The sequence below is a fragment of the Lissotriton vulgaris genome, chromosome 7, assembly GCF_964263255.1.
Source record: "Lissotriton vulgaris chromosome 7, aLisVul1.2, whole genome shotgun sequence".
NCBI classification, from domain to species: Eukaryota; Metazoa; Chordata; class Amphibia; order Caudata; family Salamandridae; genus Lissotriton; species Lissotriton vulgaris.
Genome location: NC_141695.1, coordinates 327,547,895 through 327,619,983, shown reverse-complemented (window position 1 = coordinate 327,619,983; position 72,089 = coordinate 327,547,895). Strand labels below are relative to the sequence as shown.

The 72,089-nt window shown below is 47.1% G+C and overlaps 1 protein-coding gene across 1 annotated transcript; it reads left to right on the top strand.

Annotated features, from left to right (window-relative positions):
* Positions 1-22,992: 22,992 nt before the first annotated feature.
* LOC147701491 (dual specificity protein phosphatase 8-like) lies at positions 22,993-70,089 on the top strand. Its single transcript, XM_086930183.1, has 7 exons — positions 22,993-23,129; positions 45,003-45,216; positions 47,352-47,481; positions 58,412-58,578; positions 62,075-62,234; positions 63,294-63,417; positions 68,322-70,089. Exons 2-7 carry the CDS (start codon positions 45,004-45,006, stop codon positions 69,118-69,120), a joined length of 1,593 nt encoding a protein of 530 aa, XP_086786309.1. The 5' UTR covers positions 22,993-23,129; position 45,003; the 3' UTR covers positions 69,121-70,089.
* Positions 70,090-72,089: the final 2,000 nt, after the last annotated feature.

Here is a 72,089-nt window from a genome sequence, read left to right as displayed (position 1 = left end):
TTCCTACGACAAACTGAGGACCCGCAGACTTTCAGGAGTCTACTCAAGACCTGGCTCTTCGACCACTAGCAGCGGCGCCCCTCCCCCCAACGCCTTGAGACCCTCGCGGGTAAGTAGTGCGCTTTACAAATCCTCTGATTGACTGACTGGGAGTCATCAGAGGCTGGTATGGTATCCCATGCAGGGTGTGCCAGCTGCATATAGGACCGAGATCGGAGGTTCAGTTTTCCTTCCGCCTTGTGTATTGAGACAAAGGAGCTTTCATACCTAATTTTAGTCTGCCTACTGCTTGCATTTCTTAAATGTGATGTGGCCTTTGTGCTGACTTTGATGCCAGGCCTTAGATTTGGGGTGCACAAGTTGCGAAACACAGGCAGCAGTTGGCATGTATGAATGAGCCAAGGGCCCGATTGGCCTTGCCCTCCTTGTTCAGTCTCTCTCTTTCACTCTCTCTCTTTCTTTCTCTCTCTCTCTTTCTTTCTCTCTCTCTCTGTCCTTTGATGAGTGCCTGACACACCTTCTTATCTTGGATATTGTGTTGCAGGCTGTTACTCACAGAATGTCCAGGGATGCCCCGCCATGACTCTTCCAAATAGTTGTTTGGAGACAAATTTGATTGTGATATTTTGTTTGGACTTTCAATGGTGAATGAATGAATCAGATTTTCTGTACTCACATGTATGTTGATTTTTGTAAAGGTGCAACATCAGGCGAATGATTTTGTTCATGTTTTGTGACTTTGGTCCGGGGGAGTTGGGGGGTGCCCATGGTAGGGCCCGGTGGAGGAGGGGGTCTGGGGTGGTCGGGGGTGGTAGCTGTGGGTGTTGTGGCCCTCTTGGATGTCCGTGCTGCATGATTGTTGGTCAGTGGCATCTGTTGTTCTTCAGGTGCGGCTCTGGGCTGGCCTCCCTTTTTTGGTGCAGGTTGTAGTCCGACTTTGCACCAGGTCATAGCAGGTGTTAATTTCCTGCAGCTAACGTGCCTTATCGCCTGTTTTGTGATCTTTTCGCCGATCTGGCTGGTCATTGAGAATGTTGTGACGTAGTGTTGTTGTGGCTTTTTGCATGGGAACGCATTCTCTGCATCTCATTAGCGATTGTTGCTGGGGTCATCTGTGGCGATGTTTTTTGCGGCTGCTATCGCAGGTAAACTGGTGATAAGGGCTATTTGCACCAGCTTGTGAACGGGGAGATAATTGTATCGCGACTTTGGCTGCGATAAAGTGCTGATAACTCGGCGATAGTTCCTTGAGAATATGCCCCAGTGAGTATGTGGAACTGAAGGTCCTGTGACCTTTCTAACGCCCGCTCCCCTATTCCCTTGGTGGTTGAGACCTTATCTGGGCCTTATCTTTCTTTAAACACGTGACAGGGATGTACGGAGAATGTAACATGCAGAAATCTGTTAGTGTTTCTCAGGATTCATTTGACAACAAGAAGAAAACAGATTAGACACCTGGCGGTGCACCAATGAGAGTGCCTCTCTTGCTCGCAAGAACATAACCTGTCATGACACCCGTCTCTCCCAGTCTCCTAGTGTACCTTCCCCCTTTCTTCCACCTCCTCCATTAACCCTACCACCCACCCGCTTGATGCTTCTAATCCACCTAATGCCCCGACCTGCGACACGCCCACTCCTGCTGCATCCTCAACGCTGGACTCTCTATGCTCTTCCGCCGCTCGCTCTTCCCCTGACGATCTACCCACCCCCACCTTAATCAACTCCTCATTGGCACTCCCAACCCCCCTCATACCCCTTACTTTCCCCTCATACTAATAACAACATTTCCTCTACACCCCTATCTCCCTCTGAATTCCATCTCACCCCATCTGATGATGCTCTTCTCCCTCGCCCTCTACGCCTAGCATCCCCCCTTAGCCCCTCATTACTTTCCACATCCTCCCTTCTGATCCCTCCCTCCCACTCCTTCTCTCTTCCAACCCATAATATGCCTAAGACGCCACCCCCCACTATCCCCTCGTCCCTTTTCCAACCCTTCCTCCCAATTTGAACGCCCTCCCCAGTCTATCTCCTATGCACCCTCTCACCCCAACGACGATCCTCTCCCTGCTCATAATTCAGGTATCCTCCGCCCCCAGGCTACCCCCCCGTCCCCCTTCGATCTCTTATCCCTAGAACACTCTTACCCCTCTAACTTCATAAACACGATTGAACCACATCATTCCTCACTTCTTACACGAACACTCCTTAATGTTGAACGTCTCCTATCGTCCCTTGTCATTGAACTCACTTCCCTCAGTACTGATGTCTCACTCCTCACCAAAGCCCACTCCTTGATTCATGCCCACTCACCTATCTCTCCACATCACACTATCCCCTCCTCTACTCACTCCAATAACCCTCCCCTCAATTCTCCTTCTATCTTCCCACATGGCTGTGCTGCCAACACCCACACTCCTCCTGGTGATGCCACCAACATTCCCCATTCCCCAACCCCGCGAACGTCTTTACTCCATACGAACCCACTGAAATTACCAAAATCATTCCTCCTTGCTATGCCATCACGCCCCCCCTCCACAGCTCTACACCGGCACGACAGCCCTAGCAATTAACCCTCTCTCAAGTTCTCTCGTATCTCCTTCATCATCCTTTTCCTCCACTCCCCTTAACCATCTGTCCACTATCCCAGTTCTCATTGGTACAAGCAGACTCCCCCTACCTCCGGCGTCACCTAGACCCCCTCGACTACTCAGACCTGTCCCCCTCTGTCCCCCTACCCAACTGCCCAACCTCACCCCCCTCTCATGCATGCTAATCAACTGCCGATCCGCCTCCTGCCACGCGACTGAGATTGCGGAAACCATTCTCAATGAAAACATTGACCTAGCATTCCTGACTGAAACCTGGCTCAAACCTCACTCCACTCCTATCCTCGACCTGCTGATCCCCCCTGGGTATTCCATCATTAAGAAAGATAGAAGCGAGAAAATAGGAGGTGGCCTTGCACTAATCTTTAAATAAGGTCTTAATATCTCGACAGTCCATGCCCAAGACCCCTCCACATTTGAATACCTGTGCGCTGATATCAATATTCCTGGCAGCCCCCGTCGTCAGGCTTCACACTATCTACCACCCTCCTGGTAACAGTATCGCCTTTACTGAAGAGATGTCTGATCTTATTGCCCAAGCATCGCTTTCCCACTCAAAAAATCTCTTTCTTGGTGACTACAACATCCACTGGAATAATAATAACGACCTAGCGGTCTCCTTATTTAACGACATCATGGACATCACTGACCTGACTCAACTCTGCCAATCCACAACTCACGCCAAAGGTGCCACCCTTGATGCGATTCTGGCTAGCTAGGATCTGGCCTCCCTCCAAAATATCCTTCCTGTCGACTGGTCAGATCACCACCTCATCCTCTTCACCTTGAATTGCTACATTTCGTGCCCCACCCCCAACGGCAGCCTACCTCCGATACCTACTCGAAAACTTCACCTTATTCCGCCGGTCGAATTGGAATCCACTATTAAAACTTACTTACTCCTCCCCCCTCTCTCCCACAGCACTAATGATCTAACTGACCATTACAATAACTGTATTATTGATGCCCTCGACCAAATCGCCCCAATCAAATTCAAACAACAAAAAAACTTCCCGCCCAAATCCTGGTTCAATTCTGACCTCAATAGTGAGAGACAATCAGAACGGACCTGGAGGAACCATCCCTCCTCTAAAATCTGGCCCCTCCTTAGAAAAGCCAGAGCACACTACAAAAAACACATATTCAATGAAAAAGCCTCATATCTCCGCTCCCAACTAGACCAGGCCAGAAACCGCCCCAGAGAACTATTTAGCATTGTTAAAAAGCAAACGTCCTCCTGCCCCCCAAACTTCTATCCTCCATTGAACAATGTGAAGAAATCGCTAGCTTCTTTTCTAACAAAACCAACTCGATTGAACTCTCATTCACCACCACCCCTCTCCCACCACAGCCACCACCCACTCATCTCCCCCCCACAACATCCCTAACACTAGTTCATCCTCTCCCACCCCGCCTCAAGTTCTCTCCAAACTCCTCACCGTTCGCCCCAATATGTCTCCACTGTCACGTGCCACTATGCTAAAAACTATGCCTCATGGAGTGAATTCTCCCCTGTCTCAGAAACCGCTTTCACCAATATCATCACAAAACTCAAACCATCTTCTCACACCAAAGACCCTCTTTCTGCTCACCTGGTTCAAGAACTCAAACATGTCATTGCTCCGATGTGGACCAACATCATCAATTCCTCTCTTTCCTCGGGCTGTGTTCCTGCCTCCCTTCAACTAGGCCAAATCTCCCCCATCCTCAAAAACACCTCCGCTGACCCTAACGACTTGAACAACTTACGCCCCATCTCTAACCTTCCTTTCCTCTCAAAAGCACTGGAAAAATTTGTGCTATCGCAACTTGATAACCACATCGCCACATTCAATCTCCTTTACAGATTCCAGTCTGGTTTCAGACAAGGATGCAGTACCGAAACTACCATGCTCAGTATTACTGACGACATCCATCGCTCCTTAGACAAAGGTGAATCCTCTCTACTAATCCTCCTTGACCTCTCAGCCGCCTTCAACACTGTCCATCATCCCACCCTTTTTAACACCCTCGAAGCTCACTTCGGTCTCGGGGGCACTGTACTCAAATGGTTCTCTTCATTCCTTCAAGACAGATCCCAACAAATTAAGCTCATTCACTGCCTCTCCAAGCCCCAACCTGTCTCACTTGGTGTTCCGCAAGGCTCTATCCTCTCACCTACCTTATTTAACTTATTTATAGAACCTCTCACCCTCATCCTCAAACAAGCTAAACTATGCTATCACCTCTATGCTGACGACACCCAACTTTACTACAGGATTAAATCTCACAATGACATCCTCCACCTCAACGAGACCCTGATTAAAGTACAAACTTGGTTCCATCTTAATCACCTCAAACTGAACCCGAAAAAAACTAAAATCATCCTTTTCACTCCCAAAAATTACTCCCTCCCTATTAAACTTTAGATTAAGGATATAACAGCTCTCAACTGCTCCCTCTTCCCCTCGAATTCTGTCAAATCCTTAGGCATCAGCGTTTATTGTAACCTCAATCTCATCCCACACATAAAAATTGCTGCCAAGGGTGCCCTCTTCACCACCTCAGAAAGCTCAAACCTTTCATACCAGCAGACGACTTTAAAACCGTTGTCCAATTGCTTGTCCTTTCCCGTATTGACTATGGTAACGCCACATTCGCTGGCACCCCTAAAGTCTACCTAGCACCGATCAAATGTGTTCTCAACCTTGCCGCAAGACTTATCTCAGATTGTAAAAAATTCGACCACATATCTCCGGCCCTAAAAAACCTCAATTGTCTCCCAATAGAAAGTAGATCCACCTACAAGATTGCATGTATCACACACAAAGCACTTCACCAAAACACCCCCTCCTACCTTTCGGAGAAATTGCAAAAAGCTGGGTGCTCCAGGTCCCTGAGGAGCTCCAACTCCCTCGTCCTTATCCCTCCTAAACTCAAACATAAAAAATCCCAATCCCGTGCTTTTTCGGGGAACACCCCCATGATCTGGAATTCTCTCCCCAAAGATCTTCGATGCAACCCTTCGTACCCCCTCTTCAAAAAGAGATTCAAAATACTCCTTCTCAACAAATATTGGGGAACATAATTTCTCTTTATTCTGACACTCTTCGCTCCTGGCTCCCTGTTTCTCGCCTCCTCTCAACCCCTTCCCCACCTTCCATCCCTCACCCCCCCCTGTCTACACCCCTATCTCCCTCTGAATTTCTAAACTACCCCACCCCTATTGATCTCCATCCCCTCCACTCCCCCCCTCCCATTCTAATACCTTGTTTTATCTCACTCATATTGAAATGCACATTGTTTATTTTGTTGTAAATGTTTTCTAACTTGTAAATCGCTCTGATACCCTCGGGTCCAGTAGCGCTATATAAAATCTTGAAAATAAATAAAATAAATAAGAAACTTAAGTTGTCCTTGCACAGCATACCGCCTCAGCCTCAAATGTATACTCACACAGCTCTTCATGCTAAGCCCCACCCCTGCACTTCATCCTTCACAGACTCCCCTGCTTGCTGGGTGCCAGAGTACTGCTCCGCTCCAATGGCAAGCTCTTGGTTGGAGCATCCTCGAGTCCCGCTCTTCAATGGCTTAGTTCTTGATCCATGGACACAGGGGATGCAGCCGCTGACACACCCAGCACCAGAATGATGGAGAGGGTAGTGGCTCGTGGCCTGGCTTCCAAGGGGTAACAGGCCAGGCAAAGAGTTCTAAGTTGAGCTGGACTGTTGAATTCCCCTTAAAGGGGAACTTCATCTTCATAGTAAATATCTAGGATGGCAAGCAATGGGAAGGCCCACGCCTGGTAAGGTGGCGCTGCTACCTGCAAGGATGGCAGTCTATTCATCTCTATCAGGGGAAGTGCCAGATTATGAAAATAGATTAAAGTTCCTCAAAGGATATAGTCAACTTCTCCGGTGTCCACCTGTTCGAACTGGAATACTGAATGTTAACACTTCAATTAGGAACCCAGAGAAAAATGGGGAAAGGGATAAGGCACTTGTCCGGAAAATTGCCAACTGCAGCTGAAACTATCTCAGAAACACTGCTTGGCAATCTTGATAAAACACGAAAAGAAACAAACTATCAGACTCTATTAAACAAATTCACAGTCACCCAGTCCGCAACAAAACAATGGGGGATATTCTCAAGAGCGTGTGATATTTATCGCAAAATTAGCTTAACGCAACTTTGCACATCGCAGTCTCTCACGACAAAATAACACCTTGTTAACATTGTATTCCCACCCCGGCAGCACCATGCGATAGTATCACGATAACATGCCTAATGACCTCGTAAAAATCAAAGTGACGCCGAAAGAAATGCAATACAGCAACGCAAAAAAAGTTGCGATGCTCAAAATCGCGATACAAAAATCAGCGACAACCAGTGATAGGCCTGCAATTCCCACGCGTCATGGGGTAAAATGCACTATAGAAGGAATAAAAAAACACACCAAAACCAAATCAAACTGCGTAGTACCATGGATGCACCCAGACCAAGTGCAGAGGACAACCCGAACCTCACAAGCCCCACGGAGGACCAGCCAGGAACCCGGTTTCAGAGAAAGACAAGGAGAAGAGGAAGACAGGGTTCAGGCCGCAGGAAGACCGGATCATCATCACTGAGGTGATAGAACATTACCAACAACTGTTCGTCACCTCCACTGCGTCATTGGCAACACAAACGGAAATATGGCAATCCATCGTGAGGATATATGATGTTACAACGCATGTTATTACAACGCATGCTTTTACATCGCATTTTTTACAACGCAAATGCTATTACAACGCGATTTTTTACAACGCATACTACTACATCGTAAAATAATGTTATTAATGAAAAAGTTCTATTACAACCCATTCAATTACAACGCATACCATTACATCTTATTTTTTTTTTTTTGTAATCTAAAATCTGGCACGGGATGCAGGGAAATTAGGGGTTTTGGGTGGGTAAGTGTATTAAAAAACGGGGTAAAAAACTACCATAATATTAGGAAACTGAATTAATTATTTATTTAATTAATACCCGAGTATTAAAAATAATACTCTATAATATGGTATTCCATAACTACGTTGATGAATATATTTATTTAATTTTTTTGTATAATAAAATCTGGCACGGGATGCAGGGAAAATAGGGGTTTTGGGTGGGTAAGTGTATTAAAAAACGGGATAAAAAACTACCATAATATTTGGAAACCGAATTAATTATTTATTTAATTAATACTCGAGTATTAAAAATAATACTCTATAATATGGTATTCCATAACAACGTTGATGAATATATTTATTTAATTTTTTTGTTTAATAAAATCTGGCACGGGATGCAGGGAAAATAGGGGTTTTGGGTGGGTAAGTGTATTAAAAAACGGGGTAAAAAACTACCATAATATTAGGAAACCGAATTAATTATTTATTTAATTAATACCCGAGTATTAAAAATAATACTCTATAATATGGTATTCCATAACAACGTTGATGAATATATTTATTTAAATTTTTTGTATAATAAAATCTGGCACGGGATGCAGGGAAAATAGGGGTTTTGGGTGGGTAAGTGTTTTGAAAAACGGGATAAAAAACTGCCATAATATTACGAAACCGAATTAATTATTTATTTAAATAATACCCGAGTATTAAAAATAATACACTATAACATCGTAAACTATAATAACGTAGAAGAAAATATATAATAATTATTTATTTTAATAAAACCTGCAACGGCATGCAGGGTCAATTCGTCGAGTAATTTCCAAAAATACTCATTATAAATAAATGTAATACATTACATTAAAAAATAACATAGTAATACGATAACGATAGTAAGATGAATAAATAATCGATATTATCACTCAAAGAAAAATAATAAGTTTATCAACAAAGAAATGCCATTTTACACACAGTAAAAACAACTAATGTCCATCTACTATTTCCATGATCTCCAATGTCAACAAGACTTTCAAAATGGATGCCAAAACGGAACGAAACATTGAAAACTTAACTTTGAAATAAAATAATTTAAATTATACGTTACCACATTAAAAGACTTACAATAATTTTAGAAAGTAACCAATATAATTTAGAACAAAAACGATGATAATTAAGAAAAGTTATAAATAGATGTATCCCACCATTTTGAAAACAGTTGATTATCAACTAGCAGAGTAAGCAGACGTGAAAACCTGACCCTCTGACCTCTTTGAGAAAAACGCTACGAAAACGAACTAAAAAGCATTGTAATTTGATATAACAGTAAGTTCATTAAAGCGATTAGTCAAAATATTTAAGGTTAATATATTATCTACAATATTTCATCAAAAATGTTTTAAAATGAGATTACTGAATATAATAGTAACCATTAATAAAGTAAAACTTTAAATATAATGTGTGAGATAGAATCGTTTATATTAATAAAGTGAACGATAATATGAAGAAATAAATTGTTTAAAGTGAAATAATTTTTTTTAATTGTCGAAAATCTAAATATAATTTATATATCGATTTAAATAATTTTGTGAGGAAATAAACTAATTTATAAAGAGTTGATAAATAAACTCAACATGTGCAAAATTATTTGACATTTTTTTGGAAAATATTACATAATTAGAACAACAAAAAGAATCGTAAACTAATTATAAAAAATTAATACATATATTTCAAAGGTGTACTGAAATAACATCTCAAGCAGTACCAAATCGAAAACACAAAATCGTAATACCAGTATCCAAAGCGGATCAGAAAAAAAATATTAGACCTATAATTGCTAAAAACGTTGAATTTCCACTTTATATCTTTTTAGATACTCCTATTTTGCTCCTTAGCAGATTTATATTGAATAAAAACTACACATACTAAGGAACTTGGCACGGCGTAGATAAATATAACAAGCAAGGACTATCAGCAAGGTAAGTAGATCATAGTCTAAAAGTGCCAATACAAAATCATACAAAAATAATAGATACTAGTATAATATTTTTAGAAGTAAATTAATAATGCAACTCATATATATTTTATTCGTATCAAAAATATTAAATACTCTAAAGGAACAACTTAGTATTCATGTAAATGCATGTTCTGAAAAGTGCTAAATAGTGAAAATTAGAAATTACCAATTTAACTCCAGTAAAGTGCATCAGTAGAGAAAGTGCTGCATAGTGTAGAGGTACCAATAAGTATTCAAACTGCAGATAATGACATATTTTAATAAAGTGCACGAGAGTTAAAAGATGTGACATATTTCTAAACATGCTTAAACGTAAATGTTTTTCGTTAAATGTGCTTAAAAGCAAAAAATGAAACATTTTAACAACATTGAACACCTATTCCAATTGTTTTCTTTAGAGCCAAACAGAAAGCACTTCAACGTCCAGAGCGCCTAAAAGACAGCAAATTACCAAACTATTTTCCAAACTTTTTGAAAACAACCTTCTAAACACCAAGGTAATTTTTATAAATATACACATCTCATTTAAAGATTTCCTTAGATTTAAAAAGCACTATTAAAAGCATTATAAGTGGAGGATCATGCTAAAAAGTAACATTGAGTAAAATGATTTCATTTAAGTGCATGTTCAAAAAGTGTTGGATAGTGAAAAGTTAGCAATTACTAATCTAACTCCAGGAAAGTGCATGAGTAGATAAAGTGCTGGATAGTGTATAAGTTGCACTTACTATTCCAACTCCTGTGAAGTGCATGAGTAGGGAAAGTGCTGGATAGTGTGTAAGTATGACTTTCTATTCCCACTCCAGGTAAGTGCATATTCAGAGAAAGTGCTGGATAGTAAAAAGCTACCACTTACTATTCCAACTCCAGGAAAGTGCATGAGTAGGGAAAGTGCTGGATAGTGCATAAGTGTCACTTTCTATTCCCACTCCAGGTAAGTGCATACTCAGAGAAAGTGCTGGATAGTAAAAAGATATCACTTACTATTCCAACTCCAGGAAAGTGCATCTGTAGGAAAAGTGCTGGATAGTGCATAAGTGTCACTTTCTATTCCCTCTCCAAGTAAGTGCATACTCAGAGAAAGTGCTGGATAGTAAAAAGGTATCACTTACTATTCCAACTCCAGGAAAGTGCATGAGTAAGGAAAGTGCTAGATAGTGTAGAGGTACCAGTTAGTATTCAAACTGCAGATAATGACATATTCTAAGCAAGTGCAGGACATTTAAAAGATGTGACATATTTCTAAACATGCTTAAACGTAAATGTTTTTCGTTAAATGTGCTTAAAAGCAAAAAATGAAACATTTTAACAACATTGAACACCTATTCCAATTGTTTTCTTTAGAGCCAAACAGAAAGCACTTCAACGTCCAGAGCGCCTAAAAGACAGCAAATTACCAAACTATTTTCCAAACTTTTTGAAAACAACCTTCTAAACACCAAGGTAATTTTTATAAATATACACATCTCATTTAAAGATTTCCTTAGATTTAAAAAGCACTATTAAAAGCATTATAAGTGGAGGATCATGCCAAAAAGTAACATTGGGTAAAATTATTTCATTTAAGTGCATGTTCAAAAAGTGTTGGATAGTGAAAAGTTAGCAGTTACTAATCTAACTCCAGGAAAGTGCATGAGTAGAAAAAGTGCTGGATAGTGTATAAGTTGCACTTACTATTCCAACTCCTGTAAAGTGCATGAGTAGGGAAAGTGCTGGATAGTGTGTAAGTGTGACTTTCTATTCCCACTCCAGCTAAGTGCTTTTTCAGAGAAAGTGCTGGATAGTGTGTAAGTGCCACTTACTATTCTAACTCCAGGAAAGTGCATGAGTAGGGAAAGTGCTGGATAGTGTGTAAGTATGACTTTCTATTCCCACTCCAGGTAAGTGCATATTCAGAGAAAGTGCTGGATAGTAAAAAGCTACCACTTACTATTCCAACTCCAGGAAAGTGCATGAGTAGGGAAAGTGCTGGATAGTGCATAAGTGTCACTTTCTATTCCCACTCCAGGTAAGTGCATACTCAGAGAAAGTGCTGGATAGTAAAAAGATATCACTTACTATTCCAACTCCAGGAAAGTGCATGAGTAGGGAAAGTGCTGGATAGTGCATAAGTGTCACTTTCTATTTCCACTCCAAGTAAGTGCATATTCAGAGAAAGTGCTGGATAGTAAAAAGGTATCACTTACTATTCCAACTCCAGGAAAGTACATGAGTAAGGAAAGTGCTAGATAGTGTAGAGGTACCAGTTAGTATTCAAACTGCAGATAATGACATATTCTAAGCAAGTGCAGGACATTTAAAAGATGTGACATATTTCCAAACATGCTTAAACGTAAATGTTTTTCGTTAAATGTGCTTAAAAGCAAAAAATAAAACATTTTAACAACATTGAACACCTTTTCCAATTGTTTTCTTTAGAACCAAACAGAAAGCACTTCAACGTCCAGAGCCCCTAAAAGACAGCAAATTACCAAACTATTTTCCTAACTTTTTGAAAACAACCTTCAAAACACCAAGGTAATTTTTATAAATATACATTTCTCATTTAAAGATTTCCTTAGATTTAAAAAGCACTATTAAAAGCATTATAAGTGGAGGATCATGCCAAAAAGTAACATTGGGTAAAATTATTTCATTTAAGTGCATGTTCAAAAAGTGTTGGATAGTGAAAAGTTAGCAGTTACTAATCTAACTCCAGGAAAGTGCATGAGTAGATAAAGTGCTGGATAGTGTATAAGTTGCACTTACTATTCCAACTCCTGTAAAGTGCATGAGTAGGGAAAGTGCTGGATAGTGTGTAAGTGTGACTTTCTATTCCCACTCCAGCTAGGTGCTTTTTCAGAGAAAGTGGTGGATAGTGTGTAAGTGCCACTTACTATTCTAACTCCAGGAAAGTGCATGAGTAGGGAAAGTGCTGGATAGTGTGTAAGTATGACTTTCTATTCCCACTCCAGGTAAGTGCATATTCAGAGAAAGTGCTGGATAGTAAAAAGCTACCACTTACTATTCCAACTCCAGGAAAGTGCATGAGTAGGGAAAGTGCTGGATAGTGCATAAGTGTGACTTTCTATTCCCACTCCAGGTAAGTGCATACTCAGAGAAAGTGCTGGATAGTAAAAAGATATCACTTACTATTCCAACTCCAGGAAAGTGCATGAGTAGGGAAAGTGCTGGATAGTGCATAAGTGTCACTTTCTATTCCCACTCCAAATAAGTGCATACTCAGAGAAAGTGCTGGATAGTAAAAAGATATCACTTACTATTCCAACTCCAGGAAAGTGCATGAGAAGGGAAATTGCTGGATAGGGGACTTTAATATCAATGGCGCTGATGGTTTAGGGCTGGGCTCATATGGTAAATACCAAGGCAGGAAGAGGCTAGTATGCCAGGCCCTACAGAGTTTAGTAGCAAATAATGCTTTATCAGATGTCTGGGGGAAAAAGTAGGCAGAGATAAAGGGTTTTACATACTATTGCGCTCCACATCAAACCTGTGTAAGGTTGGAATACTTCTTCGTTTCAAGTACAGTCCTATCGGACTCAAGGATGGAAAGACTGCCGCGGATCCTCAGCGATCATAATCCCCTAGTGCTTACAATAGCTAAGTCAACAAATATTAGGCAGCAAAGAGTGTGGACTTTTGAAAGAGGGCTACTACAAGAAGATAAATATGTGGTTCACATGAAAAAATGGATTAGGGAATTTTTCGAGACCAATAGAGATAGCACTGCTATAGGGGTAGTCTGGGATGGTTTTAAGGCGGGGGTCCGGGGGGAGACGCTGAGCTTTAACTCCTTTAAGCGAAAACAGGAGCAGATACGGAATATAGAACTAGCGGGGGCAGTACTTAAGGCTGAGGAGAAATTGGAGGAGTGTGTTATGAATGGAATCCCTTCAGATACTGCTATGATAGAACTCCTGAAAGCTAAAGGGGATGCAGAGGGAGATATTGCCAGAAAAGCTACGAAAATATTTACAAACAAAAGAGAAAGATGTCATGAATTTAGTGAGACAGTAGGTAGAACTCTGGCTATACGGACAAGGCAACAAGAAGCGTCGGGCATTGTGAGAGAGATCAGGGATACTGCAGGCAGGATTCACACAGATTCAGAGGAAATAAGGGAGGTCTTTAGAACTTTCTATGAGACTCTGTATGAAGAACCAATAAGGGGAGATGCCCGGGGACTCAGGGATTACTTACAGGAGATTCCAGTAGTTAAGTTCACGGATGAAGAGGCAGAAGGAATGGAAGAGGTTATGCAGGGAAAAGAAATCAAAAATGCTATCTTGAATCTCCCCTCAGGGAAAGCAGCGGGCCCTGACCAAATCCCAATAGAGTTTTATAAGGTGTTTTGGGACATCTAGAAGGCGATATAGTTAGGACAATGCAACAGGCACAGATAGGCGAATCTATTCCTGGATCATGGGGGGGGTGCGGAAATTGTGATAATTTTGAAAAAAGGGAAGCCCTCGGAAGAACCCGGGTCATATAGGTCCATCACCCTAATGAATACGGATACTAAGGTATTTTCTAAAGTGCTAGCAACAAGATATGCTAGGATAATAGATAAAGTCGTGAGTAAGAACCAGCATGGCTTCATACCTAGAAGGGGCACTACCCATCACACATGTAAGGTGATAACTCTATTTGATGCTACAGCAGTCTCAGGGGACCCGATGGCGGTCATGTTGTTAGACGCGGAAAAAGCATTTGATCGGGTCTCCTGGGACTATCTATGGTATGTAATGGAAAGATCAGGTGTTAAAAAACGATTCGTTAAAGCAATCCAGGCACTATATGTAGATCCAATGGCCTCTGTTCGGGTAAATGCGGGGTCCACAGGACAATTTCGGATAAGGAGAGGTACAAGGCAGGGATGCCCCTGCTCCCCACTGCTATCGCCATGTATATGGACCCACTGATTCGTAGAATAGAAATGAGTGAACTAATAACGCCATTACCTACACGTATTGGCCAGTGTAAAATACTAGCATACGCCGACGACGTTGCAGTGATTACACCGAGCCCAACGGAGGCTATAGCCCAAGTTGAAATTGAGGCCCTGAGATTTGGGGAGTTTTCGGGCTATAAACTCAACACTGCTAAGACACAGATAATCATAAATTGTCATACTATATGTACAGATAGCCGAGTGATTCATGCAGCAACATACTTAGGGGTGACTATCTCGGCCGACCTAGACAGCTTAGTGGAAAAGAATATAACACCTCTAATAAATAAAGTACGATAGGACTTGGATAGATTAGATAATCTGCATCTATCTATTGTGGGACAGACGAATGTAGTAAAGATGTTGGTTTTACCTAAGTTCCTATATTTTTTAGAGCAATACCCCTATTATTTGAGGCCAAGCTGTTTAAGAATATTGAATATTTGATCAATAGATTTATTTGGGCAAAGGGGAAAACTAGGAGGGCACTCAGGTTTATGACACTTCCACAGGAGAGGGGTGGGTGGGCATTGCCAGATCTAAAACTATACTATTGGGCAGCAGTTTTGCAATATATGGTAGGCTTGGTGGGGGGGGGCAGAGTCTGAAGAATGGAATGAGCTTGGTTCATTGGCAATATATGGCCTGGTACTGGGGCCAGAAGCTGAGAACATATTTCTGAAATATACAGAGCCTAGCTATTTTAAAAGGACACGGTTCAAGACGATTATTGCGGCTCATACAGTTTGGAAAGCTTTCGCCAAAAGGTTTGGGCTGGGCAGGTATAATTTCTATACTAGATTGAAAGGAAATCCAAATTTGCCAGAGGAGGTATTCGCTCACCCTATATTTGTAGAATGGGGAAGGAAAGGAGTTAGAAGGGTAGGAGATATGTTAGGACAACAAGGGGTCTACCAGTTTTCTGAACTGCAGGCAAAATATGCTCTAGACAATAGACAATTTTACAAATATTTACAAAAAAGGAGTTTTTTGTATAATAAAAAGGGAGGATCATCAGGATTCAGCAAAAACCCAATTATGGAAGTGATTAAAGCAGGGGAGGACTGTACAATAAAGAGATTTTACGCTGAATTGATAATCTCAAAGGAGGATGACACTGAAAAATGGGCAAAAAAATTGAAAAACAGCTTGGATATTAGTGAGGAAAGTTTTCACACATCTTTAGAGAAGGGATATACATTGCTGTGTTCGGCGCCTCTCCAGGCACAACACTACAAAACTATATACCATCTTTATCATACACCTGCAAAGATAGCTCAGTGGGGAGGCACAACAGGAACTAGCTGTTTTAGGTGCGGAAGCTTAGATGCAGATCTGTTACACGTGTCCGCAGCATGCCCTCACCTGCAACTGCTCGAAAAAGGCATTGAGGGCTTTGTAAACAGAGTATTAGGAACTGATATTCTCCTAACCCCCTCGATAATTCTTTTGGGAGTGAAGGAGGATGAGGGGCAGCTGCAGGGGGGGGCGGGGGGGGGAATTCCTGTTTGTAGCTATGTCAGTTATGAGACTCTGCATCGCATCTGCATGGCTGGATCCCTTGCCACCTTCATTTCATCACTGGTTGGCCAAATTATTAACAATATATAACTTGGAGACTGAGATTTATGCAAGGAAGGGGAAAAAGGGAAGAAAGCTTGGTAAACAAATTTGGGATCCGATTGCTCGATGGAAAGAAGGGAGTATGGACTGAAATGGTAGAATCACGTATGCTTATTGTGTACTGGACCATATAAGATGTGTCTTGCTGTTTTGCTTTGCTGTTTTTCTTTTTAACCCCATTTTTGAGATCTAATCTTTCATTTTTCTGTCTGTTGGGTAATCATTATTATAATTGGTACGATATACTAAAGTGAAGAGACTGTATGTACTAGAAAGATTCGAAGTATGTTGATTGATTTACATTTTTTCATTGTATTGTGGCTGATCTGTTAACGGAGAAGAAAAAGTGAAACAAATACTATATTTAGTTTTGATGTAACATATTGCCGTGCCCTGTACGTAAAAGTGGGACATTTTTTTTTTCAATAAAAAGATTTTTTTTTAAAAGCAACACGAGGAAAGATAAAGACTTCTGACAGGGCTTACCTATTGATGTACGATTCAAACGGACCGGAGGCGGGAGACTGGTTACGACGTCTTACGAAGGATTGAGAAACGCCATATTTTGAAATAAAGGGCCTTTTAAATCCAAGCTGATTGGAACAGCCCGCCTAAGAGGTCACATGGTATTGAAGATAGTAAAATTAGTCAAGGGACTCGATTCTCAATATCCACGGAAAACAAAAAAACCCGCCAAAAAGGTCCGCCTAAAAGGTCACAAGGTGTTACAGATAAGGAAATAGTCAGAGGACTGATTTCTTGCTCTTGATAAAGATAGAAAAGGGACACTATATTTCGGATACCATGCTTTAGCATTTCCGAAAGAAAACGGACCAAACTGTCACAGAAATGGTCAAAAGGACTCATTGCTTATTCTTGACAAAAATGAAAGAGGGAACTTGATATTTCGGACGCCATATTTAAACGTTTCCGAAATAATACAGACCGAACTTTCAAAAGGATAAAAGGCTGAATATTTATCACACAAATTTAATTAAAATAATGCAAAGTGCAACATGGCAACAGTTATTTGGGAAAATGAAATCCAAAACGGTTTCATCTCTAATTCTAATGGTTCGCCATAAAGTAATATTCTATATTAAACACTCACTAGCTGTTTTCTCATTTTATGGCTCACCATTATGTTAAATAGATCACAGGATCAACATATGGCATTCTCCCATGAAATGTCACTGTTTAATCCACGCTTGAAAGTATCAAAGACAAAAATCCAGTAGACTGCTCGTTTTTTCCTAATTAAGTTGCCTCCTTTGGTTTCAGGTGTGTGTATTTTCTCCAAAATACGCCACTTAAATTCTTCTGGACTATGGTTTTGTTCTAGAAAATGTTTTACCATTGGAGCCAAAAAAAATGTGGTTCTTATGGCAGAACGATGTTCCGATAGTCTAACTTGACTACTCCTGGAGGTTTCTCCTATTTATCCAAGTAGGCATTGGCACTGAATAAAATAAATGACATTGGAAGTTTTGCAGTTCCAGTAGTAGTATGGCCGTTATGAGTGAACTGTTCTCCAGCAATGATGGTATTACAGGGTTTGCATGAGGAACAAGGCATAGTGCCTTTAATAGGCAGAGTGGTAACAATTGACCTCTGCACAAAATTCTGTAGATTATGTGTATTTTCAAACCGGGAATGTACAATGCAATCTTTGATATTTTTATTGCGGTTTGGCTAATTTCTGGTCATTTGTACAATTACTATTCAGTATCTGCCAATCGGAGGTGATGATCTGTTTTTCTTTCTCATTAAGAGTGGAATGTTTCGTAATACAGACTACTTGTTTATTGTTTTTGGTAGGCGTATCTCTTAAAAGGCAGTCTCGATCGTAATATCGTGCCCTCTTATAAGAGTTCCTCACCAACCGGTGAGGGTAGCCTCTTTCAATGAATTTCGATCGCATAACTGCTGCTTGTTTATCGAAGTCTCCAAGGCGAGTGCAATTGCGCCTGACGGTGCACGGACAGGTACAAGGACTGCTATAAAGGGAGGTGTGCCTACAGTGTAGACAGGCGGATGTGTGTACACTGGCGGGTGCAGTGCGATAGAAAGAGGGATGTGTGCACACTGCAATGATGGAATTATGTGTACAACAGGGTGATGCAAATTTCTTGTATTCTTAGATCCCTGTGCACGCTGCACGGATAGAGATGGTGCACGCTGCTGCAGACAGAGATGGTGCACGTTGCTGCCGATATGTATGGTGCACGCTGCTGCATACAGACATGGTGCACGCGAAAGATGGTGCACGTTGCTGCAGACCGAGATGGTACACGTTCTGCACGGGCAGAGATGGTGCACGATGCGTGGACATAAATGATGCAACCTGCTTGGACAGAGAGGGTGCACGCTGTTGCAGAGAAATTGTGCACACTAAAGATGGTGCACGTCTCACGGACAGAGGTGGTGCATGCTGTTGCAGAGAGATGGTCCACATTAAAGATGGTGCAGGTTTCATGGAAAGAGATCGTGCACGCTAAAGATGGTGCATATTGCTGCGGACAGAGATGGTGCACACTGTTACGGGAAACCGGTACACAATAAAGATTGTGCACGTTTCAATGACAGAGATGGTGCACGCTGTTACGGGGAACTGGTGCCCTTTTCCCTGACAGAGAGGATGCACGCTGTTGTATACAGAGTTGGTGCACGCTAAAGATAGTGCACACTGCGCAGTCAGATATGGGGCGAGCTGTTGCGGAGAGATGAAGCACATTAAAGATGGTGCACGCTGCATGGACAGAGATATGCACTCTGCTGTGTACAGAGTTGGTGCATGCTAAAGATGGTGCACATTGCTGCTCCAGAGATGGTGGGTGCACGCTGTTGCAGAGAGCTTGTGCACACTAAAGATGATGCACGCTGCACAGACAGAGATGGTGCACGATGCATGGACATAGAAGGTGCACGCTCCTGTATACAGAGCTGGTGCACGCTAAAGACGGTGCACATTGCTGCGGACAGAGATGGTGCACGCTAAAGATGGTTCAAATTGCTGCGGACAGAGATGGTGCACGCTAAAGATGGTGCACGTTGCTGCGCCAGAGATGGTGGGTGCACGCTGTTGCAGAGAGCCTGTGCACACTAAAGATTATGCCCGCTGCACTGACAAAGATGGTGCACGATGCACTGGCATAGATGGTGCACGCTGTTGCAGAGAGCCGGTGCACACTAAAGATGATGCCCGCTGCACTGACAAAGATGGTGCACGCTACTGTATACAGAGTTTGTGCGCGCTAAAGATGGTAAACGCTGCATGGACAGAGATATGCACTCTGCTGTGTACAGAGTTGGTGCACGCTAAAGATGGTGCACACTGCTGCGCCAGAGATGGTGCACGCTGTTGCAGAGTGGCGGTGCACACTAAAGATGATGCACGTTGCAGTGACATAGATGGTGCACGATGCACTGACATAGATGGTGCACGCTACTGTATACAGAGTTTGTGCGCGCTAAAGATGGTGCACGCTGCTGCGCCAGAGATGGTGGGTGCACGCTGTTGCAGAGAGCCGGTGCACACAAAAGATGATGCCCGCTGCACTGACAAAGATGGTGCACGCTACTGTATGCAGAGTTGGTGCACGCTAAAGATGGTGCACGCTGCTGCGCCAGAGATGGTGGGTGCACGCTGTTGCAGAGAGCCGGTGCACACAAAAGATGATGCCCGCTGCACTGACAAAGATGGTGCACGCTACTGTATACAGAGTTTGTGCGCGCTAAAGATGGTGCACGCTGCTGCGCCAGAGATGGTGGGTGCACGCTGTTGCAGAGAGCCGGTGCACACTAAAGATGATGCCCGCTGCACTGACAAAGATGGTGCACGCTACTGTATGCAGAGTTGGTGCACGCTAAAGATGGTAAACGCTGCATGGACAGAGATATGCACTCTGCTGTGTACAGAGTTGGTGCACGCTAAAGATGGTGCACATTGCTGCGCCAGAGATGTGCACGCTGTTGCAGAGTGGCGGTGCACACTAAAGATGATGCACGTTGCAGTGACATAGATGGTGCACGATGCACTGACATAGATGGTGCACGCTACTGTATGTAGAGTTGGTGCACGCTAAAGATAGTGCACACTGCGCAGTCAGATATGGGGCGAGCTGTTGCGGAGAGATGAAGCACATTAAAGATGGTGCACGCTGCATGGACAGAGATATGCACTCTGCTGTGTACAGAGTTGGTGTATGCTAAAGATGGTGCACATTGCTGCTCCAGAGATGGTGGGTGCACGCTGTTGCAGAGAGCTTGTGCACACTAAAGATGATGCACGCTGCACAGACAGAGATGGTGCACGATGCATGGACATAGAAGGTGCACGCTACTGTATACAGAGCTGGTGCACGCTAAAGACGGTGCACATTGCTGCGGACAGAGATGGTGCACGCTAAAGATGGTTCAAATTGCTGCGGACAGAGATGGTGCACGCTAAAGATGGTGCACGTTGCTGCGCCAGAGATGGTGGGTGCACGCTGTTGCAGAGAGCCTGTGCACACTAAAGATTATGCCCGCTGCACTGACAAAGATGGTGCACGATGCACTGGCATAGATGGTGCACGCTGTTGCAGAGAGCCGGTGCACACTAAAGATGATGCCCGCTGCACTGACAAAGATGGTGCACGCTACTGTATACAGAGTTTGTGCGCGCTAAAGATGGTAAACGCTGCATGGACAGAGATATGCACTCTGCTGTGTACAGAGTTGGTGCACGCTAAAGATGGTGCACACTGCTGCGCCAGAGATGGTGCACGCTGTTGCAGAGTGGCGGTGCACACTAAAGATGATGCACGTTGCAGTGACATAGATGGTGCACGATGCACTGACATAGATGGTGCACGCTACTGTATACAGAGTTTGTGCGCGCTAAAGATGGTGCACGCTGCTGCGCCAGAGATGGTGGGTGCACGCTGTTGCAGAGAGCCGGTGCACACAAAAGATGATGCCCGCTGCACTGACAAAGATGGTGCACGCTACTGTATGCAGAGTTGGTGCACGCTAAAGATGGTGCACGCTGCTGCGCCAGAGATGGTGGGTGCACGCTGTTGCAGAGAGCCGGTGCACACTAAAGATGATGCCCGCTGCACTGACAAAGATGGTGCACGCTACTGTATGCAGAGTTGGTGCACGCTAAAGATGGTGCACGCTGCTGCGCCAGAGATGGTGGGTGCACGCTGTTGCAGAGAGCCGGTGCACACAAAAGATGATGCCCGCTGCACTGACAAAGATGGTGCACGCTACTGTATACAGAGTTTGTGCGCGCTAAAGATGGTGCACGCTGCTGCGCCAGAGATGGTGGGTGCACGCTGTTGCAGAGAGCCGGTGCACACTAAAGATGATGCCCGCTGCACTGACAAAGATGGTGCACGCTACTGTATGCAGAGTTGGTGCACGCTAAAGATGGTAAACGCTGCATGGACAGAGATATGCACTCTGCTGTGTACAGAGTTGGTGCACGCTAAAGATGGTGCACATTGCTGCGCCAGAGATGTGCACGCTGTTGCAGAGTGGCGGTGCACACTAAAGATGATGCACGTTGCAGTGACATAGATGGTGCACGATGCACTGACATAGATGGTGCACGCTACTGTATGTAGAGTTGGTGCACGCTAAAGATGGTGCACACTGCTCCGCCAGAGATGGTGCACGCTGTTGCAGAGAGCCTGTGCACACTAAAGATGGTGCACGCTGCAGACAAAGATGCCGGCTGCGAGGTGCAGGAACACGGCCGGCCACTGGCGCTTGTGTATTTGCGAATATCTCTATTGCCCTCTCGTGGCTCCACCCGGCTGTCCCGGGTATTAATAGATGGAGCTGAGACCCGCAGACACGACAGAGGCCCAGATACGGATGCCCCCCCCCCCAACACCCCCCATACGGTTTATTGTCTTGTGTTCTTACTGTCGCTCCTGCCCCGGCCTCAAGGGGTTAACGCCGTATATCGATGCAGAATGCACCAAGAGATTGTATTAATCAGACTGAGAGGTGACATCACAGCCCTGCGAGGGGGTTCCTGATTGGACGGAGATGACATCAACCTGAGATATTTATACTGCTGCCCCCCCCCACCCCCTCCACCCCGGAGAGGCCCCTCCCCCTCTGCTCTCAACGCACATTACCTCATCCTCCAGCTGGCTCCAGTCCCCATCACAGCACAGAGCCCGTCACCTGGGTCTCCGCTGCCCGCCAGTGCCCGCCGAGCAGCACTGTGCTACCTGCTTCACTGTGCCACCTGCCGGACTTGCACCGGTGGCACCGCCTCGAGTCGCGACTGCGCCCACGGTGCCACCTGCTCGTGTTGTGACTGCGCCCACCTTGCAACCTTCTTGAGTCACAGCTGTGCAACCTGCTTGCAGTCTCGACGGTGCCCCCTGTGCCTTCTGCTTGTTTGACTATGCACACTGCGCCACCTGCTCGAATCGCGACTGTACCCACCACGCAACCTGCACGAGTTGTGACTGTGCCCGCCATGCAAACTGCTTGAGTCACAACTGTCCCACCCGCTGAAGTCTCGACTGTGCCCCTGTGCCATCTGCTTGATTGACGACTACGGCTACTCTGCCACCCGCACCCACTGTGTAACCTGCACGAATTGCAATTGCGCCCCCTTTGCCACCTGCTCAAGTCGTGACTGAAACTGTGATCACAGTGCACCTGTTTACTGTCATTGCTTTGCCATCGTGCCGCCTGCTTGAGTTACGACTTAAGTCGCGATCGTGCCCACACCACAGCTCGATTGGTTCTCAAGTGTGCCTTTCCTCGGGACCGTGCCCCTCGGAGGGCTGTGGCCGCCGTGCCATCTGCAGGACAGCGGTTGTTTTGTTTCCTGGAGCCCTGAAGTGTCTTGGCACCTTCAGGGCTGTGGCTTCTGCGTCACTGTGGCCGTGCCATCTGGAGGGCTTTTCTCACTGTGCCAACTAATAGACTGTGCCCACCCTGCCACCTTCTGGACTGTGCCTACGGTGCAGTAGTGTAGCCTGCGCGGTCTCGCACACCACGCCGAGGTAGGTAAAGGGGCGTGGGGGCCTATGTTCGTGTGGGGATGGGGGGGGGGGGGGGGGGTCTGTACAGCTGGCATGATCTGATGCGATGCTTCGGTGGCGCGCGCCCGCCCGGGCGCTCTTTCCAGCTGCGCCCGGCAGCTCTTTGGGCTTCTATTGTTAATAATAAATCTTGTCCGAGGCCGTTGTGCTGCTGATTTTGTGCTTCATGTTTTGCGTCTCCCCTTACATTTTGTGTAGATGTTGTCGTCTAATTCAATGTATTCAGGCCGGTTCTACCGATAGCAATATACCGGCGCTGCCTAAAGATGGAAAATCAAAACAGGTGTAAAGGGGCCTCCTAGTAAATGACGTCACAATGGGCTTTATCGCCAAACAAAGGGGCATTCCAGAACCCTTGTTGCTAGGGACTGCTGATGACGCAAGAATGGGTAAGAGGACATGCTGTTTTCTTTTTCACGGGATGGTCCCTTTAAAAATATTATTTCGGGACCTTCGTGCCGCAGGGGCAGGACGAGAGGCAGGTGCAAGAAGCGGAGCGGTGCCCTCTGGGCACACCTGCCCTAGGGAGCTGGTTACCAACTGTGCCATGGGTGTTACATTAATGCATTGTTTACAGTGTGCCAAGGGTATCAACAGAGCGCCTCTGCAATGTTCTGCTAAGGGTTGGCCTGGCCACGTGGGCCTCCGGGAACCCCTATCTTCCTGTGCCAAGGCGAAGCGGTGCCTTCGGGGGTGGGTGGGCACTGGGCTCTTCAGCCCACCACCCCCGAGGGAGCGGCACACACATTTAATATATGCACCTACGTGGTGATCTGTTGATAGGTGGTGATGCTTCCGGGTACTTGCCAGGCCTGAGGTGTGGCAGTATTTCAAGAGTTTCTCTTCAGACAATTGCCGGTCACCTCATATATTTCGAACATTACGCTGTAAAACGAAGAGGGCCAAGCATGCCTAGCCCAGGTGGGTGCACCATCCCCGCGGCATGCCTTCTCCTCTCCTCCTGCACTGGCAGCGCAAGCCTGGCATCTTGCACTGCAGCTCTCGCCGCACTGCGTACCTCATACCTGGCTTATTAACGCACTGTCCTTGCAATGCGCACCTCACACCTTTCTTCCCTACCTTGCACGTTTGATGAAAAGTCACTAAGATAACGGAATCTGCCCAGGCCCCGGAGGTAGAGCTACAAGCGGGGTGAGGCAGCCAGGCTCGCGCTGCGTGACGCGGTTTGCGCATGCGGCAAAACCGCTCAGGTGAAGCCCAGCACCGCACCGTGCAGGGCTCGCTCAGGCGGATGCACCACCCCCGTCCGAGGCCTGCTGCTCGGAATGAGGGATAACGGGCAGGAATGGATTCAACGCACAATAGGATTTCCCCTCGTCCCTCTCTGATAGGTATACCTGGAGGATGAACGTCTGCACGGAAAACCGGCAATTCATGGCCACCACGGAATCTGGTGCCCGGTCCCACCTGGAGTGGGTGGAAATGCATTTTAAAACCCATTGGGGCAGATTTACAAGCCCCTTGTGACATCTTTAAGACCCGCTGTGTCACTTCTATATTTACGACGTGACGCATCTAGGGAGATGTGTCATGTTGTAAACCCCTGCACTACATTATACCTGCGTGAGGTGTAAGGTATGCAGGGTGGGCGTTTCATCGCAAGGAAGCCTTGTAAAAGTGACGTAGGGAAATCCACAAGATTTCACGGAGTCACTTTTACGACGCCACTGCGTCAAAACATTGCACCCGCTTGAAACAGGTGTAAGGAGTGATGCAGCATGTTAGGAATAGGCAATCCTAACTATTGCTGCAGTTGTGTCGTGCTTGCGGCACGACTCCAGCAATGTGCTGCCCTTACGCCGACAAGATGAGTAACGCATGTGTCTATCCTTGCACCACGATGCGCTGCATTGTAAATGTGGCGCATCAATGGTGGCGCAAGGCTATTTTTCCGTCACGCCGAAAAACTGGTGCATTTCGGCTAATAAAGCAAAACGAAAGGGGATGATGGCCGGAGTGTTGAACATTGCAAGCTCTCGCCCCCAGTCAACTGATCTGGGTTTAAACCATCATCATTCTTTAGCTCACTCCGCCCCCCAAGTTCAGACATGGCCATATGCAAATCAGTCTGACCCTTTGTCTCATGGGAACAGTCCAGCCCAAAATGCCAAGACAAGTCTTCACTGGACCAGAAACAAGCATCCTGGGACCGGTTTCAGGCTAATCAGCCGTCATCAGCCAGTCTAGCTTGAATCCAGTTGCAAAGTGAGCAAGGGACCCACGCCTGGGCATACCCGGCCAACTTAGGGCAAACAAAGCAAAACCAAAGGGGATGATGGACATAATGTTGAACATTGCAAGCACTCACCCCCAGTCAACTGATCTGGGTTTAATTCATCATCATTCTTTAGCTCACACCGCCACCCCAGTTCAGACATGGCCATATGGAAATCAGTCTGACCCTGAGCCTCATGGGAACAGTCCAGCCCGAACTGCCAAGCCATGTCTTCCCTGGACCTGAAACAATCATCCTGGACTGTTCCCATGAGGCACAGGGTCAGACTGATTTGCATATGGCCATGTGGGTGAGTGCTTGCATTGTTCAACACTTCGACCATCATCCCCTTTGGTTTTTCTTTGTTCGCCCGAAGTTGGCAGTGTATGCCCAGACGTGGGTCCCTTGCTCACTTTGGCACCGGATTCAAGCTAGCCTGACTGATGACGGCTGATTAGCCAGAAACCGGTCCCAGGATGCTTGTCTCTAAAGTCTGCCACTCGGTGTTTGTACTTGCATGTCCTTGAGCACCCCCTGTGGCACCTCTGTCAGATACATTCACATCCCTTGGAACATCCATCCTTGGACACCCACTGACATCTTACAAATACATTACGTAGCAGTAATGTAGATTCATGTGTAACTAATCCAGGTGGTTCCAGCACTGTGAATGATGCCTTAATTTACTCAAGCATAGGTCACTCATGACTTGCTTCCTGAGTAAGAATCGCTGGATTGAGCCAAGAGGTTTAAGAATTGGTTCTGATTGGGAGCTCCTGAAATAAGGAAACACTTGAAGGCCTGATACAGAGCTCAGGAAGAGGACTCTCCTGTGACAGCATGTCAAATGTGGCACAACAAAAAATGGTAACTCTTGTAGATGTTACGCTACAAGAATTTGTGTAGCACCACATTCCCCATTACTTGTCCTCTAGGCGCTTAGTGCAGACATCTGCCTGCGGTTGGCCTTTATCCAGCTGAGGTTCTCTACTGATAGATGCACAACTGACAGGCACTTGTGCCACACGAGAAGCCACGCCTCCCTGACACTGCAGTCAGTTGCTGGATTCGGCAGGAGGTAACACATGCATGCGCCGTAATTGGTCACGTGACCTTCGTATTCCACCCCCATCCCATGAACAGATAGAAGCCGGGGGCTAGAAGCAGCTCTGCTGGAAGGTGGGAGCTGCAGGGACGGGTGCAGGCGCAACAGGAGGGCGTGCACATTACAAATCATTCTCAACCCCAACACTACCACCCTGCCACCGCATGTGGGGGGGGGGTCACACCTCACACAGCGAGGGTACAACTCACACCATCATCTGCACCACACGCCTGGCAGGGCATACATGTCTGGCTACCACAGGGCATTGGGATGGGTCCAGGAGACAGGAAAGATGTCTGCTTTTAGGGTTAGATGGATTGAATGCTTCTTAATCCATGCAGCCCTAAAAGCAGCCATACTGGATCTGGGCACAGAATCCAATTCACGACAGCATTTTTTGTCAATGACCTGATATGCGTATGCAAACCGTTTATCTAAGTCGATCTGGCAGAAATAGATCAATTTACTCTTGCCTATAGTTACTCCCCGGGTGCATAATATTATGCAGGAATAAATCTCATACATGGGGAATGGGGGGTGGGGAGGAGTGGATGCATCATGGAGTGGTTTGCCGTTTACTTTTGTAAGTGAACATCAACACCTTCGTTTATGAGACATGAGAAATGCATTTCCATAGATTAGTAGCTTTTCCCCGAGGGAAATAGGTGGGACCCAATTCTCCCTGCTTGTCCCTGTGATGAGGAACCAATACAGACTAATTTACACACAATATTGTTTTGTAAATTCCATCATCCACACCGGAAAATCTGGCTACTACCACTATAAAGGCGATGGGGACTTAGACAATGTCGTCCTGCAATGCTACGTCTCCAACTGCTAGAATCTGAACCTGTTTGCTATCATGTCCTTAATTTTCTAAAATGTGTTATGAAGCATAGGAAAAACCTGTAAAATTCATGCTGGATTTAGTCCCAGACGACGCAATGAAATAACTTGATTCTTTGTTTTAAACATATTCATTTGTCTTTGTCTGAATTTTATCCTGTAACATGATCTCTCTTTTAATATGAAATTGTATTATCAAATGTTGCTTTTATGGTTTTCCAATGTGTAAAGCCGAATAAAGAAATTATTATTATTACTCCCCGGGTGCGTAATATTATGCAGGAATAAATCTCATACATGGGGAATGGGGGGTGGGGAGGAGTGGATGCATCATGGTGTGGTTTGCCTTTTACTTTTGTAAGTGAACATCAACACCTTTGTTTACGAGACATGAGAAATGCATTTCCAATTTCTTTTACCCTTGAATGAACAAAGGGTTACAATAACAAGCAATGGAGTAAATCTCTTTCCATGATGGAAAGAGAAAGAATATCCCCAAAGTTCTTGGGGGGGTATGGAAATGGTTTCTTCTTGGGGAAATGCTTTCCCAGCAGAGAAAAAAAAAAGAAAAAATGTGCAATTGCACATCAGCGCCGTCTGTCCCTAATGAAGACATGTACCGGGCGCACAAATCTCGCTCTGACAATGGCACCTCAAAGAAAGCCACGTGACCTCCTAAGGAGCATGTCTGGAACCTGCAGCTGGTGATGTTTACTATCGGGAGTGGTACAAAGGGTTCTGTGGTCCCTGACGCAAGAAGGGCGATGGAGCCCCCATTCTCTTGATTTGTAGTAAAAATACAGTTAATAATTGGGGTGTAGCGGACCCCTCACGTCACCAGGCCCCATCGCCACTGTCCTGGCTTGAGCCTTTCAAAAAAATGGAGAAGTATGTTGAAGAAGGAGAGTAAATCTTCAAACGTTCTCAACCCTATCGAGTTATCCGAGGCCATTCCTAGCTACCTGTGCAGACCACGTACCTTTCTTTGCATTATGGGACTTGTGGTTTGTTTTCCTCGTTATAAAATCATGTCTGCAAGTCTCAGAATTCAAAGAAAGGTACTGGGCTGGAGCATCTAGTCACACATGGACCTGGGAAACTTGGCAACAATAGCTACTGTTACTGTTCCCCTCCGTCCAGAAGCACGTCATTGATTTGCGGCTGCAGATATATAAGGCTTCTAGGCACTGTGGCAGTCCCTGGATTATTAAAACATTGACAAGACTAGCCTCGAGAACGAATGGAGTTTAGCCAAACTTTGTGGAAAAAAGCATGATAAAAGTGTTCAATCATTTGGTCCAAATTGTTTGTAGTCCCATGCACGCCGTACAGTGACAATGCGCAAAAATCTCACAGTGCAACTGCATAATATACAGTGACTCGTGCAGTCACAGCGCCACCTTTCACTACTCCTATTCCCCTGTGCACCTTGTTCGCGTTCCCCTCTTGTCCTTCACACCCATCGCCGAACCATCTCTCGCCATCGCAGCATCACGGACTGAGAGCCCACTTCGGTCCTTCCGGAGAAGGTGTGGGCGCCGTGCACTGACACCACTGCCAGCCCCCCACCCCCACCCCATGCCGGCCGCGGCTGACTGCACCGCCCTGGTATCCGCAGCAGCTGGGCCGGGAGCGGCCGGATCCGGAGGAGGGGAAACCCCAGCACCTGCTGCCGTCCTTCCCGACCGGGGTCTCACCCCTACTGCATTCGGGGCCCCGCCCCCTGCGCCGTCTCCCCGTTTCACTGGGTCTGCTCCAATCTAGCCTCGCAGTGCCGTCCCCTCGGTCTGTGTATGTGGGTGCTGTCTCGCAAACACTGGCCGGCGGCAAGAGGTGGATGGACGGGCGCCGGCTCGACCCCACTCGCCCTCCATCTGGCCATAGCCTTTATTTAGCAGGTGCAGCGCCACGGCTGAAGTCACTCAGCGCTAGGCGCACACACACGAGGATGTTGACAGCACACAGTGCTAGGCGCTAACACGAGACGAGACTGAGATTACGCAGTGGCACGCATATTCAAGGCTGGCATCACCAGTGCTAGGCGCGCACATAAGAGGCTGGCATCACAAGTGCAAGGCGTGCACATACGACGCTGGCATCACAAGTGCTAGGCGCGCACATACGAGGCTGACATCACAAGTGCTAGGCGCGCACATACGAGGCTGGCATCACAAGTGCTAGACCCGCTTATACGACGCTGGCATCACAAGTGCTAGGCCCGCACATACGAGGCTGGCATCACAAGTGCTAGACCCGCTTATACGACGCTGGCATCACAAGTGCTAGGCGCGCACATACGAGGCTGGCATCACAAGTGCTAGACCCGCTTATACAACGCTGGCATCACAAGTGCTAGGCGCGCACATACGAGGCTGGCATCACAAGTGCTAGGCGCGCACATACAAGGCTCGCATCACAAGTGCTAGGCGCGCACATACGACGCTGGCATCACAAGTGCTAGGCGCGCACATACGACGCTGGCATCACAAGTGCTAGGCGCGCACATACCACGCTGGCATCACAAGTGCTAGGCGCGCACATAAGAGGCTGGCATCACAAGTGCTAGGCCCGCACATACGAGGCTGGCATCACAAGTGCTAGGCGCGCACATACGAGGCTGGCATCACAAGTGCTAGGCCCGCACATACGAGGCTGGCATCACAAGTGTTAGGCGCGCACATACGACGCTGGCATCACAAGTGCAAGGCGCGCACATACGAGGCTGGCATCACAAGTGCAAGGCGCGCACATACGAGGCTGGCATCACAAGTGCTAGGCGCGCACATACGACGCTGGCATCACAAGTGCAAGGCGCGCACATACGAGGCTGGCATCACAAGTGCAAGGCGAGCACATACGAGGCTTGCTGCAACACAAGTGCCTGGCCCGCACATACAAGGCTCGCATCACAAGTGCTAGGCGCGCACATACGAGGCTGGCATCACAAGTGCTAGGCGCGCATATACGACGCTGGCATCACAAGTGCTAGGCGCGCACATACGACGCTGGCATCACAAGTGCTAGGCGCGCACATACGAGGCTGGCATCACAAGTGCTAGACCCGCTTATACGACGCTGGCATCACAAGTGCTAGGCGTGCACATACAAGGCTCGCATCACAAGTGCTAGACCCGCTTATACGACGCTGGCATCACAAGTGCTAGGCGCGCACATACGAGGCTGGCATCACAAGTGCAAGGCGTGCACATACGACGCTGGCATCACAAGTGCTAGGCGCGCACACACGAGGCTAGCATCACAAGTGCTAGGCGCGCACATACCTCGCTGGCATCACAAGTGCTAGGCGCGCACATACGAGGCTGGCATCACAAGTGCTAGACCCGCACATACGAGGCTGACATCACAAGTGCTAGGCGCGCACATACGAGGCTGGCATCACAAGTGCTAGACCCGCTTATACGACGCTGGCATCACAAGTGCTAGGCGCGCACATACAAGGCTCGCATCACAAGTGCTAGGCGCGCACATACGACGCTGGCATCACCAGTGCTAGGCACGCACATAAGAGGCTGGCATCACAAGTGCAAGGCGTGCACATACGACGCTGGCATCACAAGTGCTAGGCGCACACACACGAGGCTAGCATCACAAGTGCTAGGCGCGCACATACCTCGCTGGCATCACAAGTGCAAGGCGAGCACATACGAGGCTGGCATCACAAGTGCTAGACCCGCTTATACGACGCTGGCATCACAAGTGTTAGGCGCGCACATACCACGCTGGCATCACAAGTGCTAGGCCCGCACATACGAGGCTGGCATCACAAGTGTTAGGCGCGCACATACGACGCTGGCATCACAAGTGCAAGGCGCGCACATACGAGGCTGGCATCACAAGTGCTAGGCGCGCACATACGACGCTGGCATCACAAGTGCAAGGCGCGCACATACGAGGCTCGCATCACAAGTGCAAGGCGAGCACATACGAGGCTTGCTGCAACACAAGTGCTAGGCCCGCACATACAAGGCTCGCATCACAAGTGCTAGGCGCGCACATACGACGCTGGCATCACAAGTGCTAGGCGCGCACATACGACGCTGGCATCACAAGTGCTAGGCGCGCACATATACGACGCTGGCATCACAAGTGCTAGGCCCGCACATACGACGCTGGCATCACAAGTGTTAGGCGCGCACATACGACGCTGGCATCACAAGTGCAAGGCGCGCACATACGAGGCTGGCAACACAAGTGCTAGGCCCGCACATACAAGGCTCGCATCACAAGTGCTAGGCGCGCACATACGACGCTGGCATCACAAGTGCTAGGCGCGCACATACGACGCTGGCATCACAAGTGCTAGGCGCGCACATACAAGGCTCGCATCACAAGTGCTAGGCGCGCACATACGACGCTGGCATCACAAGTGCTAGATGCGCACATATGACGCTGGCATCACAAGTGCTAGGCGCGCACATACAAGGCTCGCATCACAAGTGCTAGGCGCGCACATACGACGCTGGCATCACAAGTGCTAGGCGCGCACATACGACGCTGGCATCACAAGTGCTAGGCGCGCACATACGACGCTGGCATCACAAGTGCTAGGCGCGCACATACAAGGTTCGCATCACAAGTGCTAGGCGCGCACATACGACGCTGGCATCACAAGTGCTAGGTGCACACATACGACGCTGGCATCACAAGTGCTAGGCGCGCACATACAAGCTCGCATCACAAGTGCTAGGCGCGCACATACGACGCTGGCATCACAAGTGCTAGGCGCGCACATACGACGCTGGCATCACAAGTGCAAGGCGCGCACATACGAGGCTGGCATCACAAGTGCAAGGCGAGCACATACGAGGCTTGCTGCAACACAAGTGCTAGGCCCGCACATACAAGGCTCGCATCACAAGTGCTAGGCGCGCACATACGACGCTGGCATCACAAGTGCTAGGCGCGCACATACGACGCTGGCATCACAAGTGCTAGGCGCGCACATACGACGCTGGCATCACAAGTGCTAGGCGCGCACATAAGAGGCTAGCATCACAAGTGCTAGACCCGCTTATACGACGCTGGCATCACAAGTGCTAGGCGCGCACATACGAGGCTGACATCACAAGTGCTAGGCGCGCACATACGAGGCTGGCATCACAAGTGCTAGACCCGCTTATACGACGCTGGCATCACAAGTGCTAGGCCCGCACATACGAGGCTGACATCACAAGTGCTAGGCGCGCACATACGAGGCTGGCATCACAAGTGCTAGACCCGCTTATACGACGCTGGCATCACAAGTGCTAGGCGCGCACATACGAGGCTGGCATCACAAGTGCTAGGCGCGCACATACGAGGCTGGCATCACAAGTGCTAGGCGCGCACATACAAGGCTGGCATCACAAGTGCTAGGCGCGCACATACGACGCTGGTATCACAAGTGCTAGGCGCGCACATACGACGCTGGCATCACAAGTGCTAGGCGCGCACATACAAGGCTCGCATCACAAGTGCTAGGCGCGCACATACGACGCTGGCATCACAAGTGCTAGGCGCGCACATACGACGCTGGCATCACAAGTGCTAGGCGCGCACATACCACGCTGGCATCACAAGTGCTAGGCGCGCACATAAGAGGCTGGCATCACAAGTGCTAGACCCGCTTATACGACGCTGGCATCACAAGTGCTAGGCCCGCACATACGAGGCTGACATCACAAGTGCTAGGCGCGCACATACGAGGCTGGCATCACAAGTGCTAGGCCCGCACATACGAGGCTGGCATCACAAGTGTTAGGCGCGCACATACGACGCTGGCATCACAAGTGCAAGGCGCGCACATACGAGGCTGGCATCACAAGTGCAAGGCGCGCACATACGAGGCTTGCATCACAAGTGCTAGGCGCGCACATACGACGCTGGCATCACAAGTGCAAGGCGCGCACATACGAGGCTGGCATCACAAGTGCAAGGCGAGCACATACGAGGCTTGCTGCAACACAAGTGCTAGGCCCGCACATACGAGGCTCGCATCACAAGTGCTAGGCGCGCACATACGACGCTGGCATCACAAGTGCTAGGCGCGCACATACGACGCTGGCATCACAAGTGCTAGGCGCGCACATACGACGCTGGCATCACAAGTGCTAGGCGCGCACATAAGAGGCTAGCATCACAAGTGCTAGACCCGCTTATACGACGCTGGCATCACAAGTGCTAGGCCCGCACATACGAGGCTGACATCACAAGTGCTAGGCGCGCACATACGAGGCTGGCATCACAAGTGCTAGACCCGCTTATACGACGCTGGCATCACAAGTGCTAGGCGCGCACATACAAGGCTCGCATCACAAGTGCTAGGCGCGCACATACGACGCTGGCATCACAAGTGCTAGGCGCGCACATACGACGCTGGCATCACAAGTGCTAGGCGCACACATACAAGGCTCGCATCACAAGTGCTAGGCGCGCACATACGACGCTGGCATCACAAGTGCTAGGCGCGCACATACGACGCTGGCATCACAAGTGCTAGGCGCGCACATACCACGCTGGCATCACAAGTGCTAGGCGCGCACATAAGAGGCTGGCATCACAAGTGCTAGACCCGCTTATACGACGCTGGCATCACAAGTGCTAGGCCCGTACATACGAGGCTGACATCACAAGTGCTAGGCGCACACATACGAGGCTGGCATCACAAGTGCTAGACCCGCTTATACGACGCTGGCATCACAAGTGCTAGGCCCGCACATACGAGGCTGGCATCACAAGTGCTAGGCGCGCACACACGAGGCTGGCATCACAAGTGTTAGGCGCGCACATACCACGCTGGCATCACAAGTGCTAGGCGCGCACATACAAGGCTCGCATCACAAGTGCTAGGCGCGCACATACGACGCTGGCATCACAAGTGCTAGGCGCGCACATACGACGCTGGCATCACAAGTGCTAGGCGCGCACATACAAGGCTCGCATCACAAGTGCTAGGCGCGCACATACGACGCTGGCATCACAAGTGCTAGGCGCGCACATACGACGCTGGCATCACAAGTGCTAGGCGCGCACATACCACGCTGGCATCACAAGTGCTAGGCGCGCACATAAGAGGCTGGCATCACAAGTGCTAGACCCGCTTATACGACGCTGGCATCACAAGTGCTAGACCCGCTTATACGAGGCTGACATCACAAGTGCTAGGCCCGCACATACGAGGCTGACATCACAAGTGCTAGGCGCGCACATACGAGGCTGGCATCACAAGTGCTAGGCCCGCACACACGAGGCTGGCATCACAAGTGCTAGGCGCGCACACACGAGGCTGGCATCACAAGTGATAGGCGCGCACATACCACGCTGGCATCACAAGTGCTAGGCGCGCACATAAGAGGCTGGCATCACAAAGGGAGAGGATGTGGCGTAACAGCCAGAGCTGCCGACTCACTCAATTTCCCTGTGATCATAGAAATGAATGCGTCCTTTTATGAAGCAACTAGTGGTCATGCAAAGCGCTCCAATACCTTCGGGTCGAGTTCGCGCGATATAAAAACGGCAACAAAATACGAGGAGGTTGTCATATGTGTGCAGGTCTCGCGGCAGTAAGTTTGTGGCTGGGCTGCTCTCGGCCCCAGTAACAGTCACCCAAGGGCAACACAGCTGTTCCCGGACGCACGAACACAATGATTTTGTAAATTGCCCAAACACTTAAATGACTTCGTTTTCACAACTAAACATCCATATTTCATCATCGTAAAATTGTGGCGGCGTTGATTTGAGTCTACAATTCTACCTCACTGGCAGAACCTGCCATTAGATGTTCCCTACTGTGGGCACAGTTTTGCTTCACCAGTGTGAGTCTGAAAAGGACCGTTGTGCACAGTTTCACTGGTGAAAGGGAGAGGAGTGTCAGGAACGAGCCCTCTTTGTCGTGTGTCTCACTGTGAGAGGAAAATAGTGAACGTCCATGTAAGAAACAGCGAGAAGGAGGGGCATTAAAGGGAGGAGAGAGACTGCAAGGGGGTAAAGGTGTGCGAGAAGGGTAAGTAGGAGGGCATTAAAGGGAGGAGAGAGACTGCAAGGGGTAAAGGTGTGTGAGAAGGGTAAGTAGGAGGGCATTAAAGGGAGGAGAGAGACTGCAAGGGGGTAAAGGTGTGCGAGAAGGGTAAGTAGGAGGGCATTAAGGGGAGGAGAGAGACTGCAAGGGGGTAAAGGTGTGCGAGAAGGGTAAGTAGGAGGGCATTAAGGGGAGGAGAGAGACTGCAAGGGGGTAAAGGTGTGCGAGAAGGGTAAGTAGGAGGGCATTAAAGGGAGGAGAGAGATTGCAAGGGGGTAAAGGTGTGCGAGAAGGGTAAGTAGGAGGGCATTAAGGGGAGGAGAGAGACTGCAAGGGGGTAAAGGTGTGCGAGAAGGGTAAGTGGGAGGGCATTAAAGGGAGGAGAGAGACTGCAAGGGGGTAAAGGTGTGCGAGAAGGGTAAGTGGGAGGGCATTAAAGGGAGGAGAGAGACTGCAAGGGGGTAAAGGTGTGCGAGAAGGGTAAGTAGGAGGGCATTAAAGGGAGGAGAGAGACTGCAAGGGGGTAAAGGTGTGCGAGAAGGGTAAGTGGGAGGGCATTAAAGGGAGGAGAGAGACTGCAAGGGGGTAAAGGTGTGCGAGAACGGTAAGTAGGAGGGCATTAAAGGGAGGAGAGAGACTGCAAGGGGGTAAAGGTGTGCGAGAAGGGTAAGTAGGAGGGCATTAAAGGGAGGAGAGAGACTGCAAGGGGGTAAAGGTGTGCGAGAAGGGTAAGTGGGAGGGCATTAAAGGGAGGAGAGAGACTGCAAGGGGGTAAAGGTGTGCGAGAAGGGTAAGTGGGAGGGCATTAAGGGGAGGAGAGAGACTGCAAGGGGGTAAAGGTGTGTGAGAAGGGTAAGTAGGAGGGCATTAAGGGGAGGAGAGAGACTGCAAGGGGGTATAGGTGTGCGAGAAGGGTAAGTGGGAGGGCATTAAAGGGAGGAGAGAGATTGTAAGGGGTAAAGGTGTGCGAGAAGGGTAAGTGGGAGGGCATTAAAGGGAGGAGAGAGACTGTACGGGGGTATAGGTGTGTGAGAAGGGTAAGTAAGAGGGCATTAATGGGAGGAGAGAGATTGTAAGGGGGTATAGGTGTGTGAGAAGGGTAAGTAGGAGGGCATTAAAGGGAGGAGAGAGACTGCAAGGGGGTAAAGGTGTGTGAGAAGGGTAAGTAGGAGGGCATTAAAGGGAGGAGAGGGACTGCAAGGGGGTAAAGGTGTGGGAGAAGGGTAAGTAGGAGGGCATTAAAGGGAGGAGAGAGACTGCAAGGGGGTAAAGGTGTGTGAGAAGGGTAAGTAGGAGGGCATTAAAGGGAGAAGAGAGACTGCAAGGGGGTAAAGGTGTGTGAGAAGGGTAAGTGGGAGGGCATTAAAGGGAGGAGAGAGACTGTAAGGGGGTAAAGGTGTGTGAAAAGGGTAAGTAGGAGGGCATTAAAGGGAGGAGAGAGATTGCAAGGGGGTAAAGGTGTGTGAGAAGGGTAAGTGGGAGGGCATTAAAGGGAGGAGAGAGATTGCAAGGGGGTATAGGTGTGTGAGAAGGGTAAGTAGGAGGGCATTAATGGGAGGAGAGAGATTGTACGGGGGTATAGGTGTGTGAGAAGGGTAGGTAGGAGGGCATTAAAGGGAGGAGAGAGATTGCAAGGGGGTATAGGTGTGTGAGAAGGGTAAGTAGGAGGGCATTAAAGGGAGGAGAGAGATTGTAAGGGGGTATAGGTGTGTGAGAAGGGTAAGTAGGAGGGCATTAATGGGAGGAGAGAGATTGTAAGGGGGGTAAAGGTGTGTGAGAAGGGTAAGTAGGAGGGCATTAATGGGAGGAGAGAGATTGCAAGGGGGTATAGGTGTGTGAGAAGGGTAAGTAGGAGGGCATTAAAGGGAGGAGAGAGATTGTAAGGGGGGTAAAGGTGTGTGAGAAGGGTAAGTGGGAGGGCATTAAAGGGAGGAGAGAGATTGTAAGGGGGGTAAAGGTGTGTGAGAAGTGTAAGTAGGAGGTCATTGCCCTCAAACGTTATGAAAGCCGGCGGGGCAGAGAGTGGCAGCGGTAGGGACTGTTGGCATTGGTACCAGGGCTCAGTGAGAGTATCAGAGAGTGGCAGCAGGACTCTGAGTGACTGCAGGACTGGCTGGATATGACAGTGACAGCAGCAGGAGTACCTACAGGGACAGCAGGACTCTGGGGGGGGGGGGGCTGTGGCAGCACTGTCAGGATATGACAATGGCAGGAGTTCTTATAGTGACAGCAGGAGTCCTGCTGCTGTTCTCCAAGTGACTGTCAGGAAAGCAGGATATGCCAAGCGCGAGCAGAGCATCGGCAAACGCGCACTTAGGGCCCGGCCCCCCGGCCCCCGCCCCCTACCTTATCTAGATACAGGGGCGGCTCTAGGTTCATGGTGGCCCTGGGCAGGGAGCGTAGGTAGGGGGCCCCGGAAGAGGGGGTCCGGGTGAGGCGGAGTGTGGAGGCCAGTGAAGAGGGGGGTCAGGGTGTTTGGAAGTTGTATAGAGCCAGAGGCCACCAAATCCCTGCCAGGGGCCCCCACACAAATATGTATCAATCCTCAGAGGATTATTATATTAAGGATATATATTGATGTGGTGGCCCCTCGGATTTGGTGGCCCTGTGCAGGTGCACAGCTTGCACATGCCTAAGGCCGGCCCTGCTAGATAGGGGCGGCCGGTCTGCCCCAATGGGCGACCGGCCGCTTATCACTTCCGGGGCAGGAGGACGCACTTCCGGTGCGACAGAGGGCGGAGCCTGGTGACCTATTTAGGTGCTAGGGGCAGGGACCCCGGCCTCTCCTTCCTCTGTCGCACCGGATCGTGGCGGCCTCCCAGAAGCGTCCCCCTCCTACAGCCCCTTTGTATAGTTTTAAACTAGTTTTAAACTTTCTCGATCCCCTCGTCCGGGGCCTGTGGGCCCGGATCACCTTTGTGGCGGTAGAAAGACCTTGGAATAGTACAATTGACCGACGGAATGGACAGGAGTCCGCCTTGCGTACTCCCTAGGCTAGCACTGAGGGGGGAGACGGTAAGCTCTCCGCTGTGAAATAGGGCCCCGGCTGGGGAGGCTAGGGCGACAGGTTACGAGCCTCCTGGGTTCCTGGTCAGCCTGGTGGTCGGAGGGTGGGCCCCTGGAGAAGGCGGACAAGGATCAGAGGTTGGGGGCCCACTCCTCATGGGGCGCAGGTGGGTTCCACCTCGCGTGGATGCACGGCAGGGAAGAGGGGAGCCTGAAGCCCCCTTAGTGCTGGAGGATTAGAATCTTAATCTGGCGGAAGAAGATCAGGAAGTCAAGAATAAAATTGTGTTGATAACTGTATGTAATGAATTTTGAAATGCCTTGTCATGTTTATGAAATGTCAAAATATTAAACATGGCCGTTTTACACCCACACAAATCTCTGTTGTTGATTCTCATGTGGGTCGTCAGGTTATAGGGAGGGAGCGGGGAGCATGCTGGGGGATCCGGGTCCTATGCCAAGCGCGAGCAGAGCATCGGCAAGCGCCCACTTAGGGCCCGGCCCCCGCCCCCTACCTGATCTAGATAGGGGCGGCCGGTCTGCTCCAATGGGCGACCGGCCACTTATCACTTCTGGGGCAGGAGGACGCACTTCCGGTGCGACAGAGGGCGGAGTCTGGTGACCTATTTAGGTGCTAGGGGCAGGGACCCCGGCCTCTCCTTCCTCTGTCGCACCGGATCGTGGCGGCCTCCCAGAAGCGTCCCCCTCCTACAGCCCCTTTGTATGGTTTTAAACTCCCACCCACCCGTCCCTTTAGCTCAGTGGATTGGAGGGGCGTGTTGCGGTAGAAAGACCTTGAAACAGTACAATTGACAGACGGAATGGACGGGAGTCCGCCTTGCGTACTCCCTAGGCTAGCACTGAGGGGGGAGACGGTAAGCTCTCCGCTGTGAAATAGGGCCCCGGCTGGGGAGGCTAGGGCGACAGGTTACGAGCCTCCTGGGTTCCTGGTCAGCCTGGTGGTCGGAGGGTGGGCCCCTGGAGAAGGCGGACAAGGATCAGAGGTTGGGGGCCCACTCCTCATGGTGCGCAGGTGGGTTCCACCTCGCGTGGATGCACGGCAGGGAAGAGGGGAGCCGGAAGCCCCCTTAGTGCTGGAGGATTAGAATCTTAATCTGGCGGAAGAAGATCAGGAAGTCAAGAATAAAATTGTTTTGATAACTGTATGTAATGAATTTTGAAATGCCTTGTCATGTTTATGAAATGTCAAAATATTAAACATGACCGTTTTACACCCACACACATCTCTGTTGTTGATTCTCATGTGGGTCGTCAGGTTATAGGGAGGGAGCGGGGAGCATGCTGGGGGATCCGGGTCCTATGACAGCGGCAGGAGCTCTTACTGTGACAGCAGGACTCCGAGTGACTGTAGCAGGACAGCAGGATATGACAGCAGCAGGAGATGCATGTAATAAGGCTTGCAGTAAAATTGGCAGAGAATGATATGTTTTGTGAGCAATGCAAGTTTGTACTGCTGCTGCCACAGGGTGTTTGTTTTGCAAACTGGGTACAGGTTCACTAGGCCGTCTTGTGAGTCATAAGCTTGTTGTGCTGCTCACACACTGGGCCTGTTCTGCAAGAAAGGAAGAAGGTTTTTCTTTACTTTAGCAGTGCATGCTGATCGAGTCTCAATGCTCATTTAGTACAGTTCAGAGCTCATGAGTCCATCTCTCGGCCTTGTTACATTTCACTTTTATGAAATTCTTCAGAACACCATAACATACCCTGGCACATCACGTAGCTTAGTCAGTGAGTTTTGGAGGGAATGTGAGGGAATGTGAGGGGGGGTTAAATTTTAAATTTCCCAACTAAAAGCAGTATGCCGAAGGCTGGAGGGATGACCACGTTTGGGATACACTGTTCCCATGATGAGGAGGTTCAACACTGATTTCCATTCGGTGGGCCTCGGTTTAAGATCCTGATTTTTAAAAAAAACAAGTTAAAACCTTTTAGTCAAACAAGGACGACAAGCAAAACCAACAAAGGCATACAAGACCCGACTCAGGGCTCCCTGGCCCAACTCTCAAGCCATGAATGCATTTATTTGGGGGGTGTCACACCCCAAACACCCCCAACTGAAACTAGTTGCCGATCAGTGCTGAGTTGATCAATTCAGATACCCAAATACATCTTCCAACGATGAAGCAACCCATCGGTCCAAATCACTGGCTCCGGAAGCGGCAACTTTCAAAGCCACCGACACAGACGGTGGTGACACTCCAACAAAGTTAAACTGTGTGCACTTTCAATAGCAAGCCTCCACAACACAGATGTGGTTCCTGAATTTTTCATTCCGTTTTCACTTTTTACTTAGGAGCACTGTACCTATCATAACCTAACATGTGCATTTGTAAAGCACATGTTCACCCCCAGAGGGGCATCTTGGCACTGAATAACAGATGTTTATTGTTACCCATCTCAATGGTGCTCATTTGATCGACCTCAGTAAGGACGAGAGGCTGCGTGGACCCACTGAGATTTGAACCTGTGACCATGAGGTCAAACACAGACTACCCTTGTGGACCAGACCCAGGTCTTCAATGGACACTGAGGAAATCTCCTTTCATTTAAACTTTTAGTACAGATCAGTTATCACTGAGGCGATCTGTTGATATCTGATGATTCACTTGCATTAAAGCTCTTTGGAGGAATTCAACCTTGTTAGGTGGTGTTGACTTTGACTGCTTCAGAACAATTCGAATGCTAAATACCCAAGTCCCGGTTCCAGCAGGGTAGCAACCCCTCGGTGGAAACCAGAGGCCTGGTTAATCATACACTTGAGCACATTAAGAGCAGTGAACAGCGCCCAATCCTTTGAATGCAAAAACACAAAGCAAAGACTTCAGTCATTGTGTGACATGGTCTAAAAGCCTAAGTGGTGCACACAAGCACTCCTAAAACGGTGATAAATACATGCATTTATTATATTTCAGATAGGACTTCCTAAAATTAGCATGAAATTCAAAAAACCTTAAAAACCTCAACCATGATCATCAGTAACCTTGCAAATGATGTTTTAATATTCAGATAAATATAAACATGACTCTGCACCTTGGAAAACTAAGAACCAGGGCAATGGATTGAGGAACGCTGAGTAGAACGGGTTTGGCAAACAGCGGTTGCCTGATAGTTCAAGAGGTTTCCAGGGCTAAGGAAGAATGCCAGGCCACAGCAGGGGGCCTCATTTATGAGGCCGTGCGTCACTTTTACGCCGCTGGTGCGCCACTTTTTGTGACGCACCAGCAGCATAAAAAATTTGCCTTGTGCACCATATTTACAAAGTGACGCATCTAGGTAGATGCGTCACTTTGTAAATCCCTGCGCTACATTATACCTGCGCCAGGTATTATGTATGCAGGGGAGCGTTCTGACGCAAGAAAGGGTCATAGAAGTGACGCAGTGAAATCTATAGGATTCTAGGACGCAAATGCGTCAATTTCTTACGCCTGCCTCACAGAAGGCGTAAGATTGACGCAGGCCCTTTAAAATGGGGCTTGCCCCATGTGAAAGGACACATTGCTGGAGTTGCGTCACTTTTGTGACACACTCCAACAATGCATCACTTTTGCGCCATACAGGTACGTCAGAAACACTGACATATCTTTAACTCCTTGCGCCATGATGCGTCATTTTGTAAATATGACGCATCATTGGTGTCGAAAGGAGGGCGCAGTGAAAAGTGACGCATCGCTGTTTTCACGCAGCGATGCGTCACTTTTCATAAATGAGGCCCAGGGTTTTTAGTGAGGGCATCAGTTAGTAGTGTCAACTTCGGATCACCCTAGGAAGTCCGTGAAGGCAGCTCGTGTCACCCACCCAAATTAGTTGGTTCTTACCAACATGTGGGCAAATCTATAAAGAATTCAAGCAACGCAATGCAGAAACCAAAGTTGTTGTGCTGTACTGCACTGCGTGAAAGGGAGAGCAGAAAAGTGCCAGCTCTACTAACATATGGCGCTAGTTATCACTCTTCCTGCACTGGCGTACTTTAGGTTGCCTTGTACAAATACACACACCCGTGCTCCCTAGTGCGAGGGTGTGTGCTTGATATCAAACATAGGTGTTGTACTGGAAGGGGAGCCTTTCAGCAGAAAGTCTATGCTTAGTTATAGTTTAACATGTTTATAGCTTGTATGTGTGTTTTATAGAACATATATTTAAACAACAAGAGAGGTAGGGTTAGGAGTCACTCCTCTTCCCCTGATAAGCACTAATAAACAACAAAAGAGTGACTAACTGCGCAAAATAAACAGCCCACATGAAAAGTTAGACATTTTTGAGAAAATAAAACTTTTCTCTAATGTTCTATCTGTCTCAAGGAGATGTAAAATAAAACCCCGTCTACCAGTGTTTTTAGATAGGGATTTGCACCAAAGCCCATAGGAAATACCCAAGTACCACCCATTGTATGCCTCTTGATGCAAAGCAGTGCAAAGTGCTACTTTGCATTACTTTGGTAATACTTTCCAGCACAAAGCATGTTATGTGCTGAAAAGTGAACCCCAAAATAAACACATTCAGCTGGTTTACATCAGGTTTGTAGCGACACAAACTGGGCGGAAAGCATTAATAAAATGAATACATTTGGCACTTGGTCTCCAATTGAGAACTTCAATCCACACAAGGAAAAATAAGGATGTCTGAGTTGTGGATTGTTCCTCCATTGCACGATTTTCACGTGTGGACCCTCATGGTTCTACCTACACACAGGACCTTGGAGTTTTGGGGCAACACCGAAGTGGAGCTCAATGTTTCCATAAGCGAAGGTATTTATCCCTTGAAACTTCTGAAATGGGTCTCGCTGAAGCATATCAATGCCTAGAGTCACTAAAAGTTAGTCAGGCCGACTTCTTCTCCAGGCACTCCAGGTAGTGCCAAATAGATGCAGCATGAGGATCTTCTTCAGCCATCCTACAGTGTTGAGCAGAAACACGTGAAGGCTCCCAGGATCAAGGGCCGATGGCTTCAGAACTGACTTACTCCATACTGAGTGTCTCTGCGTCAGAAGCTGTCAGAAACACCTCTTAAGTATCTTCACTGAAAGAGTGTCTTCATAGGTTTAAAAGACTTCTGCCAAAGAATGGGGGTGCACAAGTGCATGACAACTGCGTACACACAAATACAACACGAAGTGAAAAATAACAAACACACAGTTGTGATCGATACCGAGATGATACTTGTCTGAGAGAGTGCCACTTACTTGGTCAACCTCAAGTAAATGTGCAAAAATTGGCTCAACAAAGATACATATATTCGACATATACAAGTGCCTTGAAAAAGCTCGGGCCAACATGTCTGACTGAAACGCGTTGGCTGAATCTTCACTGATTGTATAAGGAAACGTTTTGTCTGATCATTTTTCGTAAGAAGAATTTACGTCGATACAATCTTACTTTTAGCATTACGCCACACATATCTCTTTAAACAGTTTTCACTTAGCTCATCCTAATTCCGTGTGGACCACAGCATTAGCATTCTTCTGCCCCATCCCTTTTGACCCTCTAACACACACCACTCACGTTTCCTGCGGTTGAAGGTAGCTTTCTTGGTCAGTTCATATCCTCTACCCCCTCTTCGTCCCAGACCTGCTCTTCTATCGCAGAGAAACCCAACTCTAATTCTAGTTCATGAAGCCTGGCCCACAGACTCACTGCCTACTCCTAGAAAGACTGTCTTGTCTCCTTACAGGCAGGTAAGGACTTGGGCTCCGCCACTAGGTTAGCAAGGGTACTGCATCTGGTAAACCTCTGCCTTATTCCGACTTAATGATTGCAGAAATGAGGAGCCCTGTTATGTGTAAGCTGGCAGAATATGTGGCTGCATGGACAGGGGGATGCCCAGCAAGATTCAGTGGAAACTGGGGGTCGCAGAATATTGTTGGGCAATTTGGTAAAAACAGAAAAAGCCCTTGTTAGCACCTTGTTCATGGCCCGCTTGCCAGAACTCTGGGCCAGGGTAGTCAGGTGCTCTAAGTTGGTTCTGTTGAGGCCTTCTCTTCTGGGGATTTGAGAATTTCTGGCATGGGCTGGAAGGCAGGCTCCTGATGTGTGTCACACGCTAGCAGGAGCTCTAGGGCCCAGCCACAAAGTGGTCATGGTTCTAAACCTTTGAAGTAGGTGAAGTGTCCCATATGGCTCTTTGGGGTAGGTAAACGTCTTCTACTAACACCTGTAGGTTTGGGAAGGATCTCATTTGGCATCTACAGGTGGAAAAGTATCCTCTACTGACAACTCAAAGTTACTAAAGTGCTTCTTCTGACTCACTGATGTGGGTTATGGATGTCGTTGGCACTTGGAGGTGAGTGACTTTCCTCCAGTCACCGTTTTGAAGTAGGTAGGGGCCTCACTAAACTCCCTGTTTGGGATAAAGGCCTTGTTGGGCACCAAGAGGAAGGTATGACCTATCTTGATACCTTGAAGTGGATAAAGTACCTCATCAGCTCCTTCATTTTGATAAAAGGTCTAGTTGGGCAGCTATTGGTAGGTAACATTGTGCTACCGATGCCTTGATGCGGGTTATGTGTCTCTTCTGTCATTTTGATTGGTTAAAATGACTCTTTCGTCACCTCAGAGTGCTCAGAACCTTGTTCCCAATCTCAATAGCCTTCTGTACTTCTTTACCTAGGATGGGTGGCGACCGGAAGCCCCCCAGGGCCATTGGCGCCCACCAGCTGGCGGGGATCCTGCGCCAGGACAGCGAATCGATTCTGGTGATCGACTGCCGTACATCGGGAGAGTACAACAACCTCCACGTGACCGGGTCAGTCAACTTGTGCGGCTCCAGGTTGGCCCGGAAGCGCCTGGTCAAGGAGCTGCTCTTGTTACCCATGAACCCCAAGGTGAGATCCGGGAACTGGTGTCAGGGCGGGGGCATTCGACCGCTAACGCATTCATGTATGGGGGCATTTAGTATACCTACCTCAAAGATTGAGTATTTGATCAGTCATGAGGCATGAGACTGATTGTGAAAGGCTAGTATTGAATGCGTGACACGTCATTGGAGAGTTGAATGTGGGACACTTCATTGGAATGTATAAGTCAGGTGGAGGAGCAAGGGAGGTGTTCTACTGAAGTGTAGGAGGCGGCGACGTGGGGAATGAGCGACGTCATTTAAGTGTAGCGGGAGTGAAATGAGAAATCAGTGACCCTCTTGAAGAGCAGGAATCAGTGGTATGAGGGATGAGTGACTCATTCATTGGAAGTTTATGATTCCAATGTCGGGCACTGAATGACACTTTAATGCAGGGAAGGATGCAGGGGTATATGGACTGAGTGACCCTTCACCGAAGTGCAGGAGGAATGATGTATTGAATGAGAGACATCTCATTGAAGTGTAAAAGGCAATGGCATCTTGAATGAGTGATGCTTCATGGGAGTGTGAGAGGCAGGGGCATGTGAGTGACCCTTCATTGAAGTGTAAGAAAGAGTGGCATGTGGAATGAGTGACCATTCGTCAAAGTGACGGAGGCAGTAGTGAGGGTAATGAGTGACCCTTCATTGAAGTGTAAGAAAGAGTGGCATGTGGAATGAGTAACCATTCGTCGGAGTGAAGGAGGCAGGAGCATGTGGCATGAGTGACCATTCGTCAAAGTGACGGAGGCAGTAGTGTGGGTAATGAGTGACCATTCATCAAAGTGTAGGAGGCAGCGGTCAGTGAAGTACAGAAGGCAGTGGCATGTGGAATGAATGCTCCTTTGCTGAAGTGTAGGAGACAGGGGCATGTGGCATGGGTGATGCTTCATGGGAGTGAAGGAGGCGGGGACATGTGGAATGAGTGACTTGTCATTGACGTGTAGGAGGCGGGGACATGTGGTATGAGTGCCCCATCATTAAAGTGTAAGAAAGAGTGGCATGTGGAATGAGTGACCATTCGTCAAAGTGAAGGAGGCAGCAGTGTGGGTAATGAGTGACAGTGCTGAAGTGTGTGCGGCCATGGATGGAAATGAGTGAGACTCCACTGAAGTGTGTTTTGACTGAGGGACTCCGTTGATGTGTGTGAGTTCAGGGACTGGACTGAGTGAAAAGGTGAGGCAGGAGATTAAGCTGCTTGAGACTCTTTTCTAGCGTGTGAGGTCATTGGCTGGATTGAGTGATACTCAATAGTGTGAGACCGCGGACTGGGCTGAGTGAGACTTGTCTGAAGTGTGTGAGGCCGAGAATGAGAGTGAGTGAGACTCGTTTGGAGTGTGTGAGGCCGAGAATGAGAGTGAGTGAGACTCGTTTGGAGTGTGTGAGGCCAAGAATGAGAGTGGGTGAGACTCGGTTGGAGTGTGTGAGGCCGAGAACGAGAGTGAGTGAGACTCGTTTGGATTTTGTGAGGCCGAGAACGAGAGTGAGTGAGACTCGTTTGGAGTGTGTGAGGCGGAGAGTGAGTGAGACTCGTTTGGAGTGTGTGAGGCCGAGAACGAGAGTGAGTGAGACTCGTTTGGAGTGTGTGAGGCCGAGAACGAGAGTGAGTGAGACTCGTTTGGAGTGTGTGAGGCCGAGAACGAGAGTGAGTGAGACTCGTTTGGAGTGTGTGAGGCCGAGAATGAGAGTGAGTGAGACTCGTTTGGAGTGTGTGAGGCCAAATACGGTAGACGGTGAGATTCCATGCTTGTGTGAGATTGGAGATTGGACTCTGAGACTCCTTCGAAGGGTGCAGGAGGGAGGAGTGTGGGGCGTGTGAAGTGGGACTGAGTGAGAGTCCAGTTACCTGCACGAGAGCAGAGGTGGGGGAAGCAGGGCTGTCAGAGGGAGCTCGCGCCTCTGGGTCAGTCATGTTTACTTGTGAGGACTTTGAATATTGGAGCCTTTGCTGAGCACTGATGTTCACTTGTTTTTGTCTCCCCTCCCTCCCTCCATTGTCTCCCACCCTCCCCTCTCCACCTTTCTGTGTATATCCCTGTCTTCCTGCCTCCACTGCTCTCTCGCTCTCTCTCTCGCTCTCCGCCCTGCCTGTTTCTCCGTCTGTCTCGCCTCCCTCGCGTCTCAGGTGGACCTGTCCTGCGAGCGGCCTGTGGTCGTGTATGACCAGGACACCCAGCACCTCGAGGCCGGACAGTTTCTGTCCCTGGTCCTGGGAAAGCTGGAGAAGAAATACAGCTCCGTGTCCCTGCTGGAAGGTAAGCAGGGAGCTCTGCCCTCAGCCAGGCTTCTATGGATGCTCCACGTTCATTCATTCATTCATCCATTCCCGTCCTCCTCCACGCTTCCCTCCTTGGGCCTCACCGCTACTCCGTCACACCTCACAGAAGACCCTCTTGTGTGCAGCTGTGGTGTGGGGAGGGCAGGGGAGAGATGTGTGGAGAACCGCAGGTGGTCTAGGTCAAAGGGCAGAGAGTCATGGGTGGAGGGGGGGTCTAAACTGAAGGAAGCCTGTTCTATAGAAGCCAGCAGCAGAATACTTGCAGTATAAGGTCTGTGAGCCTGCAGGACATCGCTGTCAAGCACAGGTGAAATCAAGTAAAAATATACCAACTTTCCTCAAATTTGTGACATTTCAACTCAACGAGATCTGAGTTTGCACATAAGTATACGGGGATAGAAGTTTGCAAATGTGATTGTGTGGAATGTATGATGCATAGTGCATCAATGTGAGATGCATAGATTGCAAAAAAACAGACAGTGCGGTCCGTTTTGCCTGAAACTTCGAAAGGGGAGAGATTTTGCTTGCAAAAAACAGGTATGTTTTGGGAAAATTCCAACATTAATGATTTTTTTCAAAATAATTGGGAAAACTCACAATGTCACGTGCGGAATCATGAACTTCGCATTATTCTGTAGGTTGAAAGCTTTGGAGTCCTCTAATTAAGACATTAGAATTCAAATGACAGTTCAATTTTAACTCATAAATTGAGTAAGTCTTTGCAAAGTCTAATTGGTCAGTCAGAATTCCTTCCGGGTCAATGGCTATTTACATTTTTAATGAAGTGGTGAAAGCATGTTTACCTACGTCCATTCTTGGGAAGAGAGAGGCATATTTGACATTTAATTTTTGAACACACCATATATTACTGTAAAGGCACATTCTTGGTATTTCATAATTTATAGGTTGTGAGTGCATCGTGTGTGGATCTGCGTGGTCAGAAAGCTCTAAATATCTTAAAGCTCCAAGAAGAAAGACGCGCTTGAAAAAAGATCACTCTATTGAAATGATTTTTCCATTACTATTAACATTGGTGTCTTGGGAGCGGGGATCAGACCGGGATTTTTCTGTCCTAAATATTCGTGGTGGCTCCATTGCAGGAAGAGAGAATTCAGAAACGTCTCCCCTGCACACCTGCATGATGGTCACAACAATTCTCTCTCACCATCGCGCGAGTTGTATTGTAATTGCATTTATATAGCGCTTACTACCCCTGGCGAGGCGACGAAGCGCTTTTTCGGCGAGTAGCACTCTACTCCGGGACCCATAGAGGATTAGTGTTGAATTAGTATAGTGAAAAATGTCATGTCATGCTTGGTGAAATAGGTTAGGCTGCCGCATGTGATTTTTTTCGAGAATACCCGTTTATTAAAATACAAAAATGTTCAGTGCCACAAAGATTGACACGAGGGGGTACATCATACATGCATTTGTTGCTCACTGCGTGGCGCGAGGTGAGGTTGCATTTATCACAAGAAGTGTCCCGTAGCGCCTTTCATATAGCCTTATAGCCCGCCGTAGAGGGCTATACCGGCTATTAAAGGCCCTCTCCAGCGTTAAAGGCCTTGAGCCGAAGGCGAGGACCTTTAACAAGGGAGAGGGACTTTAATAGCAGTATAGCCCAGCTACGAAGGGCTATAAGGCTATTAGAACATTCTGTCATAGAGGACAGAATGTTCTAACAAAAAAAACAAAGCCTTTTGGGAGCGTGAGGGGATTGGAATCCCCTCAGGCTCCCTGAACCCTTTGTTCACAGCCAGAGCAGTGAACAAAGAAACATTGGAATGTTGGAGCTCCAGGCTTATACCAGCCATTAAAAGCCCAGAGCACTCCATTGTTTTCAATGGAGCTCCCAACATTCCAATGTTCTAATCGTATTTAACGACCTGAGGGGTACTTGTCCTGACACCATACCGCGGACGGAAGCCAATAGGGCTCAGTTACTGACGGAGTTTCCTTACAGTTGTTCTGTAGTCGAAACAATCCACTTTCAGTAGACCTCGGATTCGACCTCGTGGAGTTTAGCCCTCCTATTTATTTATTTACTTATTATGCAGCATTCTTATATCGGGCGAACTTGTCCCAGTGTCATTAAAGGATTCTACACGAGCAAAAGAGTATATTTCACATTGTCAGATTCTTTTTGGGGGAGGTTTATGTTTTTGACGCATGGGGTGATGAAGTAATCCACACAGGGTCACGGGATGTTGAGCCTACGCCGGGACTCAAACCTGTTTCCCTATTTCCAAAGTCAGCCGTTCTGGCCCTTTAGGCCACGCCTCCCTCTCGTTTTCACAATTTGCTATGCGTCTCTGGGCTTATTTTTGATAGCTAAATTCTTGCTAATTATTGAAAAAAAACCAAGGCTGCGAGATCGGTATGATATAAGAGGTGGCATCGCTCTTACTAACCCTCAAACCTCCTAGTAAGCCACGCGCCTCCGATGAGGAGTTAACAGGCGAGAGTTGCCAGGGCTTGGTTGTCAGGCTGCTGATCTGATGTGCCCGACCTTGTGTCTTGGTGGAATTCCTTTCTTAAGAAACCCCTGGGATGGGGAGCCCTCAGTGATTGACTGTCGAATGTACAAACCAGAGACACTTGAATAACAATCTTTAAAAACATTTTAAAAAATCTGCATCTTCCTCGCGTGAGTTGTCCTCGCCAGAACCCAAGGGGTTGCCAGAGTGGAAGATGGCAGGGGGTCCTGAGAAGGGGGACAGGAGAGAAGAGACAGGAGCAGGAGGCGGAATAAGGCGTGTGTGTGAAATTCGCGTCATTTTCTTTTGCGTAATTACGTACAATTTTGAAAACCACGCAAAAGTGTTGTTTAATGCTATAGTTCAGCATCAAATTGTCTTGCGTCAATTTTGGACATGAGGATGCGTTTCATGCTTAAAAACTGCCGCAAGCAGCAGCCACACGTGCTCAAGCAAGCCGGGCCGAAGAAGGCTGAAATGCCAGAAACTGGTCCCGGGTAGCTTGTCTCCTTTCTGGTGAAGAATTGGCTTGGTAGTTTAGTCTGCCCTGTTCCCATGATGCACTGGGCCAGGGACAGACTGATTTGCATATAGCCAGGTTCTGAGCTGGGATGGGGCAGTGAGATAAATAACGGTGATGGATCAAGCCCTGATCTTTGGACTGGGTAAGAGTGGTTTGTTTAACTCAGACACTCTGTTCATCACCACCCCCTTTTCTAAATCTATTCATTCATTCATTCATTGCTCCTGCAATAGGATTTTCATGCAAACAGACTTGAAATTATGCAACGGTTTCTTAATGGTGACATTTTGGGATTTTCTCATAGCAAGCGTAATACGAAATGCTAGAAATGACTCAAGATTATGCCAGCATAATGGAAATTTCACCTGGGACTTGACGAAATGTGATAAGAGGAAAGGAAGGTGAAAATGGACAGAGAACGGAAGTGGTGGGAGGGAGAACAGGAGATGGAAAGGATAAGGGTGAAGAGAAAGGCGGGTGACAGTGTCATGTGAGGAGGAAGGTGGAATCAAATGCGGCGAATGTCCCACGGAGGATGTTGCTGAGCTAAGTTTCCTCACATCTATAAATACTCCTCTTCAATGTGTCATTGATTCCTCTGAGTGGGAAGTGCACGAGAGATCAGGTGTCAATGGAAGGAGATGGAGGCCGCAGTCACGTGACCGAGTGCAATGAAGAATTCATGAGGAGCCGAGGAGGAGGGAGGCATAGGACACTGGGGGGAGTAAGTGGAAATAGACACACAGAGGATGCTCAGAGGCATATTATATTATGTGTGTGTGAGAGAGAGCCTTAGATGCAAAGACAGTAGAGACGAAGAGGCTGACAAGGCAGGGGCTCCACATAGACACAGGAGGGTCGGTCCACACCAGATTTTGTCCTGGCTCTGGCCCTACCACGGGCATCTCATGCAGGGGTGGGTGTGGTATGTGTGAGGCAGAGGGCAGCATAATCACACAGAGGGGGATATGTACAAGAAAATGTTGGAGAGTGGTGTAATGCCAAATTTGCCAACGCCGCGCTCCAACATTTTCAAAATACAGGGATGCGTCGTACTTACAAAAATACAGGGCACCCCTGCGTTTCCTCTAGTCCTGGCGCTAAAAAAGCTGCCTAGCGCCAGCACAGGCACCCTTGCGCCACGTTGCAAGGGTGCCTGTTGCTGCAGGGCGATTGTTTATGTGCAGGAAGGAACACCTTCCTGCATATAAACAATATAAGCAATATTTAAAGGCAATTTGCTGTTCCTATGTGTGCAGCACAAAGAGAAAAATACGAAAATCGCTTTCCTAAGACCAGATTTTACCTGGATTTAATTTTTGGCACGGTCCCATCCTTGCATCCTTGTAAATATGGGGCAGCATCAAAAAGCAATGGGTGTTGCGGTGGAACGCCCACTGCTAAACACATTGTCCGCCCTTTTGCAGCAGTAGACTGCTGTGGAATGGGGCATACTTACAAGGTGGGGTTAAGCCACGTTAAGTGGCTTAACCCCACCTTGTAAATATGGGGTAGAGTGCAACGCCACCAGAGCGTCAGAAAAAGTGATGTTCAGGTGGTGTTAGGGGCTAGTAAATATGCCCTCGAGAGGGTTTGGAAACTGGCTGTTTGTTAAATAATTGGACACACGACCAAAGCAATGTTGAGGAAAAAGTATGCAATTACGCCAATTGAGAGGTTACCATCATAGAAAACTTTATTTCGGTCATACGAACATAAAAGTGCGATACAGCTCTTATAAATAGGATAAAATCTAAAAATAGACACAAGTAGCATAAAAAATATCCGTAGAGTGAAGATCTACAGTACAGTAAACATATGGGTTATCCACTTAGTGCACAATAGAAGACCGAGACAATAAAAAGCTCTGCCCATTCCAAGGAGAACAGCATGGTCATACGAACATAAAAGTGCGATACAGCTCTTATAAATAGGATAAAATCTAAAAATAGACACAAGTAGCATAAAAAATATCCGTAGAGTGAAGATCTACAGTACAGTAAACATATGGGTTATCCACTTAGTGCACAATAGAAGACCGAGACAATAAAAAGCTCTGCCCATTCCAAGGAGAACAGCATGGTCCGCTATGCTGCCTGTGCTCTAAAGGTGCACTACACTCAAGACCTTCAGATGCTGTCATTAAAGTGTAAGCAAACAGTAATATAAAAAAAATACAACTACTAAATCAAATAAGGAGATAAGTAGCTACCTCACGCTTTCAGCAATTTCCTCCTAGCTACCCACATATGACCCAGAGATTTTGCATAATGAATAATCAATCACCGATCTAGGGTCCCATCTAAGGATACGGAGAGCTCCGCCATAATAGCGTGTTCCCGGCTGCTTGCTCTCGGGAGAGTACCCCGGGCAAGCACAAAAATACATGGGCAGTTGTCTCTACTGTGGAGGTGCAGCTAGGACAAAACTGAGAACTGGCAGGAAAAATTGGTGCCAGGAACCTGTGAGGGAGTTCAAGGGAAGAGAGACAAACCTAAACAGCATACGGAGTTTCCTATCAGCCCTTTGCTTATCACTGGTTGGCACTAACGTCACTCTCATTCACTTTCTTCTTATTCAGTGTCTTTTCTCCAATGCTTGATTTGTTAAAGAATAAGTGCCGGGGTTCTCGTTTGGAGGCCATTGCAGGTGGCACCACACTTTGACCCGTCTGCTGCCAATGGCAGTACAAGTGTGACAATTCATACTGTTCCAGGTCCCCAAAGCTATAAGAATGTTGTGGGAGGCAGGTATTAGACTGAACTAATAAGGAGATGTTGTAGTACTCATACATAATTAGCCAGACAGCGCCACCATGTGGTAGACTTCAAAAGCCAGATGCTGGCAAAATTAGTTGCTGGTGACGAGCACTGGAAATCACCTGCTCAAATTAAGCACTGCTTTTATACCTCTTCTTGAGTTTGTTCCTCTCCGGAGCATAACTTCTTTACCATCATTTCGATTGGATGACTTGCATAGCTGCTCTGCTTACATTCAGAGAACTACTTTCAGCACATCATGCAAGTTCATGCGTTTTCTTGCTCTCTTCCTCTCCCATGTGTGCTTCTTCCTCTTTCACATCCACCCACTTTGTGGGTGTGTCTGTGTTGCTCTTCTACCCTCAGGCTCATCTTTTGCTTTACTAGCCCCTCCTTTCTCACCACCACCAGTGGCATTGCTTTGCCCCTCCCAGACCCCCCCCCCAGATCTTCCATTGCTCTCCACCGCATCATGTTTTTTTTCTTCCGTTTTTTGTTTATAACTTTTTAGGAGGACCCAGGAGATGCATTTTTTCTTGAATGCTGCTCCTTTCCCTAAATGTGATTTCTTCCCCTTTTTTTCTCTAATTTACCGCTCCTACATGGTCATCCTCCTTCCTGGAATAGTAAATTAAAAAGAAATGACCCTTGTGCATATATCATCACCCTGGACCTAAAAGCCAAAATAGCTTCTGCTTCATGATGTATGTGCACAAGTGTGTGCTAACATATGGCCATGAATAGGTTGTCACACTAGGGCATCGTAGCATAATGCACAGGTGCATAGGTGTGGGGCTACATTCATTGGGATTTAGAATGATTCTGGGGCATTTTTTTGCTGAGGCTGTTCAGCATCAGAATTAATGATGTTGTCTTCTTTTTGCTGATACTGAACTGCATCGGCAAAAAGCATTAGTAAAGCAAATCCATGAGACCTACTGGCTTTACCAACACTTGCTTTCTTTGTACCTCCGATCTCACTTTTCCCTCCTTTTCTCTGGATGAGGGTTAACTGTTAAATCTCTTTCTCTCTCTCCATCCCTCTCCTCTCATTGCTGTTTGTCTCTCTCCCCGTGTCTGTTTTGTCTCTCACCTGTACCTCCTCTTTCAATGTCCTTCCTCTCTTACTGTCTGTCATTACAGAAACCTTTCTAAAAGATTGTCCAAACCCAGATGTTGTGCAAACCCTCCCCCAAGGATACACTACTACATCCAAACAAGACATACCTATGAAAAGAGGGGGCGCCTAGCAATAATATACAGGAACACACTGATATGCTCCACTTTCAAAGTCACAGAACTAAAAGGGGCAGAGAGTCTTGGTTTCTGTCTCCAGCCAGAGAGCTCAATGTCTTTTGCTGGAGCCTTGATCTATAGACCAACAGGGTCTAGCCTTGAGTTCCTAGATACTCTGGGTATAAGCATGAGTTCCCTAGTAGTTAGGTGCTCTACCTTCACCATTCTGGGAGATTTTAACATACACTTGGAATCAGCTGACACCCCAAGTGCGAATAACTTTGAGAGAGCATAGATACCCTGGGACTCAAACAACAGATAGAGGGGCCCACACACTGTGCAGGACACACCCTGGATGTACTCTGCACCAATTCCACCATACTTAAAGTAAATGTGAAATGTGAATGTAAATGTGTGTGTACTTGTAAAGCGCAACTGTCACCCCATTTCGGGGTCTCCTGGCGCTGTACGTATACCGCTGTGGAACCCTTCCTGGCTTTCCTGTGAGATGTCTACTCCTGGGCACCCCCAAGGTGAAGCCAGGCATCCAAGCACTGCTGGGGCCGTTGTGGAGATTAAGCAGCTATTGCCCAGAGTCACAGAGTGGGACCCATGATTAGACTAGGCGCCGAGGCGAGAATTATCAGGTCCGGGGAGATTGAATCCAAGAGCCGCCGAGGCGGGAATTGAACCCTGGTCCCGGGCCAGATCTCTGCATCAGGGTCTGCAGCTCTAGCCATTGAGCCACGCTCAATGGTTAGACCCTCCAGTCACTATAATCTGGTCTGACCAGGAGTTTATTACTTTCATGATCAGTTGCTCCACCACACAACCTGTGAAATACTCCAGCCAAACTTGCTTCACAATGAGGCGAAAGTGGAAGAAAATGCTAACCAATCCTAACTTGCATGCAACTGCAGAACTAGGTAAACCTACCCTAACAGGGGACCCCTCGCCATAGACCCACATTTGGAATGACTGGATGGCCTCACTAGCTAATGTCTTAGTGCCTCCCGCCCTTCCCAGTAAAAGTTTCCCTAATAAAACCTCTGCTCCCTGGTTTACCCCTCTGCTAAAAGAACTACAAGGCCACTCTAGAAAACTGGAACGAATATGGAGGAAAAGTTATAAACCAGAAGAGCTCACCACCTTTAAAGCAGCTCTTAAACAATATCATCAGCAAATCAGAATAGAAAAGAAGGCACATTACTCCAGTCTCATCAACCAGGCAGCGTCTGATCAGAAAATGATCTTCAACATTGTAACATCTTTCACTGACCCAAAAAGCTAGAACACAAAATTCCTCCTTCTCAAAGTTTATGTGATCAGATTGCAGAGTATTTTGACAAGAAAATTAGAGGCTTAAAAAAAGACTTTAAGGAAAATAACTCATTGCCTACAGAAGGAGTTGTCCCAGAAAACAAACCAGGGATTAACTGTTTCAAGGAGGTTAGTCTTGAACAGGCCCGGCAAGCTATCCTCTCATGTAAATCGGGGTCCCCTCTTGATCCCTGTCCCCCGAAAACTTTACATGCACTCATTGACATCATAAACCCTATCATCAACCACATAATTAACTCCTCTTTCAGGCTAGCAATAGTACCTGAAAACTGGAAAATTGTTTCTGTTAAGCCCCTCCAAAAAAAGAAATTACCAGACCTGACTACTCTCTCTAATCTCAGACCCATCTCGCTGCTACTGTGTCTAAGCAAAGTAGCAGCAAAGCTAGTAAACACTCAACTATATGATTTTCTGCAGGAATCTAATATTCTGCACCCAAAACAATTGGGTTTTAGGCCTTGTCACTCAACAGAATCAGTGCTGCTACATACAACGGACACTCTAAAATTTGCCTTAGATCAAGGTAAAAACGCAGTGTTGATTCTGCTGGACCTATCGGCCGCATTCAATGCGGTCCACCATGACATTCTGGGAGATCAGCTAGCGGATAGTTGCATTTCTCCCAAGGCCTTGGCCTGGCTAATATTATTCCTGGATAACAGGAGACAAATAGTAACCCTAGGCAACTACACATCGACAGAAAAACTGTTGATCTCTGGCATTCCTCAGGGCTCTGCCCTGCGTCCAACACTCTTTAATCTTTATATGATACCATTGCTCAACCTGATTGCATCCTTTTTTATTTCATTTATTTATTTTATAGCACTTATAAGGCGCGCAGCTACCCACAAAGGGTTTCCCGGCGCCGGACTAGCAAAGCACAAGACACAACTAGAGAGAGTGACCCAAAAATGCTAGAACACAAAAATCCTCCTTCTCAAAGTTTATGTGATCAGATTGCAGAGTATTTTGACAAGAAAATTAGAGGCTTAAAAAAAGACTTTAAGGAAAATAACTCCTTTCCTACAGAAGGAGTTGTCCTAGAAAACAAACAGGGCTTAACTGTTTCAAGGAGGTTAGTCTTGAACTATCCCGGCAAGCCATCCTCTCATGTAAATCGATTTCCCCTCTTGATCCCTGTCCCCCGAAAACTTTACATGCACTCATTGTCATCATAAACCCTATCATCAACCAAGACATCGAGTCTATCTCATATGCGGATAACACTCAGCTAATCCTAACTCTTAAAAGGATTCCACAGCAGCAGAAGAAAAGTTCCAGCACTGCCTATCAACAGTCATGGATTGGATGAAAGCGAATAATCTTAAGTGGGTTGTATGATGTTACAACGTGATCCAAAAGATCGCGGTACATCACAACGCATCTTTTACAACGCAAGTCGTTACCATGACTTGCGCTGTAGGGTGCTGGCCTTAGGAATAGTAAGATTTACTATTCCAACTCCAGCCTACGTACAGTAGGGAAGGTGTTGGAAGAGTAAATCTACTATTCCTTAGTCTAGAGCGCCCTCCAGCGCAAGTCGTGGTAACGACTTGCGTTGTAAAAGACGCATCGTAATGGCACCGCGGTGTTTTGACAGTGGTGTAAAGGCTGTTTACCTCTTTAGTGTAATAGCCAAAAAACACAGATCATGCTGCTTGGGAAATCCAACATATTCATGCCCAAACAGTGGTGGTCGACGGACACGGCACCACCCCCTAACACAGTAGATACTGTGAGGAACCTGGGGATTAGATTCGATGCTGCACTTTCCTTCCACCAGCAAGCCCCTCGGTGGCCGGCACTTGCTTCCACATGATAAAAACACTCAAAAATGTTTTTGAGCTACTCCCATTAAAGCTAGAAAAACAGTTGCAGTAGCCCTAATCCTGTCTCGTCTGGATTACTGCAACAGCCTCTACGCAGTAGCTAAAAAGGCGGTTCTGAAAAGACTACAGATAGTCCAGAAACGGCAGCCCGGCTGGTATTAAAACTACCAAGGGGGTCCTCGGCCGCAACAGCACTTAGAACCCTCCATTCGCTGCTCATACTTAAAGGATTCTCTTCTTAGTAATCATCTTTAGAACCGTAAGGGCAACAGGACCCAAATACCTAAGGCCCAGAATTAAACCATATATCACTCAACAGCTCCTGAGATCGTCTTCAGAAAACCTTTTAGCACCCCCCCACTTCCACCGGTCATCCAGAGGGGGAAAGTCAATGGTAGTCCTAGGAACTAAAGCTTGGAATAGCTTGCCCACCCATCTGAGACTGGCACAGTCTCAACTAATGTACAAGAAACTCTTAAAAACCTAGATTTTTGCTGCCCCAGACAATATAGTGTTATCATTCATCTGATCTTCTACCCGACTCTGCTTATTCAACTTCACACCACAGACCCCCCCCCTTGCTTTCGATAGCGCCAAGATGCTCCTCAGAGAGAATGTTGCGCTCTATAAATGTTCTAATTAATGTATTCATTCATTCTGTCCTCACCTGTCTCTCCTCCATTAGTTGAGTTCCTCTCTCGTCAGTCATTCTTATCTTGGGCTGTTTCTCTTCTTTCTGCAGGTGGCTTTGCCAGGTTCTTCTCGCAGTTCCCAGGCCTGTGTGAGGGCCGCACCTCCACCCTCCAGCATTCCAGCATCTCCCAGCCCTGCCTGTCCACCTCCGCGGTGTCCATCACCCGCGTCCTGCCTCACCTCTACCTGGGCTCCCAGAGCGACGCCTTAGACCAGGTAATGCGGTCTTACCCTGCAGGGACTGACATTTTATGAGATGCTGAGGCGGTGCTTAATTGAAAAAAAAATGAAGAGCCAGGGCCCTCATCAGGAGGCCACTGCAGCCTACACCACATGTTGCCCCTGTGCGCACTACCAATGCCAGCACCAAACCATCTACTATCACACTCCTACAAGTGTGACAATTCAGACAATTCCAGGCCCCCAAAGCTATAGGATTAGCAAGGGTGGCAGGTATTAGTCATTTTTAACTTATATTGAATGTGTAAACAACTGTTGTTGTGCTCACTCTAAATCAGACAAACAGCCCTCCATGTGACAACTGTCATAAGTGCCGGTGCTGCCAATTAAGTGCCGGTGCCAAGCACAGGAAACCACCCGCTCAAATTAAGTACTGAGATGAGCTCCCACGCAGAGAGTTAATCTTTTTGTTAAGAGAGGCCTGTATTGGCCAGAAGTGCCCTCTCCGGGTCAGGACTGACCCTCTATGGATTCCTATGTGGGTCAGCAGGAGAACTGAACCTCTATAGATTCCTATTTAGTCCAGAAGGAGGTTTGACCCTCTATAAAATCCTATGTGGGTCAGCGGGAGAACTGAACCTCAATAGATTCCTATTTGGGTCAGAAGGAGAACTGAACTTCTATAGATTCTTATGTGGGTCAGCAGGAGAACTGAACCTCTATTAAGAACGGAACCTCTATAGATTCCTATGTGGGTCAGGAGGAGAATTGAACCTCTATAGAGTCCTATGTGGATCAGCAGGAGAACTGAACCTCTATAGATTCCTATATGGGTCAGCAGGAGAACTGAACCTCTTTACATTCCTATATGGGTCAGACGGAGAATTGAACCTCTATAGATTCCTATGTGGGTCAGCAGGAAGACTGAACCTCTGTAGATTCTTATGCGGGTGAGAAGGAGGTCTCTAACTAGCAGTAGACGGTGTCTTTGGATCATTTTGAGGCATCTGTAGGAATTCTCTGTGGTCCATTGGAGGCCTTCTGTGGCTCTGTGTGTACGGGGATGGGTCGGTGTGATGATTTTCTGAGGCAGTGGGAGGTGTCGTATTTTGGCGCCTTTTCCAGGTTTACCAGTTCTGGAAAATCTTGGAATGCATCAAAATCCATGGTAGTTGCGTGGGAACACTGACGCAACACGCATGGAACGCCTTCCCAGGGCAGAGTAATGCAACACAACAATTTGCGCAGCATTGCGTTACTCCAGGTTTAGGAAACCATTTTGGTCCACGCAATGTGGCCTTGTGTGCCTTCATAAATTTCATGATTGAGTTGTGTTGCACATGCACCAAGTTGCGTGGTGCAAGTGCGACGCAACTGGGCTCATAAGTCTGCGAGTGATAAGAGAGGAAGCTGGTCTGTGAACTGTTAATTCATTGGAGTGTAAAGCTCTTTAAAAGGGTGTATCATCAACTTGTTCCTAAATTGGAGCGGGCTGTAGGCTATCCTGATGGATGCAGGGATGTTGTGTTCCAGATCCTGGGTACATAGATGGAAAATGGCTGCTGTCTTGTTTTTCTCTCTTACACTTCCAAGACTGCAGTCTGATGGTGTCCTGGCTTTGGGTGGGCCGAGGACCACCAGAGATCGTGAGCCTGCCTACAAGACAAGCGAGGGTGCTTGTTGTGAGGGCTTTGTTAATGATGCAGCTAGTTTTGAAGATGGCAAGCGGAGCCAATGGAGTTCCATAAGGATGAGATGCACTGTGACATGTAGGAAGCCCTTAAGGTGCGCCACAGTATGTGGGTTTGAACAACAGTTCTGAAGTCACATTCTGGATGAAACAGTTTCACTTTCTTTTCTCTTTAGAAGGGAGAACTGGCCCGGGCCGTCTTTGTTTTTTTGGCAATGTGTTCCTTGAGGGTGAGATTGGTGTTCAGGGGGATTCCAAATTACCTGGCATTCAGTAAAAGTTGAGTATCCAAGCCATGAAGGTTAAGGCATTGAGCCAAATTTGTACTGTTTGATCATTGGTCCAGGTGAATAACAGGAATTCTGTCTTGGTTGTGTTGAGTTTCTGGCAGGCATAGGGCATACAGGCCTGGATTGTGTCAGGGACTGTTTGAGGTGTTGGGTATCTGAAGCAGAGGAGACGTTCAAGTAGAAATGTCCATCATTGACAAATTGGAGAAACTGAAGTCTCGAGCCCTGGCTTAACCCCATCTGCACTCTGGTGCCCTGGCATTTGTGTACCTGCATGATGATGTTCTGGCCAGTCCTTAGGTGCACTATGGTGCCCTGTCCTGTGTATTTCTGCACTATGGTTACCTTGGCTCGAGTGCATCGCCTATCTGTACCTGCAGTCCCATACACTGACCTATGTGTACCTGCATGGTGATGCTTATGATTGCGTGTAACTACACTCTGATCCTTATTTGCACTCTACCTGCACAATGCACTCTGGTCCCCTGGCATGTGTGCACCAGCACTCTGATGCCCTCGCCCGTGTGTAACTGCAATCTGGTCCCCTAGTCAGGATGTTGCACTCTTAGGTTCCACCATGATCTATCAACTAACACTGCGACGCCCTTAAATTTTGTTACAAAATGAGTTATATTTCGCCATTGTCAAATTGTGAGACTCATTAGTCGTGTCTAGGGCCAGTTTGCGGTGCTCTCCTTTCTGGTTCACCTTAAGGCCTGCACTATGCTTTCTTCCCATTGAGCTGAGCATCAAATCTGCTTAGAGCACTAGTGCAAGCATGGATGCCCCTCCACTGCCTCAGATGTGTAGAGCAGAGAACCATACTCCATTCCATGCTTTGTTGGACCTACACAAACACTCTGTCAGTGACGCGGTGCATCCCCAGGCTGGAACCATCACGTCTCATGGCCCAGTTGTGCTAGTCATTTTAGCAGATCTCCTTGCCTAATCATGGCCAAGGTCCTGACATCATGGCTCTCTTATTGACACTCATCTCTTTTCATAATCCAGTCGAAGCCAGTTCTTATCCTCGCCTTGCCTAAGCTTGACCCTCCTTCCTGACCTTCCTGAAACCCATCTCTGCCCCCTGACCTCTCTGGCACACTTTATGCCTGGACAAGAATGATATACTACCGCATTCCAAACCAGTCACTGTATTATACCAAAACTCTCAAACTGCAAACTCATCTTCTGCCTTCTTAAGAGCTTTGTTCATCAAGTTACGCCCTGTTGCATGCTCCTTGTGTTGTGCTCACCTTCAGTGCATGCAAGTTGCACATTAACACACACCATTGCTTGCTCATACTATTTCTTCCTCTCGATTTACTCCCAGATGTAGCAAATACAATCACTCCACCGCCCACAGACATCCACTCTCACCTCAGTCCTTGTCACCTGCTGCTTCTGTACTTGGTTCGGGTTAGGAGTACATATAGGCAATTTGTTGAATGTGCTCACCAGAGGCCGCGCTGACGACATCTAGGCCAGGTATCTCTGATCAATAAATCAGATTGTGCATTTGGTGACCGTCCCTTCTCTCCCTGTGCTCTAGGAAGTGATCACTCGGAACGGCATCACCCACCTTCTGAACATCAGCTGCAGCTGCCCGAAGCCAAGCTTCGTCCCCGACAGTCACTTTCTGCGCATTCCCATCAATGACAGCTACAGCGACAAGATCCTGCCCTGGCTGCAGCCTGCCACAGAGTTCATAGGTAACTACAGAGGTTATGGGTAACCATAGAGGTCATAGGAAACTAGTGGTCATTGGAAACTACAAAGCTCATGGCAAACCCCATAGTTCAAAGGCTACCAAGGAGATCATAGAGAAATAATCTGCAGAGGTCATGGGAATCAGCCGTTTCAGGATTGCTAAGCAGATCCAATGTTACCATAGTGACCAAGGGTACCACAGAGGTCATGGGAACCACAAAGGTTATGGTTAACCATTTACCGTTCAAGGGTCCAAGGATGTAATGTGATATCCCAGGTGTCATAGCTGATAGGTGATATAAGAGTCCATTGGTGTTATCAGAGTTGATGTCAGAGTTCATTGATAATGTCAGAGGTTATGGGTGATGCCGGAGTTCATGGAACATGTTAGACATCATTAGGATGTCAGGCCTCATTCCTGGATGATGCTAGAATACATGAGTGATGTCAGAGCTTAAAGGTTGATGTCCAGAGTGAAAGGGTCAACAGTGTCAGAGGTCATGCATGGATGATGCCAGAGGTCAAAATTAAATATCTGTGTCCATCACAGACCTCCCTCTTATTTAATAGTTTTTTCATAGTTCTTAGTGACTTCAGAGTTTATGGATGAGCCTGTGGTTCATTCATGATGTTGAATGCTATGGTGACGTCAGGGTTCATGGGTGACCTGAATGTTTATGCCTGGATGACCCATCTCAGCTGTGAATGTTAGACCTGTAATGGTTTATTACATCTTATCGATTTGATCTGAGAGTGGGTTGAGAGGATAGTTTCAGTAATTTGTGCTTCTACTGATGGAAGGTGGATCATCTTAAGTCAGTAGAAAGCAGGCTGGTGAGCTGTTTTTTTCAAGGTAAATCATGTGTGCTGAGAGCATCTGCACCCGTGACGAGGTCACCGTGTTTCTTTATGGGTGATGCAGTGGGTTCCCATGCATGTGGTGATCCAGGGTACACATGAGACCTGAGTAAGGCAGCTCAGGGTGGCTGGGGAAGAGGATCTTGGGTTGGATTTTTATGAATTTTCTAGTAGGGTTCTAAGCTTTGCTATTTTCCATACAGATAAGGCGGAGCTGGTGAACGGGAAGGTGCTGGTACACTGCCTCGCGGGTATCTCTAGATCTGCTGCTATAGCCATTGCTTACGTCATGAGCACCATGGGACTCCCACTAGACGACGCCTACAGGTAGGCAGTGCCACTGGCATTTTTGCTGTTCCACCAATTGCTGATGCTTTATGTTGTGTGCTTGCTGTTTTGCTGTTCCACATTGATCTCTTGTGGCACACTGTGCAGTCTTCATAAGTTCACTCTACACAAATGCAGTGAATGCTCTTTACAATTGAAGGTTTAGGTTAAAATAAATGTATTTTTAGATACAAAACACATAATACAGATGCACTATCAATAATCCCAGTAACTACTTACCGCCGGATGCTACACAGCCCTCACAGGTGTCCCCACTGTGCAGATTGTTAAGGCCCCAGAGATCATTCAGGCAAATATAAGCTGCAACTTTATCTTCAAAACATTGCATCTAAATAAGCTTACTATTAGAAACCAGGCATCCAGTTAAGCTTACCATCATGTACATGGCATCCAATTATGATTACCATCAAATGCACGGCATCCAATTAAACGTACAATTAGAAACATAGCATCCAATTAAACTTAGCATTAAAAACAAGGCATCCAGTTAAGCTTACCATCATGTACATGGCATCCAAATAAGCTTACCATTAGAAACATTGCATCCAATTAAGCTTAGCATTAGAAACAAGGCATCCTGTTAAGCTTACCGTCATGTACATGGCATCCAAATAAGCTTACCATTAGAAACATTGCATCCAATTAAACTTAGCAATAGAAACAAGGCATCCAGTTAAGCTTACCATCATGTACATGGCATCCAAATAAGCTTACCATTAGAAACATTGCATCCAATTAAGCTTAGCATTAGAAACAAGGCATCCTGTTAAGCTTACCGTCATGTACATGGCATCCAAATAAGCTTACCATTAGAAACATTGCATCCAATTAAACTTAGCAATAGAAACAAGGCATCCAGTTAAGCTTACCATCGTGTACATGGCATCCAAATAAGCTTACCATTAGAAACATTGCATCCAATTAAGCTTAGCATTAGAAACAAGGCATCCTGTTAAGCTTACCGTCATGTACATGGCATCCAAATAAGCTTACCATTAGAAACATTGCATCCAATTAAACTTAGCAATAGAAACAAGGCATCCAGTTAAGCTTACCATCATGTACATGGCATCCAAATAAGCTTACCATTAGAAACATTGCATCCAATTAAGCTTGCCACCAATTACGTAGTAAATACATGGCATCCAATTCAGCTTACCATTAGAAATGTGGCATCCAATTAGCATTAGAAACATGGCATCCAATTAACCTTTACCGTCAAATACAGCGCCAAGTTAGAAAACAAACGTCTCAGAGTGAAACGGTCTAGAACCTCCTCCAAACACACAGGGCCTGTTTATCAAACAATTTGGTGTAAGTTTTCAATTTTTTTGCGATTCACAAAAAATAATAAGTTTATGACCCTGGAGATTCCTCAGTGTGGGCGGAGAGCTCCAAACATGAAAATACAGGCCTGTCCTACCTTCTTAAGTGCTTTGCTACACAACCTGAACCTAGGGCTTTGGTATTCGGAAGGGCTATAATGGCGTCCCTCACCTCCTCCCTTTCAAACCTGAACTCTTCTCGCTCTACCTGGTGGTAAAGTAAAGGAGTGGGTTCGGGGTAATCATAAATAGATGCTTCACCCACACATCTGCTGCGATAGGTGAATTCATTTAAAATCTCAGGGTTGACTGAGATAAAGGCTGATTTTCAATGTTCCAAATTAGCCCACTTCCTCGGCAGTACAATCAAGATTGAGCTCTTCCCAAGCCTCGCTATGGAAATACTGCTTTCTTCCCTTTAGGACTTGTTTGTATGCAGACCGACACCTTCAGGACCACCGTGGAATCTCTGGGAGTGTATTTAAGTGCTCTCTTGGGGTGCCATAGTACAGGAAGGGTCCTACCACCATCCAGTGGCCTCTGTGTTTGTAGTGCCTCAGCAACATAGACTTAATGGCTCTACATATATGACTCAAGGAAGACAGAATTATATTTTATTTATTTATTTATTTATAGAGCGCATGAATCACCCCATAAGGGTATCTCCGCGCTTAGGACACAGCAACAAACCCAGGAGACATGTGAGAAGAGGGAGGTTTTCAGCAGTTTCCTAAAGGCCAGGTAGTCTGTGCACTGCCGTAAGCAAATGGGGAGATCGTTCCATAGGTGCGGGCTGAGATGGTAAAAGGCCTTTCCCCCTTGCCGAGATTTTCTGATGCGTGGAACAGAAATCAAGGCTTTGCCTCCTGAACGGAGTGGTCTAGGAGACACATAGTTTACAAACTTCTCATTGAGATAGCTAGGGCCTAAACTGTCTACAGCTTTATAGGCCATGCAACAGATCTTGAAATTAATCTTTTTTCGTATGGGTAGTCAATGTAACTTCTTAAGCAAAGGAAGGGATGATGTTCTAGGGGGGACATTGGCCACCATGCGAGCCGTGGTGTTTTGGACTACCTATAATCTATTTATGTCCTTTTCATTGGCTGAGATCAACAGCGCATTACAGTAGTCTAAGCGGCAAAAAATTGAATGCCTGGATCAAGGTTTTTTTAGAAGACAGAGGTAAGAAAGGGAATACTCTTCTGAGCATGCTGAGGTTGTGGAAGCAGGCTCCGATGGTAGTGGAGACATGCTCTCTGAAGGTGAGTTTTTGGTCCAGGAGGACTCCAAGGTTTTTCACCACTGATTTAGGGCAAGGGGTGGGGCCCAGTTCCTCTGGCCACCACATAGGAGACCATACCAAGGTGGCCTCACCAAAAAGCATTATCTCGAACTTTGTGGCGTTTAGTTGGAGAACGTTATTTTTCACCCGTTCCGCTGCAGATGTCATTCCTTCGCAAAAGATGGCTTGGCAGTTAGGGTTGAATTTGTCAAGTGGAAGGAGTAACTGGATATCATCCGCATAAGAAATTGGGATGAAACCCAGTTTTCTTAACAGTCTTGCCAAGGGAGCAACGTAAACGTTGAACAATGTAGGACTCAGACAGGAGCCCTGAGGTACTCCCTTGGTGACCTTAGAGGTCTTGGAGTGGTAGGAGCCTAAGTTCACGGTCTGAGTTCTGTCAGATAGGAAGTTGGTAAGCCATTTCAGAGCTAGCCCTGTGACGCCTATGCCGCTCTGCCTCTGTCTCAACCCCCTGACTACCTCTCCACTCTTTACTTCCTTGCTCTATCTGCAGGTCAGCCGCCCCCTCCCACTTTTCTCCAATGTAGAGTCAGAGGTCACTGTCCAGACAGGGAACGAGAAGTGTACACATAGAAGGATGTCATCCGCAAGGAGGCAGAAGAAGAGAATTTACGAGAACTATATCCGATTTCTCCAGATGGAAAGTAGAAAAACCATGAAGCAGTGCTTTGATTTTCCATATTAAAGCGAGAATGCCAGATGTGAAGGATGATTTATTTTTTATTACGAATATCCTGCAATTAAATCAACAATTATATGCAGTATGTGTGTATGTTTCATTTTAATAGTGTGCCCTCAGGAGCTTAATATCCACCCTCACCTCTTTCCTAACAGGGCAGGTTTGATATTGAATTACACTTAAAATATTGTTGTTGCAAGACAGAAAAATCGATATCTAAGCACAGAAAAAATGGCTTTGGACAATAGCTGTTCAAACTTTCTTTTGCTCACAATTTGGCTTACGGTTGCCATGTAGATTTATGTGTCCTTTTTCTGAAAGTATAATGTACAATGGCACCTGGAGTTCTTGAATAAACTGAAATTGATATTGAAGTATCTAGTTGTTCTGGCAGAGAACCCCAAATGTGTGTTTGCCAAAGCTCTGAAAACCCTTACGGTGACCCTGTGTAGGCCATGGCTTTCTTATCTCACTCTTGTTCCACCCATATGTCTTTGCATAGATTTCCCTCTCTTAGTGCAGATGTCCGTCTATTTTGTTGCCCAGTACCACACTGATTTTCCTTCCGTCACTTGTTCACTAGCTGTCACACACTTTTTAATTCTCACAGTCCCAGGCCTTCACTCACTCACTCCCCTGAGACCCTTTGTTGTTTTAGCCCCCACTCTTTCCTAATGCCCCTTAATCATTCATTAGCTCCTCTCTCATCCCTTTCCACTTCCCTTTCTGAAGGCCTTCACCAAGTGTCATATGTCACAAGCCGAAAGACACACAATTGATGGACGGAATGCAGAACAAATCAAAACCTTCACCCCAGTCAAGAGATATGGGTTAAATCCATTATCCATCATCCTTCATCCATCACATGTCACAAGGTGGCCACTCTACCTATCACATTTCCCAGGTCATCACTCTCCTTGCTCAGACTTTTAAAGCAGAATACCGCTTTGTTCGCCATAAGTGTGGCAGGGTATGCTCAGACGTGAGTCCCTTTCTCACTTTGCCACTGGATTCAAGCAAGCCGGGCTGAAGACGGCTGGAATGCCAGAAACCGGTCTTCGGAAGCTTGTTTCCGGTCCAGGAAAGGCATGGCTTGGCAGTTCGGGCTGGACTGTTTCCATGAGGCACAGGGTCAGACTGATTTGCATATGGCCATGTCTGAACTGGGGTGGCAGAGTGGGCTAAAGAACGGTGATGGATTAAACCCAGATATGTTGACTGGGTGTGAGAATTTGCTTGGTTCAGATGCTCCGTCCATCACCACCCCCTTTTGTACTACTTTTAAAACTTGGCAAATTGTTTTAAGAACATTGTTATATCTTATTTCTTTGTAAAAATGAATGTAATTGGTCTCTGTGTTTTATGGTCTCTTAAAGTCCTATAAACGTGATGTATAAATGTATGAAAAACATGTACGCTATTGATGCACACTATCTGCTATTGTAGTTTGCAATATTTATCCTTTATTTGCATGGTGCTCTACTCTCTTCCTGTTTCATGCTTTGTTCTCCTACACCGAGTGTCTGAGTCTGCTTGTGGTCTTAAAGCCTTTTCTTTAATCCTTTTACAGATTTGTTAAGGAGAAGAGACCCAACATATCACCTAACTTCAACTTCTTGGGGCAGCTGCTGGAACATGAGATGAGCCTGGCTTCATGCCCCTCGCAGCATCCGCCCCGACCCTCTCACACTGACAGCCTGGTGGACCGCAGAAGACCCACGCACTGCTGTGCACAGGAGCCTTGCACGGCCCAGAACCAGCCGTGCCCTGGTACCTGCAGCGCAAACCAGGATTCTCTGCTGGACGTGGAGGTGGCCCTGGATGCTGGGGAGCTGGAGGGCCAGGCAGAGGAGACCACTCAAAGGGTGGAGTCCAACACAACAGACTTGGAGAGCCGGTTTACCACACTGGACATTGCCTCAGAGCCTTGCTGGGACAGTGGGACCATGAAACGCTCCTTTTCTCTGGACATCAAGTCAGTGTATTCCCCCACACCCTCCACGCCGGTTCTCAGACTTACAAACCCTCTCCTGCCTGTGGGGTCGCAGCCAGCCCAGGTTACCGCACACCCACCCAAGCCATCGAAAATCTGGAACCGGATCTTTGGCTTTGGATTCAACTTTCTGTACTTCTTCTCTGAAGATGAAGAGGCAAAAGACAAGCTAGCACAGGAATCTAGCTCTGGTGGCATCAACGATGAACCAAAGTCTCCCAAGAGCCCACCCGGGCACGGGGTGGGTCGACACTACAGGGAGGAATGTCCACAGCAACCTTTCACGCTGAGTAGGCCTGGCTGCAGGGGAAAGGGGCTCAGTCAAGAGAATGGAAACTTTGCTCAATCGCGAGCAATCTCCCCTGTGCCGGTGTGATAAGCCTGCAGCATGACTGCCTGTGCTTTATTTGCTCTTTTGCCAGCTGCTACTATTCTGGGTGACAGTCAAAGGTATAACTTAGTAGGACACTGAGACAGTGGACAAGTGCTTGCCCCCTTGCTGCATGATGATGACCATATGGAACGCTTGAGTAGCATGCGGAAATAAGAACGTTGGGAACGTTGCAATGTTAGAGTTCAACAGGGCTGTCTCTGACAGACTCCGGAAAAGGAACCCAGCTTACTTTATAGGTTGGCTGCATTGAAGATCCCTGCTCACCATGCCCTTCATTGTTCCTTGAGCTTAGCTTGCTTTGGCGCATCAGGTCCCTGGTTTTGAGTTGACATGTGCTCCATCTGGGATGCTGCTAAAGTGTCACCTGGAGGTGCTCATCCTCATCCTGGGAGTCGGCCTTCATTTGAAGATATGAAATCTGCCTTCAAGTTAGGGAGATGCTTAGGTGAGCTTTCTTGATTCTGCACCAAGGCTCTCTATGACGAGTGAAATGTCCTCACCATGCCTGGACCCTGCAGTCTTATGGGTTCCAGGCAGAGGTGTGAGAATGGGGGTAACAAGTTGCAGTCAGCATATTTCAATATGGTGGTAAGGATGAAGCACTTGTGCGACAGGTACGATAAGACCAGGTCTGCGAAACATGCTCTCTGTTTTAGAGGGACCGATGGAGCATCCCATGAGACCAAAGATGGGATCATCAACTCGCACTCCGATCCACACTATGTTTGCCAAAAAGGACTACTGGAAATGGAGGAGTGAAAGGGTCACTTGTCACCCCAAAGATGGAATAGTAAGTGTCTCTGAGGGAGCTGGACGTAGTGTCCTGACATCACAGGAGAAGAGACTGAACATTCACTAAGTCCTGGGTGAAAGTCAAGAAAATTGCAATTCTAGAAAACAACACAAATGTTTGTTTCTTTGTTATTATTTATAAACCAGCTGTTTACTGTGTGTCCTGTTTACTGTGCCTGTTTTCTGTACCAGCGTGAAGTGACATGGAAAATTTGGAATACAATGGCGAGACAGTAAGGCAAGGGCGGTTGGGGGCCTTGGACTGGGAGAGAAAAGAAGGGTTGGAGAGAGAGGTATATTCCACTGATGAATATGTAAAACCTCAGGCTAGACTGCAAGGGAGGGGAAATTAGCCATTACGAGGCTGGTGCCACGGATGCTATTACCATGTATGCGTTAGGACACATGCACCTTTACCACGCATAACCTTTACCACACATCTTTGTACAACGCATATGCCTTTACCACGCATGACTTTACAATGCTTTAATGTTGTAAAGGTATGCATGGTAAGGGCATATGCTTGGTAAATGTGTGCCGGCATGTGGTAAGGCCATATTCATAGTAAAGCTGCAGGTATGGTTAATGCTATCGGCGTCGTTAGAGGAAACGGAGAGACTCTTCTGCTACCTCTTTACAACCTGTGCTTTGCCTGAAGAGATGCCTTGTCGCCGTTGTGAGTGAGGTAAGAGGGATTGGGTCTAGTGAAGGGGGCGGTTTTAGGGCTTTAGGGGCAGGGGTTACGGTTTTAGGGATTTAGGGCATTTTTAAAAAGGGCTGAGGGGTGGGTCGTACAGGAGTCCAGTTTCGGATTTACAAAGATAACTTAGTCTTTTGAGTAATCTACACTTTTGAGTAAGTTTACTACTCTTTGCTTAGACACTACATCAGAGTATAAGTTACTACTAACAAAACAAAAAAAACATTAGTAAGTCTAGTACAGCCAACGACTGGCACTGCAACACCCTCCAATAGACAATAATTAAGGTATGGAATTAAAATAAATCCCAATAGGAAACAAATTAAATAAAATAAAATTATTAAAATATTTAAATATATAAATACATATAATTTGATGTTAATCAGGCCTAGTGTTTTTAGTAGTCAAACTCCTAAATGCAAAGGCCAGTGATAGAATTCTTGCACCCTACTTGCCAATTTAATTTTTTTTAGCTTGAGCAGAAAAGGCAATAACATGACGTCTTGAACATGTTAGGGCAGATTTATAAACCCCTTGCGACAACGTAACGCAGCTGTTGCGTGACTTCCATGACTCAGAGGCTTCGTAAACAATACACCACATTGCAACATATATACAACGTGACACATCTAGGGAGCTGCGTCACGCTGTAAAGCACTGCGCTACATTATACATGCGTCATGTATAATGTATGCAGGGTGGGCGTTCCGACGTAAGAAAGCCTCGTAAAAGTGATGCAGTGAAAGCTACAAGATTTCACGGAGTCACTTTTACGATGCAACTGCGTCAAAACCTTACACCTGCTTCAAGCAGGTGTAAGGATTGACGCAGCATAATAGAAATCGGCATTCCGAGGCATAGCTGGAGTTGCGTCGTGCTTGCGACATGACTCCAGCAATGCGTTCCTTTTACGCCAATAGATACGTCACACATCTATCAATCCTTGCACCAAGGTGCACCGCATTTTAAATGCGAAGCATCAATGGTGGGGCAAGTTTTTTTTGCAAGACGCAAATTACCCGGTGCATTTTTGCTGATATGCAGAGATGTAAAGAATTGGCTTGGTAGTTTAGTCTGCCCTGTTCCCATGATGCACTGGGCCAGGGACAGACTGATTTGCATATAGCCATGTTCTGAGCTGGGATGGGGCAGTGAGATAAATAACGGTGATGGATCAAGCCCTGATCTTTGGACTGGGTAAGAGTGGTCTGCTCAATTCAGACACTCTGTTCATCACCACCCCCTTTTGTAAATCGATTTTGGCCACTATAGGTGTGGCAGGGTATACTCAGACATGAGTCCCTTTCTCACTGCTCCATCAGGATTCAAGCAAGCCGGGCCGAAGAGGCTGAAATGCCAGAAACCGGTCCCCGGTAGCTTGTCTCCTTTCTGGTAAAGAATTGGCTTGGTAGTTTAGTCTGCCCTGTTCCCATGATGCACTGGGCCAGGGACAGACTGA

Excerpts from the sequence above, each read along its gene's own strand:
- LOC147701491 (XM_086930183.1), top strand. The coding sequence starts at position 45,004 with ATGGGTGGCGACCGGAAGCCCCCCAGGGCCATTGGCGCCCACCAGCTG. Across the intron at positions 58,579-62,074 it reads AGAGCGACGCCTTAGACCAG|GAAGTGATCACTCGGAACGG; the intron begins GTAATGCGGTCT and ends CCTGTGCTCTAG. Across the intron at positions 63,418-68,321 it reads CCACTAGACGACGCCTACAG|ATTTGTTAAGGAGAAGAGAC; the intron begins GTAGGCAGTGCC and ends ATCCTTTTACAG.